Below are 72,089 nucleotides of genomic sequence, written 5' to 3'. Positions count from 1 at the left end.
TGGGTCGAAAATTAGGGTATATACACCCATTTTGTCGAAAATTTTGGGGCTTTTGTCTCAAATGAATTTGTCTCGTGAAATTGACATTATAAATGAGTAATTGACCATGTTAGTAACATAACCATACATCCCTTTCGAATTTTCGTCAAGTATTAAGGATTTGGGGCGAAATGTGACCGGTCTCTCTGCTAAACCGTAAAACCCTTCAAAAATGGCCCTATACTAGCCCATTTTTTATGAAACTTGATGTTTTGGAACCCTTGAGCAATGGGTAAACTTGCTATCATGCCGAATTTCCAATTTGTGACAGCTCCTCCGGGACACTTTTGTGTGGCATAATTGCTATTGTAGCGAAATGCTGCCGAATTTTCGACTCAAACCCGCAAATAGGCTTGAAATTAGACTCGTATTGACTTAACCTACCACATGTGGGCCGGGGCTGGAAAATATGGGCCAAAGATGGCTAGAAATATCGCTTCAAACGCTTGAAAACGCTTGAAAAACGTTTAACATTGCTTTGAAAATGCTTAGCATTGCTCTGTTTACTTCGATTTGCAGAGGATATTACTTCTATGTTGGGGAGGGACCCCATGGACACTGACGTTGACCCTTCTACCGTTCAGGAGATGGAGGAGGATATGGAGGAGGAGGCCCCACGGAGGGCCAATCCGGGACGAGGCGACCATCAGCTCGCAAGAGCGCCTGAGTGGGCCGAGAAATGGGATGGTAGACATCTCATTTGGGCGGCGGAGAGCCATTTGTCGTACATGACGGCGAGGAGTATGGTAAGCCTTCAGCTTGTCATTCCTTTATCTGTTCACTTACTTCTTGCATATTTTCTTATTTGTTTATTTGCGCTTTTCTATGCTAAAGAAAGCTTTCTTTTGAATTGACGCAGGAGGATGGGAACATGAGGTCTTTCTCTGGTTACACGACGATGATGGACGCCTTCGGGAAGCTGTCGGAGGAGGAGAAGGCTATCATCGAGCAGGGAGCCTTTGGTGCCTTGGTACGAGGCTGGAGGGAGATCAAGGAGAAGAAGATTCGGGCTAACCTTAGCCTGATCCGAGCCTTTCTCGATCGTTTCTGGGACACGACCTCAACTTTCCATATGCCTTTTGGAGAGATCAGGGTCACCTTAGAGGACTACGACATGATCTTGGGTCTGCCGTACGGAGAGGAGCCATTGGTGTGGCCGTCGACGGCCGTGAGAGTAGACTCGGCCGAGGCGAGGAGTCTAATCGGCTGGAACCTGGCTACGAGTGCGGCCCAGGTTCTTAGTTTGATGCCGAGTACCTACGTCAGGGACTACTTCGGAGGTAGGGTTCCGGCGAGAGTGAGGGCGGATGGACGCATGGTACCTCCACCACCTTGTACTGCTGAGCAACGGGCTCGTCTATGGTTGTGGTGGTACTTGTCTTCGATTTACCTAGGAGACAAGGGGGAGAGGCTGTCGATGAAGCTTCTTCCATTTCTTGCTGACTTGAGTAGCCTAGGTCATTGGGACTGGGTTACTCCTAGCTTCTCGGTCCTCACACGCTACATGAGGGCCATGGTTCATCCGGAGCTGACGGAGAAGGGGACTTCTCCTGCCACCATTGGTCCTGGACTTATCTTGGAGGTATGAACCTTCCTTGAAAATATGAAAGATCATTTATATTTTTTTTTAAATTATGAAAGATCATTTTGTAGAGAATGCTTTATAATGATCATTATCTTGTCTGCAGGCGTGAGTGTACTCCTACTTCCCTGGCTTCGTGCCCACGAGGGCGGCGAACGTACCGAGAGCGTACCCCGTCGTAAGGGACTGGGTAATGCATCGTCGGAAGAGCCAGCGGTCTTCTTACGACGTTTGTCGGAGGGGCGTGAATGCCCTGAGCTTAGACAGCGTAAGTATCTTTGATCTTCATTTTATCTTCCTTTCTCTTAGAGACGATCATAGGAATGACCCCTTGTTTCCATGCTTTAGTGGGTGCCTAGGCCTTGGGAGGGCTACACTGGAGCTCCAGCCTTTGCGGCTGAGGTTCTCCGTCCCCGGAGTTCGAGTCGATTGTTGTTGACGACGCCCATGGGGCCTGTGTGGTACTTGGGTGAGCGTTTGGTTCAGCAATGCTCTCGTGACACCTTTACGGTTCCCATCGACCCTCCACGAATGATGTTTAAAGAGCCTTCAGAGGCTGAAAGGACAGCTGACCTGGCTGATGCGAGTGGTGACGCTCTCCTTCTTCCTGGTGAGGAGTACGCCGAGTTCGTTCGCCGGAGGATAGCGTACTGGCCGATCGTGGTAAGCATGTTTACCGTTAATTTTGTCTTTGATAAATCTGATAAATGATGAACAAATAACGAACCATTTGAGTTTTGCAGGAGATCGAGGTGACGGGCGTCGAGCCCCCAGCTTTTCCAGAGACGCTGAAGTACACTGACTCGGCGGGCATGACGACGATCTCAGAGATCCGGGACTTCAGCGAGGCAGTGACCGACGCTGGCTTGGACGAGTGGCATTACATCGTGAGGAGGGTAAGCCCCCAGCTTTGGCTGTCTTTAGTATTTTGTGCTTTATTACAGAGGAATGCATTTGCTTGAACCTTATCCGTATTTAAATGTAAGTGGCACCGTCCAGGCACGTGGCGCTGTGGAGGATGGCCAACCGGCTGCGAGCTACAGCCATTGAGGCTCTGCTAGGTGGCTCGGGACGATATATATGAACCTTTCTTACCCGTTCTCTATTTTATCATCTTTCAATCTTGTGAAGCGAAGCAAAGTAAAGTATCACATCACTTCATTTTCTTCTGTGTAGAGGGAGCGTGGCTTGGAGTGTGAGCTGGCGCAGTCCCAGGAGGAGACGGCTCACTTTCTGAGAGAGCTCGAGGCTAGAGATGCTGAGATCGCTGCCCTTAAGGCGATAGTGGCTGAGCTGAGAGGACGTCAGAGCTAATTTGCTGACTGTTTGTACATGTGTACATTTTGGTTGTCATTTCGGGCAGGAGCCCGTATTTTGATGTACATTCTTACGTTTTGGCTGTTGCATTTTTTGTTGTATATATGGCGGCCTGCGTGCCTTTGCTGCTGGGTGCTTCTTGTATCTGCAGGTTAGCTTTGAAAAAAAATAGGTTTGGCATGTGACGGTTTGCGCCTTCATGCTACCGAAATTCACATAGGAAATCACAAGCAAAAACATATAGCAAAAAGAATTCACGTAGAAAATTAAAATGGCCTAAATTAGCACGAGAAAAGCAAAAAAGAAGAAAAAAGTGCCCGAAAATGGACAAAATGAAAAAAGTACCCGACAATGGACAAAATGACGCAACCGGACGGTAGGGAGGGTTACCCTCTAAAAAAAGAATTTAAAAGAAATGTCTAAGTGTATCAGAAACATTTTTGAAAAGAGAGAGTGAAATGATTTCCCCCCCAAAAAAAGAAAATAAGAACGAGTAAGTGTGCGTATTTGGCAAAAATGTCGATTTTGCCTCGAAAAGCGAACCCGCAAAAGATTAGGAAACATAAATTTGGTAATTAATCGAAATTACCGAATTAAGTCCCTACGGGAATAGGAAATTTTAACTTAAAACAGATTAGGAAAGATCCACGGCTGTCAAACGAGGAAAAGAGCCTGGGGAAGAGGCGCAGCAGGAGCTGCGATCCTTCGAAGAGGCGCAGCTGCTGCCGCGTCTTCTCTCCGGCTTGTCTGTTCTCGACTGAAATTAGGAAACATCGAATAGTATAAATAGAGACCTCGGGTGAGCTTCTATTCTCACAATTCTCTCTTCTTTGATTCCGTCTATCAAAATATAACATCATATATTCTCTCAAATTTTCCAACAAAATATGGATGCCTTTGAAAACCGCATTAAGGAATGGACGAATGAATTTACGAACGTGGAAAAACACGACATGAGTGCTTTTAACTTAGGATCAATCATAAGTTTGAAGCTAGTGTAGGTAATTAGGCCCTTTTTGGATGCTTGTCTTGAATATTAGGACACAAATTTTCATGTATTTGCCTTTCCGGGAGGCGAAATTTGTCCCTTTCCTGAAGAAATTACTGCGGTTGGAGGATGGGACGCAGAAAGTGTTCCGGCTATACCCCCTAGCTCTCAAGGCTATAAAAATAAATTTAGGGATTTGCTGGGATTGACCAAGGCTGAGGTAGATCATCTTGTGACCTCAAAAGGCGTCCGCATGTTTGAATTTGTCGACCTATCCATAAATAGGGAGGACCCTACTATCTCTTATTTGGCGACGCGTCGAGCTTATGGATTTTGCCTTCTTCATTGCTATGTCCTACAAGGGCATATCGACCAAGAGATGAGGGGTGACCCTCGATTTTTAGGCATAGTGGAGCAAATGGAACTGCGCAGGAGCCCAGCATGCTTAGTTCTAGGAGTGACCATTCTAGGATTGGACAATAGGAAGGCGAACTGCGAACATCCTTATCTTGGGAGTCCTATCATTCTACAGGTAAGAACCCGTTTCTTATCTTATTCAGCCTTTTTTTTTCGGCCGATTTTTGGTACTGACTCCCGTTCCCTTTGTTTCGCAGGTCTGGCTGATGGAAAGACTGCGGTTAATCGAGCCCCCAGTTGATGTGACATGATATCGCTTCCGATCAATTGCGATGAGAACGAGGTTATACATGGTGGACTTCACTTGAGTATGCGATTATTGTGAAAATAAACTGAAGAGTGAAGGTGGACCCTTCATCAGGTAGATAGTGCCATGGTGGTATCTTAGATCGGTGACTGGAGTATCGTCTTTGGACCCGACACGGTCAATTCGCGTTCCTGGCTTGGAGTTCATGGTCATACCTTTCCGGAGAGATTGTTGAGGCAAGTGGGTTTAAGACAGAAAATCCCGAAGCTAGATACCATCCCTCAAACTGCCTTGGCGCATACTACGGAGTCTTGTCGAAAGTGGGCTATTCATTGGGCCCAAAAGAATATGTGGTTCATACCTGTGCTGGTTGGCTCGTTATGGGTATCTGACTCATATCTGCAGTGGTGGAAAGCTAGCACCCCCGAGGAGCGTGAAAAGCAAAGGAAGCACGAGCCCGTAGACTATAAGATCCGCGAAGTGGCGAAGGAGAACCAGAGATACTGAACTGAGGAGGAAGAAGAAGCCAGATATCGGGTTGTCCGTCCATCGAAGAAACCAAAGAATGCTCTTGCTGAGAAGATGGTGGTCGATCGAAATGGAAATGCTAGACCGCGAGAATGACCATTGATGATTAGGTCGGAAATAACGCAAGAGCGCCCCGCTCGTGGCCGAGACAAGAAATATGACAAAGGTGACAAAGGCAAGGGGAAAATGGAAGACTAGCCTTAGTCATTTTTTATAGTAGTATTTATTATTATTTGAGTTGTAATAAATGGCGGGGTTTTTAGAATCATAGCCTATCATTTTAAATTTCAGCATTTTAAATTTATATGTATTTGGCGTATTACTATTATTTTAAGGAGTAATGAATAAAAGATTTATTAGTTAAGAAACTTTTACAAATTTCCTTTATTTATTCTTGTCGAATTTCAAATGCATCATACAAATGCCCTTCTATTTACATTTTGAAATGAAGAGTTGTATCCGGTAAAGGATTGCCTACGTATTCATTAGAAAAAAAATAAAATCAAACCCTATACGTAGTTCGAAAAAACGTAAAAGAATAAATGTTCGAAGCAAGAGCTTGTAATAAACTTAGAAAAATAAGCATGTGCTTTACTTACTCCTAAAGAGATGCAATTCAATTTATTTGATGATATGAGGATGTCAGAATGTCAAAACGCAAGAGCGAAATATCATAAGCTTTTTAACGGGCTAGGGCCGGTTTTATTTCGTGTCGCAAGAGCGGCACGTTCGTCACGCGAAGCGCGTTTAATCCTATTTTTAAGGGTAGTACCGTTTCAATTGGTCTAGGTTAGTCGGGTGAGAAAATTATTTCCCCTCTAGGTCTGTGATATTAACCGCACCCCGTGAAAGTATGGAGTTGACCAAAAATGGTCCTGCCCAATTAGGTTTAAATTTTCCTCTTGGATCGACAGGTATGAGAGCTCTGACTGACTTGAGTACTAAATCCCCTTCCTTGATATTCCTGGGCTTGACCCATTTATTGAAAGCTCATTTGATACGGGCTTGATATATCTGCACATTATGTAACGCGCGTTGTCTCCGTTCGTCTAAGAGGACGAGTTCGTCATACCTATCCCTTTTCCATTCAGCTTCTGGAATTTGACTTTCGAGTAGAATGCATAGAGATGGGATCTCTAGTTCTACTGGTTGTACAGCTTCCATACCGTAAGTCAAATAGAAAGAAGTAGCCCAGTGGGTGTCCTAACTGATGTGCATTATCCCAATAATGCAAAGGGTATTTTGCTAGGCCAATCACGATAATTGTCGATCATTTTCTTGAGGATTTGATGTGACCATAATTAGAGCACATTTAGTCCCCGAATTAGCCTTGTTCCCATGCTTTTTAGTGCATATTTGGGTCATTTATTGTCTTTAGTCCTTTGTTTTGCATATTCTTTGAGGTTTTGATCCCTTGGTAGGAAAAGAGTGCAAACCTTGCATTTTCATGGCAAAATGAGGCTAAATTGATTGAATTCAAATGATCAAGCATCAAGGAGAGACAAGATTAGAAGGCCTTTGTACATACTATAGTAGATGGGCAATGATGAGAAAAGATCCTTGCATCCCCGAGGAAATCCCCAAGGATTTTATGAAGAAAAAGGAAGAAAAGAAGAAGAAACAAGACTGCCCAGCAATCCGTGCGTCTTCCCCAGAAGACGCCCGTCTCCACCACCACAATCCGCCCGTCTTCTCCCCAAGACGCCCGGGCAAAGATTCCAGAAGACGTCCGTCTTCACCCCAAGACGCCCGGGCAGAAACCACCAAATCCGCCCGTCCCGTGCTAAAGACACCTGGATTCTCAGGCAGACCCATTTCGTCTTCTTCAAGCTTCAAGGAAGGATGCACATCTTTTTCTAGAGACCGGAGTCTCCCTAGAGACTGGAGTATTTCCAAAAAGACCGGCGTTTCCTTAAGTAGGGACTTAATCGTCATTTAAGCCCTTAGTTATGAAGGAAAAGTAGATCTATATACTCAACATATTCATATATGTTTTTGTTAATTTAGTCATAAAATTAAATAGTGATCTTATGCATGCAAACTATAAACAAAAAGAGATAAGAAAATCAATTTCTCACCAAATAAATTTCGGTCAAATGGGCACCAACAAGATTTCCTACTTGTTAGTTCTTGAGCTTTCCATATATAAGGATGATCCTCCAAAAATCCCAAAGTAGAGATTCTCCTCTTGATTGCACCCAAGACTATCCCTTATCCCCACTAAATAATACTAGCTAGATATTAGTTTAGTAGTTTACCTTAAAATTGATTACTAACACTCATATATTACATTAATAATTTTAGTAATCTTTTTGAACAAATTTGAATCAAAAACTCATCTTTTTGATGAAGATTAAAGAGAGAGAAGAGAGGAAAAATACATGAACTTTTTGCATGTGATATTAGAATGAATGATGAGTAAAAATTAAGAGAATCAAATTCTCTATCTAGGCTCACAAAACCGGTGGGGGACATGAGGGAGACCATGCATGGTCTTTTTCTTTTCCTTTTGTTCTTCTCAAGTCAATAGGTATGTAAGAGGTAGTGTAGGCTTTTAAGGCTAGTCTACAATAGCCTTAATAATATATTATTTGTCACATAAAATAATACAACCCACAATCCACTATTATCCCTCCAATTTTTCGGTCATATGAGTAAAATGGACCTCCATTTTATTTTGTCAATTTGTCAAGTGTCACACAATATGTCACATGTAGTATGCTACATGTTATTAATTAATTTTAATGCATATTTATCACATAAATATCATTTTATGAATTAATTAAATTACATCCAATAATTTGACTAGTGATACTTGATCACATAAATAAAATGGGTCATGTAATTATAATTCACAATATCTTGTAATTATAATTAACCATTCATTCCTATCTCTATTGTTTCTCAAACAATAAATAATTTTAGTAACAAAGCATTTTATTACTAAAATAAATCTTATTTAATCCCATTACAATAAGATATTTATTCTCTCTCACAAATCAAATTGTTCAATTTTAAGGAATTGATCAACTTGCATCGTCACACAATTAATCAACTTTATAGATAAGGGCATCATCCTTTAGGTGTGACCTTAAGGGATCAACTGACCACCACCGTCCCACGACAGTAACGTCAAACTGTAGCAAGCCAATCGTTGCCGATTAATGTTAATCAGTCGACTATATAATTGAATCATCCCTTACGTATTCTTTATATGAGATTTAATAATGATATTTAAATCATGTGATCGCACTATTGTTGAGGACACATTTCCCAACAATCTCCCACTTGTCCTCGACAAGTGTGCGTCACCAATTCTCTTGTTCTATTACTATCTCCCACTCAATGTAAGGCGTCTTTCGGGTCGTACTTGCAAGTGATCATATCGAGAGTGGTTTCCTCGATCTGGAGAATAACTGATTGACCGGATTTATCTATCATAGATACCTTCCGAGCGTGGCCACGCATTTCCAGTTCATTACTCCTCGAGTGGCCCTGAGATATTGTTTTAACCCTGACAAGGGGGTGGACAATTCCTATCGCACTTATTCCCTTCGACTAGCCAAAGCCATCATAACCCAAAATATGCCCATTTGACCCCATTTACGAAGGTCGTAGTAACACAAATCAAAGTTAATCTGAAACTGTGCCACCTTAGGCGAATAGTCTTTAGTCAAAAGAATCGACTCATTAGAATACTATAGTAGCTCTCGCCACGACGAGGCTATATAAATTTGCCAGAACTCTATAAGCGGTCACTGCCCGACAAAGTGTTCCTAACAGTTTGCCTATGTGATCGACTAGTCATCTCACATGACTCTATGGCACTTGAACTTGCCATCAATCGCATCACACTCTAGTCACTTCGAGACGTCACCTCATACAAGTGACTATGGGCGAATACAATGCCAATCCGTGTTCACTTTAACGGGGTTCAATGTTGTCTCTACAACCCGTTTGGATGTAACAAAGTATAATAAAAGAGTTTTAAAGTAAAACTCGAACGACAAATGCGATTATCACATATGAATAGTCAATGCCTGATTACTATTTCATGTTCTATAATCTAATTTGATCTTGTATGTAGTTGTTCATTTCAATTCAATTGTAATGACATGACTCATCATGTTTAGCCTATGAGAAGGCTTTGGTTAGTAGGTTTTATCAACTTCTTGTACCTTACTCAACCTTACTACATACTCGATTTCCTTTGTAATGTATACATTTGCATTACAAAACTTTCTGAGTACGTGTCGAGATCCAATCAAGACATAGGCCCTCTAGCCTAAGAATAGCTCCCCCTGTTTTCACAAAGATGTACGGACTCATCCTTCTTGCACATCTCATGATCGCAAGTGTACTCAATTTCCGTTATAAATATCTCTCATTGTTCTTTATTTCCTAGAACGATTCTAGAAAATCTACTTCTTAATTAACATTGCCACAATGGTATCTTAACCATCCTAATGTGTTTTGATTATGGTTTTGTCGGAAACCATGCGCAATCTCAATTGTCAATTGTCACTTGTGTAACACCCTTACACAAAATTGCATCATAAACACTTTGCATCATAGCCTTAATGCTTCTGCAAGCACTTAAGGGTAATCTTTATGACTTACTTGGTAAAGATTACTTAAATTCGATTTTGAAAACAATTCATCATACTCAAAGCATATGAAGTGTTATACATCATTTCTTTTTAATTGATTCGGCAGCGGAAGCAAATGAAATCAATCAAATATGTTCAATTTAATTGAACTAGTCATGAATCTTATCAACATAAGACTTCTTACTGACGCTAATATCATGTGGATTTATCTTCATAAATCCGGATATTCAAGATGTATTATAATACTCCAAAAGTCTTAAATCATTCTCAATGATCAATATGTCATCCACATATCGGACTAATTAAAAATTCCGCAACTCCCACTAAACTCCATGTATAAACACAACTTCTCGACTTATCGAGAAATGTTTTATCATATGATCAAAATGTTGATTCCAACTCATTGATGTCCTACTTAAGATCCTCTCTTAAGTTTCACATTATCTTAGGATTGCAAGAATCTATAAAACTCATGACATGTATTGAATACATTCCTTCTTTTGAAGAAGTGGGTTTTAGATTCACATGCTGTATGCGAATCCTCATAATGAAACACAATCCCTAAGAAGAACCAAATAGACTTAAGCGTTTCAACTAGTGCAAAACCCTTTGCTACCAATCAAGCTTTGAAATCTCTCTTTATTAGTGCAAAACCCTTTGTCACTAATCAAGCCTTTTTATTTCGGATTTTCATGGCTCTAAGCCTTGTATTGAGTTGTGACTTAAACACTCTTATGTAAGTCATTTGTTGATTACTTTCCAGAAGTAATCAAATTGAATCAAACAATTTCTTTTGTAAGTTACAAGCTCTTTTCTTTCTTAAAAGTAGCATGAATTCATCATCTTTAACAAGTGACGAATTTAACCTCCTAGGTTTTAAATAAACAACGTCTTACACAAAACGTCTCATGTAGCCAAGAAAGACCAGTTTCTTGCGACATAACATTCTTTGTGGCTCTTGAATAATTTCTCCTACTCTGTCTTCTAAAAATAAACTTGTATTTTAGAAAGACAGCTTCACGAGCCACAAACCCGTCGTACTCGTGATAAATGAAGGAAAAATGAGCATTTGTTTCTTGTGAAAACTTACAAACATGGTATCCTACCATTTCATATCTCATATGATTCGATTTAGTGGAAAAATAATTTAGACAAAAATGATAAAATCCCCAAAAGGATCAAGTAACTCAAAGTAACTTGATTGAAGTCCAAACCTTATCGAATAGCGTTTGAATTCTTATCCAATCATACATTATCCCATAATGCGTGTTAAGAGAGATTAATTTGTGATACTATATCACAATTTATTTGGCTTATATCAAAGTCTTCACTTTGATAATCCCATCACGACTAAATCGTGATTCCTTGAACTCTTTGAAATTCTTCAAAGATTTCTCTATTTACCTTATTAAGTGAACATATTAGTGTCAACTTAAATCGTTGGTAAAAGATAATGATCAACCTATTTTGGATCGATGATTTACAACCTCGATCTCCTTTTCAACTAAAAGGCACGAGATATCTTGCTTTGAATACAAGATACGCATATACCATTAACAATCTAATGGTTTCAAGAGTACTTGATAACTCTTTGCGTTAATCATTCCAGAATTTTAAGGTTTAATCTTGGGTTACCAATTTGAATCTTACATCATCTACATGATATATCATTCTAGTTTGGTTTAGAATATAATCACCTTGATAATGGGCTAGCCATACATCAAATCGTGGTGTATAGGGTCACAAAAGTGAATCCTCTTTTGTATCTTAACAAGTTTATATTCTTATTTAGAGTTTATGCACTTAATAGTCACAATTAAGTACAACTCCAAACCCGAAAACTAGATTTAGTACACAATGACTCTATCTCTCGATATTATTTGATGCTAGTCGTCATAATATAATCATCTTATGTACCGAACACAATGATGAAAACCTCCACTGGTTTCTAATATTGACGAAGTATTTCTAGCAAGATTTATGATAATCAAATAAACATTTAAAGAAGAAGATCCCATTAGATGTCCCACAACTAACTTGTTGATTCTTCAATAATTTGGGGTAGTTTCCTTTCTTGTGTCCAACATTTAAGACAATGGAAACTTTATTGGTCGGGATTGACAGGTTTAGCATCGTTATTCTCAATAACTTTACTTTTAACATTATCTTGTATCAATTCCATTTACTTCTTGAACCTCGTCCCATCTTAACGGTTTAAGAGAATGCTCCCACTCATTTCAACGAGTCTTTGCTTTGAGAAGCAAAATTGAATTCATGAAGATTACTCTTCATTTGTTCGTTTTAGTCTTAAAAACTTTCATTGAAGTGGTTGCGTTATTTTGGTCAATTACGAATTCCGACAAATCTAATTACCAAAATTAGAAACAATTCATTGTAAGTAGATGTGTTAGTCAAGAATCAAAAACCTGTTTAATAATGAATAACTTTAATCTATACTCTTTGCAAGAGATCCTTAGCAATGGTTCATTTGAGGTTTTAGAAGCAAATTCATATTTGTCTTTAGATACGATGTTTTAATGGAGATTTGAATCAAAAACGAAATGATATCGTATATGAATTGTGGTAAGGAAATAGAACAATATAATAACGGGATAGTGGAAAACTTAACATTTATCGTTTTATTAATACTTGTAAATAACAAGTAAAGCATTTACATAGTGACCTCTACCCAACTATGATAAATGATTCCGAGATCCAAATTCATATTAACTTGGGCACGGGATAGCCGATGGAACCCTTATCAATATAACTCGGTGGACTAACTGTTTAATCGATTCTACTTTTAGAACTCTCGGTCGATAAAATTACATTAACCTTTATCTTTAGCCCAAAACACATCCGACAAGGGCATGAGGTAGCCGATGAAACCCTTATCAATTACTTTTGTTGAGTTCAACCCAAATTTCGAATAAATGTGTCCATGATCCAAATTCACGTTAACTTGGGCACGGGGTAGCCGATGAAACCCTCATCAACATGAATTCGGTGGATAGACATTTATCACCCACTTCCCCTACGTAACAAGGTTTGTACCTAGGGGTAGCCGAGTACACTCCCTCGCGAAATAGGTTTTCATGGTTTCTAATTTTTGGTAAGGCTATGTCTCAATTGTTTATTTTAGCGAGAGGTCATGTCAATTTATTATCTATCACGTTTTAAGTGAACTAAAGCGGTGAACTACGATAATTGTAATTGACACGGTCGATAAACTCGATAAAAAGATAATGCATGTTTTAGTTATGGCGATTTAGCGATGCATGCGACATATAAATAAAATGCAAAGCATAAATAAAATAATCCTAGTATGGCCTTCCTAAAATAGAAAAACTATTTAACTATTACATATTCGGAAACCAACTCCATTGGTCCCTTGAACTTCGGTTGAGGCACGCATCTCGAGGTGACACCGTCTTTATGTATCACCTTCTTGAAGAAATCCGTCTTTATGGAACTCCGGAATAAATAAATTACATAATTTCCTATTATACATTTGTAACTATAATAAAATAAATCTATTAAATTACAAGACGGTGATACGAGATCACAATAAAATTACAACCGAATCGATATTCCCATACATTTCGGGTAATACCAATTAAAAACTAAGGCCATACTAAGTAAAAATTACATAATTCAAAATTACATAAATAAAATTATGACAATCATAAAGAAAATGCAGCATTATAATATGTATGAACATGCCCAATTTTATGCTAAATCGCCTTTAATTAGCCAATATCGTATATTACTCGGTTTTTACGGATTTGCGTGATTTCAACATTTTATAATCACAAAAATACATAAATTCATATTTATGCATAAGTTAATTACCCTAACCTCTTAGGACTCAAAAATTAGTCTCCACTAACCATTTGACCATAATTAACTCATATTTCTTAATATTGTTCATTAATGGACCAAAAATTACAAAAAAATGCTATAAACTTCAAATAAATCACAAAAATTTCAAATAAATTCAAAATTTGAAATTTAAACTCATGAACATTCTGGAAAAATACCATGACACTCATAATGTTCAAAAACTTAGGTTAAAAATTTCGAAATTTTTCCGGAAAAACAATGTTGCGGTTTATCGGTTTTTAACAAAATAATCATAAAAACATGAGAAAAATTATATTCATCAACTTTTCAATTTTAGATCTGAAAAAGACAATAAAATGCAACATGTGACGTTTTTCCTTAGTCATAGATTATGTTTTATTAATTTTTCACTAATAATGTCACTATTTATGCTATTTTTCATAAAAAATCCATAAATCATGCAAAAAGACTTCAATATAGCCTATTATTTTACACACATCTTGTAAAATTGCATGTGACAACATACTAAATTTCTATGACCATATTCGAAATTTATCTCATATTAACCTTTTTCACTTAAATCCGATTTTTATCATGAAAAATCCATTTTTCGAGCATAAGAACTCATAAAATTATGAAAATTTCCAGATCATCTAAAAATAATATATGTGAAAACATATCCAAAAACCACTAGAAAATTCGAAGTTTAGCTAATTTTCGTCCAAAAAATGACATTTTTATCATAAAAATCACATTTTAATGCCAATATTATATAAAATGAACAATAAAATCCATAAATTAACCAAAATATCCTAAATACATTTTAGGATCAGAAACTTTAACATGCAAAAATTAATTTTGTGATATATCATAATAACACAAATTATACAAGTTTTATATGTTAATCTTTATAACTCGGAACAACTTTTAACCGATTTGCATGCAAACAACCATGGCTCTTGATACCGATTGAAGGAAAAGTATATCTATATACTCAACATATTCATATATGTTTTTGTTAATTTAGTCATAAAATTAAATAGTAATCTTATGCATGCAAACTATAAACAAAAAGAGATAAGAAAATCAATTTCTCACCAAATAAATTTCGGTCAAATGGGCACCAACAAGATCTCCTACTTGTTAGTTCTTGAGCTTTCCATATGTAAGGATGATTCTCCAAAAATCCCAAAGTAGAGATTCTCCTCTTGATTGCACCCAAGACTATCCCTTATCCCCACTAAATAATATTAACTAGATATTAGTTTAGTAGTTTACCTTAAAATTGATTACTAACACTCATATATTACATTAATAATTTTAGTAATCTTTTTGAACAAATTTGAATCAAAAACTCATCTTTTTGATGAAGATTAAAGAGAGAGAAGAGAGGAAAAATACATGAACTTTTTGCATGTGATATTAGAATGAATGAGGAGTAAAAATTAAGAGAATAAAATTCTCTATCTAGGCTCACAAAACCGGTGGGGGACATGAGGGAGACCATGCATGGTCGTTTTCTTTTCCTTTTGTTCTTCTCAAGTCAATAGGTATGTAAGAGGTAGTGTAGGCTTTTAAGGCTAGTCTACAATAGCCTTAATAATATATTATTTGTCACATAAAATAATACAACCTACAATCCACTATTATCCCTCCAATTTTTCGGTCATATGAGTAAAATGGACCTCCATTTTATTTTGTCAATTTCTCAAGTGTCACACAATATGTCACATGTAGTATGCTACATGTTATTAATTAATTTTAATGCATATTTATCACATAAATATCATTTTATGAATTAATTAAATTACATCAAATAATTTGACTAGTGATACTTGATCACATAAATAAAATGGGTCATGTAATTATAATTCACAATATCTTGTAATTATAATTAACCATTCATTCCTATCTCTATTGTTTCTCAAACAATAAATAATTTTAGTAACAAAGCATTTTATTACTAAAATAAATCTTATTTAATCCCATTACAATAAAATATTTATTCTCTCTCACAAATCGAATTGTTCAATTTTAAGGAATTGATCAACTTGCATCGTCATACAATTAATCAACTTTATAGATAAGGGCATCATCCTTTAGGTGCGACCTTAAGGGATCAACTGACCACCACCGTCCCACGACAGTAACGTCAAACTCTAGCAAGCCAATCGTTACCGATTAATGTTGATCAGTCGACTATATAATTGAATCATCTCTTACGTATTCTTTATATGAGATTTAATAATGATATTTAAATCATGTGATCGCACTATTGTTGAGGACACATTTCCCAACAAGTTAACCCTAATTCATCCACCTAATCCCCACAATAAATACCCCATTAGTCTAATTAGAAGAGCATGTTCTTCTTAGCAATCTTTAGAGTAGTTAATATCAATCAAATCTCTCTTTAATCTTGTAATCAACAATTAATCAAGTTTTAATACAAGTTTTATTTCCTTAATCTCTCTCTTGTTCATCCTTTATTTTGGGTAATTCAAGATTATTTGGGTTATTATTGGGAGATTGACAACCTCTCAATCAAGCATCAAGTACTTCTTATATTCTTTGCTTTATTATTGGAATCATTAGTAGGTATAATTCTCTTAATCCCTCTTTAATTATTGTTTATCACTTTCATTTATTCATCATGTTTCACTTTGTTGGTATGATTGACAACCTTGCTAGCATGTTCAACATGATAATGAGTGAGTAGTTACTTAGCTAGGGTTAATGGGTAATTAGGGGAAACCAACATGGGGAATGATTCTTGCTTAAATTAATATGCTTTCATAGTTTATTTGCTTGCCTGTTGTGATCTCAACTCATACACATGTTATGTTTGATGAAATTTGAGCCTATGAATCCTTGCATTTTTTACCCATCACCTATCTTTTCAATGAGACTTGTAAGACATAAACCAACTCGAGTCTCATTAGACCATGCATGTTGTTGAGTAGGGAAGACTAAGTCGACTTGTAGGTGTTGTACAATCTAATTGATTCAGCTCCGGGACCCAAACTTTCCTAGGATTGTAAGATATAAACCAACTCAATCCATCACAACAATAATTGGTTGCTTATAACTTGAGAATATGTTTGTATGATCAATTCCCATGAATCCCCTATGACCCCATGACACCCTAGTGCTTTTTATCAATTGTTTACATCCCTTTTAATTCATCTTGCTTGTTTACTTTCATTGCTATTTAATTTAGTGATCTTCTACATCAAACCCCAATTGTGACACCCCTTAAGACACCACTAGTTGCAATAGAAATCTCATCTCAATTCCCGTCCCTTGGGATCCGACCTTTACTTGCCTCTTTACTAATTGTAGAGTTGTTTGTGAAGTTATAAATTGTGTTTTGGTCTAGGTGCTCCTAACGACAAGTAACCGAAAGATTTAGTAAATCCCGACCAAAAAATGGCGCCGTTGCCGGGGATGGTGTTAACTTGATTTAGATTTTCTTATATTGTTATTAGTTGTGTCTTTCTTTGCCTTGAGGAAGTATGATCACATTGATGCCTTATATGACTAAACAGTTAGTCAATGTGTTGATGAGACAATTATTTAATGAAGATTAAATAATATTAGTTGAGACGAATTAACTGTCAATTCGTAAATTGAATATAATAAGTTATATTTAATTAAATGTATGTAATGTTAGCTTGGACGAATTAATCTGTTAATTCGTAATTAAATGTAATCGGTTATATTTAATATCAACAAGATGAATGTGTCATAGTGGTAATAGTAAGGGTACTCAAACCAAGAGGTCATGGGTTCGATCCTCACTAGATGACAATTTAACACATTTTATACATTTTTGGAATAACCGAAAATAAGGAAATTATACTCCTTATTTCGGTGAAATTGGCCGAGAATTAAAAGAATATGATCTACCCTAATTACTTCCTAATACATGGTTTATAGGGAGTGAGGGAGAACATTATTCTAACCTAATTTTTCCTAAGCCATTCTTGCCTCCCTCTCATCAAAGAAAAACACAAATAACCTAAATTTTTACAGAAAAGTTTGGATCGATTCTAGCATAATCAAAGGGCATATCTCATATCATCTTGGGTGCAACTGATAGGAGAATATCATTGCGTTATTGTTCATAGGCCGTTTTTGCTAGGACCGAAGGTTATTTCTTAATCCTTTACTTTTGTTTATGTAATTTTATTTTATGACTAGTGATCATCTTCATAAAATTCGTTATAATCCTTGAATATAAAGGGATGCATACAGATAAATCCCACAAGTGGTATCAGAGCCAAGGCCACGAATTTTAATTTTGATGATTCTCATAAAATTGTTTGTAAACAATAATTAGGGTTTGCGAAAAAATATAATCGGCTGGAATTTTTTGAGCCGTGGAATTTTTTTTTTCCGTTTCCGTTCGTTCACGGATGAATGCATTTTTTAAAAAAAAATTCTGTTTTTTTTTTCTTTTTTTCGGTTTCTCCTGAAAAACCGATTAAAGTTTTTTGCGGCTGTTTATGTTTATGCCGATTTGAAAAGCATCCGAGAAAAGTAAGAATTTTTTTTTCCTGTTACTATTCACTGTAGCAGTTTATAAAACTTTTTTTTTTTGGTTCTAGCTGTAAAACCGAGAGAAAGATTATTTTTGAGTTGTTTCGGTTTTACCGAGCTAATTTTAAAGATTTTTTTTGGGCCAATTAATTATTGTGAAGCGGTTCATAATTAAAAGATACCTAATTATTTTAAAGCAGTTTAAAATATTGATGGATTAAATTCATATTACAAGTTTAATATGAATTAAGATTGAAATTAATGTGATTAATTGAGGAATTGTCACTTAATTTGATTTAAATAGGTGGTTTGGATAAAATTAATCAACATAATTAAGGAATTGTGTCATGTATGTTTAATTTATTTTTAGTTGATGCATTTTTATTTTAGTTGAATGAATCGATTGAATGAATTTAATTTACGTATTTTTGCAATCAGTTGTAATTTGTAATACTTAGTGTGGCCTTAGTCAAATTATGTTTTCGTAATGAAGGAAACATAATTTTTTATGTAATTATGAGATCTCGAATCTCCTTTATTTTTCCTTTAGTTTTGGGTTTTGAAATTAGAATGTAATAAATGGGTTTATTATGTAATTTTATTTATTGTAATTGAAGGAAATGTAGATTCATATACATACTAACATACTCTTATATGTCAAAATTAATTTGTCATAAAATTAAACATGGATTTTATGCATGCAAACAATATAATAAAAGAGAAGAAATCATATCCTTACATTGAAATTTCGGTTCAAATGGGCACAAAAGAAATCTCCTTTTCTTTTGTTCTTGAGCTTTCCAAATGGAAGAACAAGGATTCAAGTGTAGAATCCCTCCCAAAAGCATATACCCAAGGAATACATCTTAATAAACCAATACTATTTAGATCTAGTAATAATAATGGTTTTACAATAAAATTGATACAATATAAATTGTATTTTCACTCTTGAAATTTCGGTCAAGAGGTGGTAATATTTGTGAGTTTATTTCTCTAGAATTATCATAAATTGTAGAGAGTTTTCAAGGATTTTCTTACACTAGGAAAAATAAGATGGGAGGAATGAATGATGTAAAAGAGAAGAGCTTTCCTCTCTTTTCTTGTTGGTGGCCGAAAAAGGGGCATTGGGTAGTATGCCCAATGCCTTTTGTTTTTGCTCTTCACAAGAGACTAGGCATGCAAGCCTACTACCTAGTGTCATGATTGTGTTTTTATTTAAAAATAAATAACACAATATTTACTAAACACTCACCCATATTTCGGTTTTAAGTATAAAATGGAGAATCCATTTTATTTTGTCATTTGTCAAATTTGTCACATGTAACATGTTACATGACATGTTACTATGCAATGTATTTTTATCATATTAAAAATCAACATACTCATAAAATATGTCATTTACAAAATCGACTAGTAATTCGTAATTACTTGTACCAAAATATTTCACCAATTTATAAATCGTATTTATAATAATTCATTCAAATTTAATTGTTTCTTTAAACAATAATTTCATCCGAGTAATGATACAATTCGATTACTCAGACCGTATCTCATATAATTACATTTCAATTTGATACGTAAATTATACTCACAAAATCATCCGTCAATTTTAAGCAATTTAATTAACTCGTATCGGTATACGATTAATTAAATAATCAATTAAGAGTATTTCCCTATAGGTATGACCTAAGGGGATCAATCGATCACCACCGTCGCATCGACAAGTAATGTCAAACTCTAGTCAGCCAATCATTACCGATATATGTTGACCAGTTGACAGTAACAATATTACTTCCCAATTGTATTCTTTAAAATGAGATTTAATAATGATATTTAAATCATATGATCGCACTATTGTTGAGGACACATTTCCCAACAATCTCCCACTTGTCCTCGACAAGTGTGCGTCACCAATTCTCTTGTCCTATTACTATCTCCCACTCAATGCAAGGTGTCTTTCAGGTCGTACTTGCAAGTGATCATATCGAGAGTGGTTTCCTCAATCTGGAGAATAACTGATTGACCGGATTTATCTATCATAGATACATTCCGAGCGTGGCCACGCATTTCCAGTTCATTACTCCTCGAGTGGCCCTGAGATATTGTTTTAACCCTGACAAGGGGATGGACAATTCCTATCGCACTCATTCCCTTTGACTAGCCACAGCCATCATAACCCAAAATATGCCCATTTGACCCCATTTACGAAGGTCGTAGTAACACAAATCAAAGTTAATCTGAAAATGTGCCATCTTAGGTGAATAGTCTTTAGTCAAAAGAATCGACTCATTAGAATACTATAGCAGCTCTCGCCACGACCATGCTATATAAATTTGCCAGAACTCTATAAGCGGTCATAAGGCCCGACAAAACGTTCCTAACAGTCTGCCTATGTGATCGACTAGTCATCTCACATGACTCTATGGCACTTGAACTTGCCATCAATCGCATCACACTCTAGTCACTTCGAGACGTCACCTCATACAAGTGACTATGGGCGAATACAATGTTAATCCGTGTTCACTTTAACGGGGTTCAATTGTCTCCACAACCCGTTTGGATGTAACAAAGTATAATAAAAGAGTTTTAAAATAAAACTCGAACGACAAATGCGATTATCACACATGAATAGTCAATGCCTGATTACCATTTCATGTTCTATAATCTAATTTGATCTTGTACGTAGTTGTTCATTTCAATTCAATTGAAATAACATGACTCATCATGTTTAGCCTTTAAGAAGGCTTTGGTTAGTAGGTTTTATCAATTTCTTGTACCTTACTCAACCTCACTACATACTCGTTTTCCTTTTGTAACTTATACATTTGCATTACAAAACTTTCTGAGTACGTGTCGAGATCCAATCAAGACATAAGCCCTCTAGCCTAAGAATAGCTCCCACTATTTTCACAGTGTGCGGGACTCATCCTTCTTGCACATCTCATGATCACAAGTGTACTCAATTTCCGTTATAAACATCACTCATTGTTCTTTATTACCTAGAACGATTCTAGAAAATCTACTTCTTAATTAACATTGCCACAATGGTATCTTAACCATCCTAATGTATTTTGATTATGGTTTTGTCGGAAATCATGCGCAATCTCAATTGTCAATTGTCACTTGTGTAACACCCTTACACAATATTGCATCATAAACACTCTGCTTTACTTCCTTAATGCTTCTGCAAGCACTTAAGGGTAATCTTTACAGCTTACTTGGTAAAGATTACTTAAATTCGATTTTGAAAACAATTCATCATACTCAAAGTATATGAAGTGTTATACATCATTACTCATTTAATTGATACGGCAGCGGAAGCAAATGGAATCAATCAAATATGTTCAATTAATTGAACTAGTCATGAATCTTATCAACATAAGACTTCTTACTGACGCTAATATCATGTGGATTTATCTTCATAAATCCGGATATTCCAGATGTATTATAATACTCCAAAAGTCTTAAATCATTCTCAATGATCAATATGTCATCCACATATCGGACTAATTAAAATTTCCGTAACTCCCACTAAACTTCATGTATAAACACAACTTCTTGACTTATCGAGAAATGTTTTATCACATGATCAAAATGTTGATTCTAACTCATTGATGTCCTACTTAAGACCCTCTCTTAAGTTTCACATTATCTTAGGATTGCAAGAATCTACTAAACTCATGATATGTATTGAATACATTCCTTCTATTGAAGAAGCGGGTTTTAGATTTACTTGCTACGTATTTCATAACCTCATAATGAAACACAATCCTTAAGAAGATCCAAATATACTTAAGCATTTCAACTAGTGCAAAACCCTTTGCAACCAATCTTGCTTTGAAATATCTCTTTATTAGTGCAAAACCCTTTGTCACTAATCAAGCCCTTTCGTTTCGGATTTTCACGGCTCTAGGCCTTGTATTGAGTTGTGACTTAAACACTCTTATGTAAGTCATATGTTTATTACTTTCTAGAAGTAATCAACTTGAATCAACCAATTTCTTTTGTAAGTTATAAGCTTTTTACTTTCTTAAAAGTAGCATGAATTCATCATTTTTAACAAGTGACGAATTTAACCTCCTAGGTTTTAAAGAAACAATATTTTACACAAAACGTCTCATGTAGCCAAGAAAGACCAGTTTCTTGCGACATAACATTCTCTGTGGCATTCTTTGTGGCTCTTGAATAATTTCTCCCACTCTGTCTTCTAAAATAAACTTGTATTTTAGAAAGACAGCTTCATGAGCCGCAAACCCGTCGTGCTCGTGATAATTGCAAGGGAAAAATGAGCATTTGTTTCTTGTGAAAAACTTACAACCATGGTACCCTTACCATTTCATATCCCATATGATTCGATTTAGTGGAAAAATAATTTTAGACAAAATGATAAAATCCCCAAAAGGATCAAGTAACTCAAAGTAACTTGATTGAAGTTCAAACCATATCGAATAGAGTTTGATTTCTTATCCAATCACACATTATTTCATAATGCGTGCTAAGAGAGATTAACTTGTGATATTAGATCACATTTCCATTGGCTTATATCAAAGTCTTCACTTTGATAATCCCATCACGACTAAATCGTGATTTCTTGAACTCTTGAACCTCTTCAAAGATTTCTCTATTTACCTTATTAAGTGAACATATTAGTGTCAACTTAAATCGTTGGTAAAAGAAAATGATCAACCTATTTTGGATCAATGATTTACAATCTCGATCTCCTTTTCAACCAAAAGGCACGAGACATCTTGCTTTGAATACAAGATACGCACATACCATTAACAATCTAATGGTTTCAAGAGTACTCGATAACTCTTTGCGTTCATCATTCCAAAATTTTAAGGTTTAATCTTGTGTTACCAATTTGAGTCTTGCATCATCTTCATGATATATCGTTCTAGTTTGGTTTAGAATATAATCACCTTGATGATGGGCTAGCCACACATCAAATCGTGGTGTATAGGGTCACAAAAGTGAAAACCTCTTTTGTATCTTAACAAGTTTATATTCTTATTTAGAGTTTATGCACTTAATAGTCACAATTAAGTACAACTTTAAATCCAAAAACTAGATTGAGTACACAATTACTCTATCTCTCGACATTATTGTCGCTAGTCGTCATATTCTTATCATCCCATGTATCAAACATAATGATGAAAACCACCACCGGTTTCTAATATTGACGAAGTAGGACTAGCAAAAATTTATGTTTAATCAAATAAACATTTAAAGAAGAAGGTCCCATTAGATGTCCCACAACTAACTTGTTGATTCTTCAATAATTTGGGGTAGTTTTCTTTCTCGTGTCCAACATTTAAGACAATGGAAACTTTATCGGTCGGGATTGATAGGTTTAGTATCGTCATTCTCAACAACTTTACCTTTAACATAACCTTGTATCAATTCCATTCTAATTTTACTTCTTTAACCTCGTCCTCATCTTAACGGTTTAAGAGAATGCTCCCACTCAATTCAATGAGTCTTTGCTTTGAGAAGCAAAATTGAATTCATGAAGATTACTCTTCATTTGTTCGTTTTAGTCTTAAAACTTTCATTGAAGTGGTTGCGTTATTTTGGTCAATTATGAATTCTTGACAAAACTAATTACCAAAACAATTTATCGCTTCAAGGTACTTAATTCATTTAAGTACATGAAAAATAATCCATTGTAAGTAGAAGTGTTAGTCATGAATCAAAAACCTGTTTGATAATGAATAACTTTAATCTATACTCTTTACAAGAGATCCTTATCAATGGTTCATTTGAGGTTTTAGAAGCAAATTCATATTTGTCTTTAGTTACGATGTTTTAAGGAGATTTGAATCAAAAATCAAAATGATATCGTATATAAATTGTGGTAAAGAAATAGAACAATAATAACGGAATAGAGGAAAACTTAACATTTATCGTTTTATTAATACTTGGAAAAATAAGTATAGCATTTACATAGTGACCTCTACCCAACTATGATAAATGATTCCAAGACCCAAATTCATATCGACTTGGGGCACGGTGTGCCGAAATACCCCTTATCAATATAACTCGGTGGATTAACTCTTTAATCGATTCTACTTTTAGAACTCTTGGTCGATAAAATTACATTAATATATTATCTCTAGCCCGAAACACATCCGGAAATACGTCGTGAATACTTTCGTTGAGTTCAACCCAAACTTCGAATAAATGTGTCCGTAATCCAAACCCATGTCAACTTAGGGCACGGTTTTCCGAAATACCCTTTATTAACATAAATTCGGTGGATAAGACATTTATCACCCACTTCCCCTACGTAACAAGGTTTGTACCCCGGTGTGGCCGAGTGCACTCCCTCGCGAAATAGGTTTTCATGGTTTCTACTATTTGGTAAGGCTATGTCTCAATTGATTGTTTTAGCGAGAGGTCATGTCAAATTATTATCTATCACGTTTTAAGTGAACTAAAGCGGTGAACTACGATAATTATATTTGACACGGTCGATAAACTCGATAAAATAAGGATGCATGTTTTAGTTATGGCGATTTAGCGATGCATGTGACATAAAATAAAATGCAAGCATAAAGATAAATAAATCCTAGTATGGCCTTCCTAAAAAGAAAACTATTTAACTATTACATATTCGGAAACCAACTCCATTGGTCCCTTGAACTTCGGTTGTGGCACGCATCTCGAGGTAACACCGTCTTTATGTATCGCCATTCTTGAAGAAATCCGTCTTTTGGAACTCCTAAATGAATAAAATTACATAATAAATTACATAATTTCCTATTATACATTTGTAACTAAAATAAAATAAATCTATTAAATTACAAAACGGTGATACGAGATCACAATAAAATTACAACCGAATCGATATTCCCATACATTTCGGGAAATACCAATTAAAATCTAAGGCCATACTAAGTAAAAATTACATAATTCAAAATTACATAAATGGAAATTATGACAATCATAAAGAAAATGCAGCATTATAATATGTATGAACATGCTCAATTTTATGCTAAATCGCCTTTAATTAGCCAATATCGTATATTACTCGGTTTTTACGGATTTGCGTGATTTCAACATTTTATAATCACAAAAATACATAAACTCATATTTATGCATAAGTTAATTACCCTAACCTCTTAGGACTCAAAATATAGTCTTCACTAATAATTTGACCATAATTAACTTTCATTTACAAAATTGTTCATAAATGGACCAAAAATTACAAAAATAAGCTATTAGACTTCAAATAAATCCAAAAATTTCAAATAAATTCAAAATTTGAAATTTAAATTCATGAACATTCTGGAAAAATTCCATGACACTCATAATGTTCAAAATCTTAGGTTAAAAATTTCGAAAATTTTCCGGAAAAACAATGTTGCGGTTTATCGATTTTTAATAAAATAATCATAAAAACATGGAAAAATTATTTTCACTAACTTTTCAATTTTAGATCTGAAAAAGATAATAAAATGCAACATTAGACGTTTTTCCTAAGTCATAGATTATGTTTTATTAATTTTCCACTAATAATGTCACTATTTATGCTATTTTTTCTTCAAAAATCCATAAATCATGCAAAAAGACTTCTTTATAGCCAATTATTTTACACACATCTTGTAAAATTGCATGTGACAACATATTAATTTTCTATGACCAGATTCGAAATTTAACTCATATTAACCTATTTTTCACCTAAATCCGAATTTAATAATGAAAAATTCATTTTTCGAGCATAACAAGTCCAAAAATTATGAAAATTTACAGGTTATCTCAAAATAATATATGTGACAACATATCCAAAAACCAAGTGAAAATTCGAAGTATAGCTAATTTTAGACCAAAAATGACATTTTTACTCATAAAATCACATTTAAATGTCATTATAGTAAATTATGAACAATAAAAATCCGAAAAATTAACCAAAATATCCTAAAACATTTTAGGACCAGAAATATTAACATGCATGGATTGATTTCGTGATATCTCATAATAACACAAATTTTACAAGTTTTATTTGTTATTCTTATAACTCGGAAAAACTTTTAACCGATTTGCATGCAAACAACCGTGGCTCATGATACCGATTGAAGGAAATGTAGATTCATATACATACTAACATACTCTTATATGTCAAAATTAATTTGTCATAAAATTAAACATGGATTTTATGCATGCAAACAATATAATAAAAGAGAAGAAATCATATCCTTACATTGAAATTTCGGTTCAAATGGGCACAAAAGAAATCTTCTTTTCTTTTGTTCTTGAGCTTTCCAAATGGAAGAACAAGGATTCAAGTGTAGAATCCCTCCCAAAAGCATATACCCAAGGAATACATCTTAATAAACCAATACTATTTAGATCTAGTTATAATGGTTTTACAATAAAATTGATACAATATAAATTGTATTTTCACTCTTGAAATTTCGGTCAAGAGGTGGTAATATTTGTGAGTTTATTTCTCTAGAATTATCATAAATTGTAGAGAGTTTTCAAGGATTTTCTTACACTAGGAAAAATAAGATGGGAGGAATGAATGATGTAAAAGAGAAGAGCTTTCCTCTCTTTTCTTGTTGGTGGCCGAAAAAGGGGCATTGGGTAGTATGCCCAATGCCTTTTGTTTTTGCTCTTCACAAGAGACTAGGCATGCAAGCCTACTACCTAGTGTCATGATTGTGTTTTTATTTAAAAATAAATAACACAATATTTACTAAACACTCACCCATATTTCGGTTTTAAGTATAAAATGGAGAATCCATTTTATTTTGTCATTTGTCAAATTTGTCACATGTAACATGTTACATGACATGTTACTATGCAATGTATTTTTATCATATTAAAAATCAACATACTCATAAAATATGTCATTTACAAAATCGACTAGTAATTCGTAATTACTTGTACCAAAATATTTCACCAATTTATAAATCGTATTTATAATAATTCATTCAAATTTAATTGTTTCTTTAAACAATAATTTCATCCGAGTAATGATACAATTCGATTACTCAGACCGTATCTCATATAATTACATTTCAATTTGATACGTAAATTATACTCACAAAATCATCCGTCAATTTTAAGCAATTTAATTAACTCGTATCGGTATACGATTAATTAAATAATCAATTAAGAGTATTTCCCTATAGGTATGACCTAAGGGGATCAACTGATCACCACCGTCGCACGACAGTAATGTCAAACTCTAGTCAGCCAATCATTACCGATATATGTTGACCAGTTGACAGTAACAATATTACTTCCCAATTGTATTCTTTAAAATGAGATTTAATAATGATATTTAAATCATATGATCGCACTATTGTTGAGGACACATTTCCCAACAGTAATTTTCAAAGAAGACTAAAGATGGAGATTGGAGCTCACTCCCGCTACATGGATCAAGATGGAACATCAAGACAAGCTTCTCGGGTCCAAGGATGGATTCCAAACTTGTATTTAATGTTCATTTTGATAGGATAGGCCACACTAGGACTTTTTATTATTTTTACGTTTTCATTCTTATTGCTTTTCATTTACATGCTAGTTAATGCATCATTTTCCGTCTAAAACCAAACCACCTACTATTAAAATGCATGAAAATTGACTCATATAGATTGTATGTTAGTTTTCATGGACATACATATGTCATTTTTTAAGCCATTACCTTAGTTTATTCATTCTCGCATGCTAGATATTAGTTCACTTAAAATGAATTAAAATAAAGTTGATGGGATCTTCCTCTAAAACGGAAATTGAGATTAGTCTTTATAAGGGCAAACAACTATGAATCCCTTCTTCGTCGGTAGGCATAATATGACCCCTTCTACGTTGGGTAAGTAGTTGTGTTGACTTAGTTTACCTCAACATCATAGTCCGAAGAGTTTCTCGTGATTATGATGGACTAAAGATAGAATTTACAAAAAATTATCGACCAAGAATTCTAACGGTAGAATTAGCTAAAAGGTTAGCTTATCAATTTACAGAGAATTGAGTCTTGGGATCATTTATATAATTCTTGAGGGAGGTCAATTGTATAAATGTTTTAAGTCTTCGCGTTATGACATTAGTTCATTAGACTTAAAATTATAAACGATGCACATGCTTATTATTTTTATTCTTCTTCTCGCAGTATAGAACACGATTATTTTGATAATACTGTTACAACTAATTGGCTGGAAATAACGCAATCCCAATGCCTAGTGCCACACTTGATCGCGAGTTCTGGCTGAAAGCTTTCATGGACCACATGAATCAGTCTACGCGACTGAAGAATGATGGGTCCAACTTTGCGGACTGGGAGGCGGCACTATGGAATGCTGCCATTGCTGACGGTAAGCTAAAGTAATTAACTGAGCCAATACCGGTCAACCCAGGCCCCAATGCAGGAGTCAACGAGTCACTCGCTTATAGTGACTTCGTTATGGAAGCGGGTGCGATAAAGAATGTACTCATCTTTGCAATGGAAACCAATTTGTAGAGACGCTTCATTGCTCAGGTGCGAACAAGATTTTCACCACGCTCACTAACGAGTTCTCAAAAGCACCGAGAATCGTTACATATGAGCATACCTGTCGCTTCTTTGATGCGAAACTCCAGAAGGGCCAACCGGTTAGCCCACACATTCTTCACATGATTGAGAATGTCGAGAAGCTGGAGGCTCTTGATTGCAAAATCAGTGAGAGCATTGTCATTGACCGAATGCTTCATTCTCTTCATGATGGTTTTGCCCTTTTCAGGGTGAACTACTACATGAATGACTTGAAAAAGAGTCCTCATGAGCTATACTCCCTTTTCGTACAGACCGAGAAGGATATGAAATTGAGTGGGAGTGTGAAGCAGGATGTTCTCACGATTTTCAACAAGGGTAAAGGTAAGGGCAAGACTCATGGCGACCTAGCTGTAGGTGAGCCAAAGTTTAAGAAGCCAGGAAACGGTAAGAGTGGGCCCGGTGAGACTAATGGCTCACAGGGCAAGGCAAAGAGCAAGGGCGGTGACATTGAGTGCCACCATTGTCACAAGACTAGACATTGGAGGAGGAATTGTCCCGTGTACCGTGAGGACATCAAAGCAGGCCGCGTCGTTCCTGTTGGTATGTCATCTTATATTCATATGATTGAGATTAACCATGCAAGTTTCGGAACTTGGGTACTAGATACTGGTTGTGGTTCTCATCTGTGTAATAATTTGCAGGACCTAAAGAACATCATACTTCTCGAAAAGGGTGATGTGGACCTGCGAGTCGGGAATGGAGGACCTAAAGAACATCATACTGGTTGTGGTTCTCATTTGTGTAATAATTTGCAGGACCTAAAGAACAACATTTTTGGAATAACCGAAAATAAGGAAATTATACTCCTTATTTTGGTGAAATTGGCCGAGAATTAAAAGAATATGATCTACCCTAATTACTTCCTAATACACGGTTTATAGGGAGTGAGGGAGAACATTATTCTAACCTAATTTTTCCTAAGCCATTCTTGCCTCCCTCTCATCAAAGAAAAACACAAATAACCTAAATTTTTACAGAAAATTTTGGATCGATTCTAGCATAATCAAAGGGCATATCTCATATCATCTTGGGTGCAACTGATAGGAGAATATCATTGCGATATTTTTCATAGGCCGTTTTTGCTAGGACCGAAGTTTATTTCTTAATCCTTTACTTTTGTTTATGTAATTTTATTTTATGACTAGTGATCATATTCATAAAATTAGTTATAATCCTTGAATATAAAGAGTTGCATACAGATAAATCCCACATTTATTGTCTTTAGTCCTTTGTTTTGCATATTCTTTGAGGTTTTGATCCCTTGGTAGGAAAGGAGTGAAAACCTTGCATTTTCATGGCAAAATGAGGCTAAATTGATTGAATTCAAATGACCAAGCATCAAGGAGAGACAAAATTAGAAGGCCTTTGTACATACTATAGTAGATGGGCAATGATGAGAAAAGATCCTTGCGTCCCCGAGGAAATCCCCAAGGATTTTATGAAGAAAAAGGAAGAAAAGAAGAAGAAACAAGACTGCCCAGCAATCCGTGCGTCTTCCCCAGAAGACGCCTGTCTCCACCACCACAATCCGCCCGTCTTCTCCCCAAGACGCCCGGGCAAAGATTCCAGAAGACGCCCGGGCAGAAACCACCAAATCCGCCCGTCCCGTGCTAAAGACGCCCGGATTCTCAGGCAGACCCATTTCGTCTTCTTCAAGCTTCAAGGAAGGATGCACATCTTTTTCTAGAGACCGGAGTCTCCCTAGAGACCGGAGTATTTCCAAAAAGACCGGCGTTTCCTTAAGTAGGGACTTAATCGTCATTTAAACCCTTAGTTAACCCTAATTCATCCACCTAATCCCCACTATAAATACCCCATTAGTCTAATTAGAAGAGCATGTTCTTCTTAGCAATCTTTAGAGTAGTTAATATCAATCAAATATCTCTTTAATCTTGTAATCAACAATTAATCAAGTTTTAATACAAGTTTTATTTCCTTAATCTCTCTCTTGTTCATCCTTTATTTTGGGTAATTGAAGATTATTTGGGTTATTATTGGGAGATTGACAACCTCTCAATCAAGCATCAAGTACTTCTTTTATTCTTTGCTTTATTATTGGAATCATTAGTAGGTATAATTCTCTTAATCCCTCTTTAATTATTGTTTATCACTTTCATTTATTCATCATGTTTCACTTTGTTGGTATGATTGACAACCTTGCTAGCATGTTCAACATGATAATGAGTGAGTAGTTACTTAGCTAGGGTTAATGGGTAATTAGGGGAAACCAACATGGGGAATAATTCTTGCTTAAATTAATATGCTTTCATAGTTTATTTTCTTGCTTGTTGTGATCTCAACTCATGCACATGTTATGTTTGATGAAATGTGAGCCTATGAATCCTTGCATTTTTTACCTATCACCTATCTTTTCAATGAGACTTGTAAGACATAAACCAACTCAAGTCTCATTAGACCATGCATGTTGTTGAGTAGGGAAGACTAAGTCGACTTGTAGGTGTTGTACAATCTAATCGATTCGGCTCCGGGACCCAAACTTTCCTAGGATTGTAAGATATAAACCAACTCAATCCATCACAACAATAATTGCTTGCTTATAACTTGAGAATATGTTTGTATGATCAATTCCCATGAATCCCCTATGACCCCATGACACCCTAGTGCTTTTTATCAATTGTTTACATCCCTTTTAATTCATCTTGCTTGTTTACTTTCATTGCTATTTAGTTTAGTGATCTTCTACATCAAACCCCAATTGTGACACCTCTTAAGACACCACTAGTTGCAATAGAAATCTCATCTCAATTCCCGTCCCTTGGGATCCGACCTTTACTTGCCTTTTTACTAATTGTAGAGTTGTTTGTGAAGTTATAAATTGTGTTTTGGACTAGGTGCTCCTAACGACAAGTAAACGAAAGATTTAGTAAATCCCGACCAAAAAATGGCGCCAGTACCGGGGACGGTGTTAACTTGATTTAGATTTTCTTATATTGTTATTAGTTGTGTCTTTCTTTGCCTTGAAGAAGTAAAACTCCTCAAGGTTTGTTCTAATTGTTTTCGAGTTGTTTGATATTTTGCATGTCTAGAAGGTCACAAGGTGACTTGTTACCCTTTGATCGTGAAATTGAAAGAACTTTGACAACTAATAGAAGACTTGCTAGAAGAATTTTGAGAGGTATTGGTGAGGTTGTAGATATTCAACCAAATACTATTGAGTTCATCAACCCTTTTGCAAGAGAAGGTGAGGAGAACCTAACACAAAATCCAACACAAAATCAACCCACAATGCCTAAGTTTTCATCACATTCCATACCCACCGAGGAGAACCTACCCAATGGTACTCCCACACCACAACATCTAACCGGAAATTTTATTGCCAAATCCGCATTTATCCAATTAGTCAAAAGAAGCCAATTTGGGGGGATGCCTAGTGAAGACCCTCATTCACATATGGAGACTTTTTGTGACTATTGTGATGCGATTTCTCAATCGGTGTAACTCAAAACCAAATTCGATGGGTCTTATTTCCTTTTTCTCTAATTGGCACAGCGAAACAATGGTTGAAAGGCCTTGATAAGGCTACTCTCGGAATTGATTCTTGGAAAAAGTTGGCTCTAGCTTTCTACAAAAAGTTCTATCCACCGGAAAAGACTAACATGCTAAGAGCTCAAATCACGGGCTTTAAGCAAAGAGATGAAGAATCTTTGTATGAAGCTTGGGAGCGGTTTAAGGGAATTTGTCGCTCATGTCCTCACCATGGACTTAGCGAGTGGTTCTTGGTACAACAATTTTGGAACGGTCTTTATGAAGATTCAAGGAACATTCTCAACATGGGATCAAACGGAATGTTCACCGAAGTTGATGACAATCAAACTTGGAACAAAATTGAGGAAATGGCGGTCCATAACTCACAATATAGTAGACCTCGCAAGGCTACTAGAGGAGGAAAGCATGAAGTGGACTCCATTACTCAATTGGGTGCTCAACTTAGTGCTCACATTGATACCATCAATTTGAAGTTTGAAAAAGCTATGGCTAGACTTGAAGAAGCCTCAAAATCACCAAAGCATCATGTTAATGCCATGACGGCATCTTCATCAATCCCAAGTGGGATATGTGAGAATTGTGGAACTTTGGGACATGACCAAAGTGAATGTAGGGGAACAAATGAACAAGTGAATGCTTTCCAAGCATACAAGAGTGGTACCCCTTATTCAAACTATTACAATGAAAACACCAAATTCCATCCAAATCTCTCATACAAAAGCCAAAATGTTCAAAACCCTCAAACAACATACACCCCACCTCCCATGAGAAACCAAAATCAAAGACCCTTTTACAACCAAAACCAAGGTTACCAAAATCAATCTCCATACAATCAACAAAATGACCAAGGTTTTGATGTTCAAAAAGCGGTCCTCCAAATGCAAAAGAATCAACAAGAGTTTTTCACTCAAATGCAAAAAGATAGTCAAGCAAAGGAAACCACCATCAACAACATCCTAGCTCACACCAAAATGTTGGAAACCCAATTGACTCAACTAGAATCTTCAAGCTCACAAAGACAAAAGGGGCAATTACCACCTCAAAGTAATCCCCCAAGACATGAAACGGTTAGTGCCATTCACTTGAGGAGTGGTACAAGGTATGAAGCACCGAAGAAGCAAGTTGAGGATGAAGTTGTGGAAGCTAGTGACAAAGAAGAAATTGTGCAAAACTCCAAGGATGGAGAACCATCAAAAGAAGAATTTTCAAAGAAAAATGAAGACAAGGTCAAGGAGAAGGAGCCCATTGTGATTAGACTTCCTTTTCCATGTCGTCAAGCCAAGCCCAAATTTGATGACCAACTTGGAAAATTTATGGAAATTGTGAAGAATTTGGAAGTATCAATTCCTTCCACGGAATTAATCAATCACGTGCCGGCCTATGCAAAATACATGAAAGACATCCTCACAAAGAAGAAGTCGATCCGGAAGCTTGATACTATCGCCTTGACTAAGGTGAGTAGTGCAATACTTCAAGGGAGTTCACCTCCAAAACTCAAAGATCCGGGAAGCTTCTCAATTCCGTGTACCATTGGCGACACCACGATCAACAAAGCCTTATGTGATCTAGGGGCTAGTGTGAGTGTTATGCCGTACTCGGTGAGTAAAAGGTTGGGGATGGGAGAGCTTAAATGCACCAATATCACACTCCAAATGGCCGATAGATCGACGAAGACACCATTAGGGATATGGGAAGATGTTCCCATAAGAATTGGGAAATTTTTCATCCCGGTGGACTTTGTCATTGTTGACATGGAAGAAGACTCCAACATTTCAATCATTCTAGGAAGACCTTTTTTACACACCGCGGGTGCGGTGATTGATGTGAAGCATGGAGAGCTCACTCTAGAAGTGGGAGATGAGAGCATAACTTTCAATCTTGACAAGACCATGAGAGCTCCCCGTTTGCATGAACCATGTTTTATGGTTGATCATTATAGCCGGAAGGATGATAGGAAGAAGTCGAAATTCCAATGGAAGAAGAAAATTGAAGATGCTCCATTCAAAGAGCAAGTGAATTGTAGCAAAGAGAGCTTGAAAAGCTCACTAAAGTCAAGCAATGAAGAGGATGGCCTCATTGGCCAAGACAAGAAAGTGGGAGAGTTGTCTCCATCAACTCAAGAGATCTTTAGTGATCAACTAGATGAAGTTTGTGGTCTTTGGGACGATGAGTTTGAAGGGATTTTCAATCCTTATATTGGTAATGCTATCGATCAAGACCGACAACAAGGGCAAGGGTCTATTGAAGATCTTTATCATGATAATGAACAGTCTTTTGATTACTTCTTCAAGGTGTTGAGCAACATCAACAACACCTTGGACATGCCCCCATAACATCTCACTAAGGATGAGAGTTTGGTAGAGTCCTCCCTAAACCACCATTTGTAAATATTTCTAACTCCCTAACTCGCATTTTAATTCTTACATTGCATTTTTGTCATTTTTGGATTTTTTTTTGCTTTGATCAAGATAATTATTGTAACACCCCGGTTTATGAAGGAGCCTTTAGCAAGACATTCCCTAATAAACCGAACTGTTACCATCTCGGTTTCCCGAGGTAGTGAATAACAATTTAAACTCTAAGGCAAATTATATGATTATTTTTAACTTAACTTTTACAAACCTCATTTACATCAAATTACAAGAACTAACATAAATAAGAGTGAAGGTCTTCTAGATGATGATCTAGCTACTAAGTCGTCTGATCCAGTGTCTCACGCCCATCCAGCTCCCGTTCTATCTCTAAACCTGTCAAGTCTGCTCGCCAATATTTGGGTCATCACAGGTGTTCACGAATACACAGGGTCAACCACGAGGTTGAGTAGGGAAAACAATTAAACAACAAAAATATGATATGCATGATCCTCCGTCACCTCCATCTCCATCTCAACTCATATATCATAGCTCATATCTCAAAACCCAGACAACCCAGCCATACCGATCCCCGGTAGACTATATATATCGACCGTAGCCGATCTGCCAGCTCGCAGCTGAGGACACCAGGGCAAGTCCTGCAGAACCCGCCTGGGCCTTATCACAACATCCTCATCAACACACCATATCACGTCAACATCCTCCATCTCCAATGCATATGAATGCTCAACAGTAAACAATGCAATACAATATGTATATCAATGAATGAAATCATGCCAGCTACCAATGTTGTGATAACACACTTCAACACGAACAGTTCAGTCAACCATCTCATAGCGTAACCAACAACCACGAATCAAGTCACGTTCACAACTTGGTCATATGAAACACAAACAAGTCAACACAATTCAATAACACGATAAGAAGTCAAGTGTATTTCCCTACCTCGGTACTGCAGTCAAATAATCGGGTGTCCAGTAATATTCCACAACAATGCTCCCTCTGAAAGATAATTAAATGATAAACAATCACTTAACTATTCCCGTTCCCAAAATAGAAGTTATTAAAAATAGAATTTCTTAAAATGGAAACTTTCCCGATATAGTAACTTTCTCTTTTAACAAACCCGACTCAAAACCCGTCTTTAATTATTTAAATAACTCGGGAATTAAATTAAATAAATTATTTAGAAGACTCGAGAATTAAATTAATTAATTAAGAATACGATAAATTAACGAATTATAACGATTAAACTATGAAAACCCGTTTCAAAACAATTCGAATAACCCGTCATCAACCACCATCCCTTCACACGTGTTCCCACGCTCCCACGCGCCACCACTAGGCCGTGTCGACCACCACCCAATCCCCCACACCGACCCGACCACCAACGACCACCCCCATCTGGGTCGACTCCGCCGGCGAGTCAAACCATGGCCGTCTTTTGGCCTGGTTCAACGCCGTGCCTCACCAACCACCCCCTGGTCTCTCCTTACCACCACCGCAACCAACACCTATTCCCCGCCAACCCTCCACCGACCTGCTCGCCGTCGGCCCCACGAATCCAGGCGACATGGCGCCGCCGTTTCGACCTCCCCCGAGTCCACGGTGGCGCCACCCCAATCCTAACCATCTAACTCACCAAACCCGCATCTTAAACCCGTTTGCTACCCCCTCGGTCGCCGCCTCTCCCGCCAATACCACCACCTAAGACCACCCCAACAACCACCAAGTCACTCGTCTCACACCACTCTACTCCTATACCCCTTCAACAACCACCAAAAACGCCCCTATAAGACACGAAACAACGACCAATAACTCGACGAAAGAGGAGAAGGGTTGTGCTCTTACCTTTCCTGCCGCCACAGCCGCCACCAGGGTTGCCACCGGACGTCGACAACCACCCCTAGATCTTCCCTGCTGTGACGTCAACACCCACACTCACTCTCCCTCTCTCGATTTGCGTGAAGGTTGAGAAATGCGCCGTTGGAAAGAGGTAGGCGGGTGAGGGAGTAGGGTTTGTAATGTTAGGGTAGAATTAGGTTAAATTTTAGGTTAGATGGTAAATTGGTCATGGGTAAACGTGATTGGGTAAGTGGGTAAATGTTATGGGTCCGCGTGGTTGGTAAAAGAATTAGTTAACGTGATCTCATTCAGTTAAACCCGTCTTGACAAGCTTACGAATAACTCGATCCTACGATATCAATACGACCAGACAATTACTCGACTCAAAAAAACAATATAAAATACGGGGTATTACAGTCTTCCCCCCTAAAAATGAACTTCAACCCGAAGTTCGCTCATCTACCAAACCTCCAAGCATCGCCGTGGTTACCAAAACAGATTTTCTAGTACAAGAACTCATGAACTTAAGCGGGTGAAACGGAATGTTACATTCTACCCTCCTAAAAACAAAGTTACGTCCCGGAACTCACTTCATGCAAACATCGTTCACCTCAAACTATCAGAGCACCATACCAGTAGTTTAATTACACGACATAGAGAACTCATTGGTATGGGTACCACGCAACGAAACATCAGCTTGAACAAAACCACGGTCTACAATTTGATCAAAACCACAATCTATAAACAAGTGCAATATAAACATTGAGATTTTACAATCCTACCCAACTAAAAACATGGTTACGTCCTCGTAACCTCTTTTCAACTTTCATATCCCTATTTACAAAATCACTGTCAACAACATGTAACAAAAAAAAAAACACATGATAAAAGATTGTGCAGTAACATTAACTTCGAAAACAAGGTTTTATTATGGAATTAACTGATTGTCAACAAGTAACACTTATTACTTAGCTCATGCTTGACTTAAAATACGACATCAAACTAAAGAACAACAAGAAGGAGCCAAAGGTTCACACGGTTTCACAACAGACCGATCATGGTGTCACTAACCCTAACCTACAGTCCTAGGTCGCGCTTACTCTGGTTCTGGTGACTTCTATGTCATTCCTTTCTTGGTTCACCTCTTCCCCAAGTCCGGTTTGGGTGGTTCGGTCGTACTTTCGGCATCGTGGCACATTAGCATAAAATTCGTATCTCGGAGTCGCCGATATGAAGTCAAAGGTATGCTCGGGCGGGTATCTGGCCCCGCCGCAGTAATTGGGGTCACGGCATAACCTCACGCAATGGGTGGACAACTCTCTCATATAGAAGTGTTTGCTGTCCTTTAGTATGCCAGAGTCAGGAATAGTATCGATAAGGGTATATGCTCTTAACTGAGTATTAGTTAAGTACTCAGGATGTCCATTATGGCCATACTTGTCCATGGCAGCACAAAGTTTCTCACAATGCTCATTGAAGTCAGCATCAAGTGACATGTAACAGTCTCTCGGGTGTACATTGTAGGGATCCATCCTACAAGTGGAAAGTTAAACAAATTAAGACACAAGGGTGTTACCGTAGAAGGGTGTTAAGATAAAGGATTCATTCACGAGGTTTAAGTGTGCGAAGAAAAAAAAAATTTATATAACAAGTTTTCAGGGTAACTGTTGTAGTACCAGGGTTTTGGTCAACCCAAGATCATCACAGTTCGCATTATCTACCAGAGAACAACAACCTTAGAAAGATCAACCGCAAGGATACACGTAAACCAGCATACAATCTAACATTGACCCCACCAAATTCCTCTCCCAAGTCAAAACTATTACTAATTCCGAACAATTGAACCATATGTGTATTCATTCCGCCCTACTACTAATAAATCACCAGGAGTATTAAAACATGCGGTACATATGCACTACTTAACACCTTGAAACCATAGAAAACATAACACGTAATCAAAACCATTTGACTCATCAGACATGCAACACGAATTAGTCGATTTGTATGATATAAATTCTGAAAACATATTTCCCAATAAAAGTAACAACATATGATTTATGACAACAACAACATTACTTCCATATCACACATGTGTTTAACATTTTAGCAACCATATCGTTCAATTGTGTCCAACAACTTAGTATAACTCATTTTCAGCAAAACAAATGATATCGCATACATAGTTTAAACATATACATTTGCCATCATATACTTTGTAGAACACTAGCTATAATAAAAGATTAGCAACTTGAACAACTTCTCTGATTTGCACGACTTAAATAATTAGGCAACTCGTAGGCTCAATTAAACGTAACTATAACGGCTATCATTTAAACCAATGCATAACATGTGAATCATCAAAGGGTTATCCCATTATAATTGCCAACATAGCTATTTTAAACGATCTTTATTAGAATATAATTGATAGTAACGACTCGAGTATATAGATATGCCAAATGTCGGGTTATATCAAACAGTTTCCTTCATATCACGGTCATACAATTGCAAGAATCACTTTAGCTTTTACGACAATATAATAACGAACACATTCAATAAGGAATAACAACACTGTTTATGATTATGTCATAGGTTTAGGTTCAACTGAAATAATTTAATGTGATGAAAGCAATAAGTATATCTATAGGCAAACAGACTCGCATAAAGGACCTTAGAACTCAGATGACATCCTACATGAGTGATCATTCAGACATACTCATTACTACCATCCATGTGTAAACATTTAAACATAGTTACTATAACAATTCATGCGAGTATATTAGAACAATCAAGTTACCATTTAACGCCATCAACTTTACCAAGATATGACCTTACAGTTTGATATTTACATATATCCGACCACTATGCAAATATGATGAAGACACCAGAGGTATTACAACACGCCAAACGTATGTAAATTATGCAAACAACTAGACTCGTATAAAATATTTCAGCCTCGATTAAGAATCGAATTAAGCTATTCAATTTCACCCATACCATCATGCCAACAATGTTATCAACTAAACTTTAATTTTATCACTTGTTAAGATACATAACTACTGAACATACGTGCTACTGTCATCATATAAAACATTATAAGGTCACCTTAATAAGGTTCATGAAATAACCAGACAATTATATGAAAACTCAACATAGAACGCACATTTTACAGGTCATGATTCACGTTGTAACTTTCAGAAAAAAAAATCACGAATAAATAGCCGTTCAACGTAAACTTGAGTTATATTACTTTTCATAACATACAGAGAGTTAATAATTCGTGATAAAAGAATGAGATCCAAAGTTCAAGAATTCAATTTTTAAAGGATTTTGCAACTCAGTTGGTCCAAACAAGTATGTGACAGCAATTGGTCCGAAACATGGGTCAGTTTGCAAAACTTACCATTTAATATAGAAACATCAAAAATTTTCGTGGCTTATCAATTTGAAAACGTATGCGAACCTTCTGGTCGATGGAGTTGGAATTATGCAAAAATCATTTATACAAATTAAATGAGGATTTTTACAAAATCGTTGGTCAAAACATCACTGCACAGGAACTTCCTGACCACAGCCCACTAAAATATTTATTACTCCTAATCCGTATATCCTATAAACATGGAACCAACGCCAAATGAACACTAACTCATGAGGCTATCTCTCATAAAATTTTCATCCATAGAAATTAAACAGAAAAGAGATGGCAGTAAGGTCAATTAAAGAGTAAAATCAAACAAAACGAGTTTCAGCACTAGGTTATTCTTTACTATGTTGCAAGCTCTTATGAACATACTATGTATACTAACCCATCCCAACTTAAATCTCACCCTTTGTACTTACGTAAACATCTATCCCATAGAATCCCTTCGCATCTCGATCTACTCCTTACATCTAAATCACGATTGCTATGACTAGAAACATGCAATTCAATAGTGTTTCTAGTTACTATCACAAGACTATACTAGCATGGCTTTGGGATCACATAACCGCATATCACTAGACATAATAGTATTATCAGCACATCATTTAACATCCACCTAGGTAAATATCATCGACTCACAATTACTTTCACGCTCACGACTACCACAATCCAACACTTCATTGATTATCAACCTGAACACGAGAATTTTATTTCTCATCTCCATAGCATCATATGATCACGTCATCATTCATACAAAATACTTACCGCAACGTTATCCTGTGGCATGGTTAGAATACATGGGTCTCAAGGTGTACATCCACCCGATTATATCCAAGGTTTTCCTTCTAACTACCCCATTCACTCGATTTCTCTCGGGTTACCTGGTTCAAAACTGAGAGGGCAAAAGAGTACGCATTAAGGGCGCCTTCTTAACCGCACTGTGAGCTCCTCCTAGCGCTTTATTCCCGGGGTTCATTTTATTTAGACACATCCTACGTTCATTGGGTTCATTGGTTTAGGCCTGAGGATCGTTCGCTCTGATACCACTTTGTAACACCCCGGTTTATGAAGGAGCCTTTAGCAAGACATTCCCTAATAAACAGAACTGTTACCATCTCGGTTTCCCGAGGTAGTGAATAACAATTTAAACTCCAAGGCAAATTATATGATTATTTTTAACTTAACTTTTACAAACCTCATTTACATCAAATTACAAGAACTAACATAAATAAGAGTGAAGGTCTTCTAGATGATGATCTAGCTACTAAGTCGTCTGATCCAGTGTCTCACGCCCATCCAGCTCCCGTTATATCTCTAAACCTGTCAAGTCTGCTCGCCAATATTTGGGTCATCACAGGTGTTCACGAATACACAGGGTCAACCACGAGGTTGAGTAGGGAAAACAATTAAACAACAAAAATATGATATGCATGATCCTCCTTCACCTCCATCTCCATCTCAACTCATATATCATAGCTCATATCTCATAACCCGGACAACCCAGCCATACCGATCCCCGGTAGACTATATATATCGACCGTAGCCGATCTGCCCCTCAATGAGGACACCAGGGCAAGTCCTGCAGAACCCGCCTGGGCCTTATCACAACATCCTCATCACCACACCATATCACGTCAACATCCTCCATCTCCAATGCATATGAATGCTCAACAGTAAACAATGCAATACAATATGTATATCAATGAATGAAATCATGCCAAACTACCAATGTTGTGATAACACACTTCAACACGAACGATTCAGATCAACCATCTCATAGCGTAACCAACAACCATGAATCAAGTCACGTTCACAACTTGGTCATATGAAACACAAACAAGTCAACACAATTCAATAATACGATAAGAAGTCAAGTGTATTTCCCTACCTCGATCGCTTAGTCAAATAATCGGGTGTCCAAAGAATATTCCACAACAATGCTCCCTCTGAAAGATAATTAAATGATAAACAATCACTTAACTATTCCCGTTCCCAAAATAGAAGTTACTAAAAATAGAATTTCTTAAAATGGAAACTTTCCCGATATAGTAACTTTCTCTTTTAACAAACCCGACTCAAAACCCGTCTTTAATTATTTAAATAACTCGGGAATTAAATTAAATAAATTATTTAGAAGACTCGAGAATTAAATTAATTAATTAAGAATACGATAAATTAACGAATTATAACGATTAAACTATGAAAACCCGTTTCAAAACAATTCGAATAACCCGTCATCAACCACCATCCCTTCACACGTGTTCCCACGCTCCCACGCGCCACCACTAGGCCGTGTCGACCACCCCAATCCCCCACACCGACCCACCCACCAACGACCACCCCCATCAATCGTCGACTCCCGCCGGCGAGTCAAACCATGGCCGTCTTTTAGCCTGGTTCAACGCCGTGCCTCACCAACCACCCCTGTTCTCTCCTTACCACCACCGCAACCAACACCTATTCCCGCCAACCCTCCACGACCCGCTCGCCGTCACCCATGAATCCAGACGACATGGCGCCGCCGTTTCGACCTCCCCCGAGTCCACGGTGGCGCCACCCCAATCCTAACCATCTAACTCACCAAACCCGCATCTTAAACCCGTTTGCTACCCCCCCGGTCGCCGCCGCCTCTCCCGCCAATACCACCACCTAAGACCACCCCAACAACCACCAAGTCACTCGTCTCACACCACTCTACTCCTATACCCCTTCAACAACCACCAAAAACGCCCCTATAAGACACGAAATAACAGCCAATAACTCGACAGAAAGAGGAGAAGGGTTGTGCTCTTACCTTTCCTGCCGCCACAGCCGCCACCAGGGTTGCCACCGGACGTCGACAACCACCCCTAGATCTTCCCTGCTGTGCCGTCAACACCCACACTCACTCTCCCTCTCTCGATTTGCGTGAAGGTTGAGAAATGCGCCGTTGGAAAGAGGTAGGCGGGTGAGGGAGTAGGGTTTGTAATGTTAGGGTAGAATTAGGTTAAATTTTAGGTTAGATGGTAAATGGGTCATGGGTAAACGTGATTGGGTAAGTGGGTAAATGTTATGGGTCCGCGTGGTTGGTAAAAGAATTAGTTAACGTGATCTCATTCAGTTAAACCCGTCTTGACAAGCTTACGAATAACTCGATCCTACGATATCAATACGACCAGACAATTACTCGACTCAAAAAAACAATATAAAATACGGGGTATTACAATTATCATTTTTGAGAGAAGCGAGGGAGGGACTAATGATTCAATTGATGTGTAGTGCTCTAGCTTAGTGTGGGGATAGCAATTGCCTAGGCTATTCATGCCTTAGTAGTGCCCCCACAATGAAGAACACGAGTTTTGAAGAATGAAAAATGACAAGGGATATGCAAGTACACGGATGGACTGAATCCGGGTAAAATAGGGAGAATCCGAGCGGCTTCAAGGGAATCCGCCCGTCTTCAGGCAATCCGGGCATATTTTTCAGAATCCGCCCGTCCATCTGAGCTGAGAATTTTGAAATTTTGGGACTGTTTGTAAATCCGAGCGTCCCGAAGGAAACACACCCGTCTTCCCCTGCAATTCAAAATTTTTCGGGTCTTTTATAAACCCCATCCCCCATTCATTTCTTCATTCCTTCATTCAAAACACTACCCATAAACCCCAAAACTCAAAACCCTCATCCTCTCCATCACCAAAACAAGATTTCCTCAACCACATTCATCAAAATCAAATCAAAACATCCTTCTAACAACAATTAATCACTCCTCTTTCAACAAAAATCAAACCAAGCACCAAAATCTTCAACCTTTGAGTCGATTTTTGAAATTATAAAGGCAAAGCCTTTCACCTTAAAATCGATTTGGGTATACTTGGAAATTGAAGATTTTCACTCTTTTCTTGGTTCAATCATCAATGGCAAGGACAAAAGGAGCAACTAAGGCACTTAAGGCAAAGGCACTATCAACAAGACAAAAGAGTCTTCAAGCAAAGAAAGCCTCATTGGCTATGGTGGTAGCTAGCTGAAACTTGGAAGTGCAACAACAACAACCTCCCTTGGAAGCAACAACATCAACAACTCCGGAAATTGGTCAACTTTCGAACTACCCGGAGGTAATTTTCATCTCTAACTCCCATAGGGAAACATTTACCAAGTATGCTAGAAAATCCTTTCTATCCACCAAGTTTATTTGTGAAGATGCCTTGAATAAGTTGGGTGTCCTTGAGCAAACTAAAGCCTTCTTTGAAGCCATGGGGTTGGGAAAATTGTTTGCTACAAAAGAATTGACATACCCCTCCCTTACCTTAGAATTCTTGAGTTCTTTGAAAGTTACTAAGGTAGATACTAGGGAAAACATCGAGTTTCGCCTTGCAAATGTGAATAGGCGCATCACCTTTGAGGAATTGGGTAAAGCATTGGGTCTTAGTGATTCACATAGTTATTTCAAGAATCCCGGAAAGTATGACCCCGCTCCTCTTTGGGAGGCGATTTTCGGAAGGAAATTTGAGAACTATCATGCTAGTCGCGCTCTATTATTCCACCATCCGGGCATTAGAGTGTGGCATAAGGTCATCGGGAATACCATCATTGCAAGAAAAGACACCAACCACTTTACCAAGCTCGATTGTGTTCTTCTTGAGTCGGCCTTAAATATTGGAAGGGAATTCACCAAGCCTTTCAATTCTCTAAGGCTTTTGGTGGATAGATGGCTAAATGTTGATTGTGGGAAGCAAGACACCACCGTTATTGTAAATGGAGGTCTAGTCACTCTTTTGGCTAAGTACTTTGATCCGAATTTCAACAAGGATAGCAAGTATGTGGTGAAAAAGAGGGGTCATATCATTGATATGGATGCTATGATTAACAAGTACAAGTGGGTCACTCATAACCCTCACCTATAAACCGTGTATAGGAATGAATTAGGGTAGACTTTTCTTTTCTATTTTTCTCGGCCCATAACCGAAATAAGGAGTATCCTTTCCTTATTTTTGGTTATTCCAAAAATGTATAAAATGTGTTAAATTGTCATCTAGTGAGGATCGAACCCATGACCTCTTGGTTTGTGTACCCTCACTATTACCACTATGACACATTCAACTTGTTGATATTAAATATAACCGATTACATTTAATTACGAATTAACAGATTAATTCGTCCAAGCTAACATTACATACATTTAATTAAATATAACTTATTATATTTAATTTACGAATTCACAGTTAATTCGTCTCAACTAATATTATTTAATCTTCATTAAATAATTGTCTCATCAACACATTGACTAACTGTTTAGTCATATTAGGCATCAATGTGATCATATTTCTATAACCACATCTCTCAAACACATCCTATAGGTGTGACCTTTAGGGACCAGTTGATCACCGCCATCTGTATGATAATAACGTCAAACTTTCTAGCAAGCCAACCGTTATTAGGTAAACGTTAATCAACTGATTAAATATACGAAGTATACCCTTGTGAACCTGTAAGAGATTTACAAATGTTATCACACTAATTTGTGGAGGACACAAGCTCCAACAAACTCCCACTTGTCCTCACAAGTGTATGTGCGATAACCGATTCTCATATCCTAAAATTTCTCCCACTCAATGTAAAAAAATTTGCAAATCCGTATTCACAAAGGTCGTATTTTACAAGCGATCATCATCAAGAGTGGTTTCCCCGACTAGAGAGTAACTTAACTGATAAACGAATCAACATTCGAGCATGGCCATGCATTTCAGTTACAACTCCTCGAGTGGCCCTGAGAAATAACTATACCTGATAAGGGTTGGATATTTTCCTCAATTCGAATCCTGCAGATGTAAGCACAGTATGAAATGACCCGAAAAAATCTACTTAGCCTCCGATTCTGGCAGACATCGTGAGAAAGAAACCAAAGTCACCCAAAAACTGCCTTAATCTCAAGAGACAGTCGATAGTCAAAAGAATCGACTCTAGGAACACAATGGATGTCCTATCCACGACCTGGCACCGAATGTTATTAAACATTTAGGACTCCATTACGTTGTCACAAAAAGTTGTCCTACGAGGTATCGTTATAATCTCGCATCTGTGATCGATCAGTCAACCGTTTGACTTATGGCTCGTTGAACCCACCATCAATCGACTGCACAATATAATAGCCGGAGTTATCATCTCACATTGGCGATTACGGACCAAAACAAATATAATGTAATTCAGTTCACTTTGTGGCGTTCAATGTTGTCAGTACAATCCACATGAAAAACAAAATATTATATATAAAATGATGAAGTTATAAATAGTATATATGAAAAATATAATATATCAAATCCATAATCAAGTACTACAACTCAGGAACGCGTTTAATTCCCATGGAATTAACGTGCCCTACATTCTTATCATAATTCAACGGTTTAGTGAGAGGATCCGCGATGTTATCATCCGTCGCAATCTTGTCTATCACTATTTCCTCTTGCTCCACATAATCACGGATCAGGTGAGCTTTCCGATGTACATGTCTAGATTTGTTGCTAGACTTTGGCTCCTTAGCCTGGAAGATGGCACCTCTATTGTCACAATAGATGGTGATCGGGTCATTTGAACTAGGAACTACCGTAAGTCCTTGTAAGAATTGACGCATCCATATCGCTTCCTTTGTTGCCTCCGAAGCGGCATAGTACTCGGATTCAGTAGTAGAATCTGCTACAACACTCTGCTTGGAACTCTTCCAGGTGACCGCAAAGACCATTAAGAGTGAAGACGAACCCGGACTGAGATTTTGAATCATCTCGATCCGTTTGGAAGCTAGCATCTGCATAACCGATTGCGCATAGCTTAGAATCGCCTCCATAAGTCAATACCCAATCCTTAGTCCTCCGTAGGTACTTGAGGATGTTTTTAACAGACTATCCAAAGTGTGTTTCACCTGGAGTCTTTTGGTACCGACTCGCCATACTCAATGCATATGCCACGTCCGGACGTGTGCATATCATGGCATACATGATCGATCCTATTGCGGATGCATAAGGAACACGACTCATGCGCTCAATCCCTTCAGCGTCATGGGTGATCGAGACTTGCTCAACGCATCCCGGTCGTCATTGGAAGGTTCCCTTCTTGGAGTTGGTCATCTTTGAACTTCTCAAGAATCTTATCCAAATAAAACTCCTGACTAAGTGATAACGTCCGTCGTGATCTATCTCGGTAGATACGGATTCCCAAAATGCGCTGTGCCTCACCCAGATCTTTCATCTGGAAATGGTTCTTCAACCATTCTTTAACCGAAGATAGGAGAGGAATGTCATTCCCAATCAAGAGTATGTCATCGACATACAATATCAAGAATACAATCTTGCTCCCACTTGACTTGATATATAAGTATGGTTCCTCGACCGATCGAGTGAAACCATACTCTTTTATCACCTGGTCGAAACGATGATTCCAACTCCGAGAAGCTTGCTTAAGTCCATAAATGGAACGCTTAAGCTTGCATACTTTCTTAGGATGTTCAGGATCTATGAAACCTTCGGGTTGCACCATGTACAACTCTTCCTCCAAATAACCGTTTAGGAAGGCGGTTTTCACATCCATTTGCCAAATTCATAATCATGAAAAGCGGCAATCGCTAAGATTATACGAATGGAACGTAGCATGACTACAGGTGCAAAAATCTCATCATAGTGCAATCCGTGCACTTGAGTGAAACCTTTTGCCACAAGTCGTGCCTTATAGGTATCTGGTTGCGCGTCTATAGAGCGCTTTATCTTGTAAAGCCATTTGCACTGTAGAGGTTTTACCTTATTAGGTAAATCAACTAGATCCCACACGTCATTCTCATATATGGAGTCCATCTCGGATTTCATGGCTTCGAGCCATAGCTTTGAGTCGGAACAGGTCATAGCACCTTTATAGGTAACGGGTTCATTACTCTCTAGGAGTAAAACGTCATTCTCCTCGACCATACCAATGTATCTGTCCGGAGGATGCGAGACTCTACCCGACCTCCTAGGTTCCTCAGGAATATTAACCGTATCAATAGTTGGAGGAACAACTTCCTCCATCCGTTCCTCGGTTGTTGGTTCTGGAATCTCCGACAGCTCGAAGGTTCTATTACTTGTCTTGTTCTCGAGAAATTCTTTCTCTAAGAACGTCGCACTAGCCGCAACAAAAACTCGATGTTCGGTAGACGAATAGAAGTAATGACCAAATGTTCCTTTTGGATAACCTATAAAGTATGTCTTGACCGATCGCGGGCCGAGCTTATCCTCGTGTCTCCACTTGGATTAAGCCTCGCAGCCCCAAACCCGAATAAAAGACAAGTTAGGGACCGTTCCCTTCCACATTTCATATGGAGTATTGTCGACAGCTTTAGACGGACTTTGGTTAAGTATAAGAGCAGCTGACAAAAGAGCAAAACCCCATAATGAATCAGGCACTACCGTGTGACTCATCATGGATCGAACCATATCAAGTAAGGTTCGATTTCTCCGTTCGGACACACCATTTAATTGAGGTGTTCCAGGTGGAGTTAATCGCTGAACGATTCCACGCTCTTTCGGTGTTGATCAAACTCATTTGAAAGATATTCGCCACCCCGATATGAACGGAGTGCTTTAATCTTTCTACCCAGATTGGTTCTGTACCTGTTCTCTCGGTATTCCTTGAATTTCTCAAAGGACTCACTTTTATGCTTCATTAAGTAGACATATCCGTATCTACTCAAATCGTCCGTGAAAGTGATAAAATATCTATAGCCATCTCTAGCGGTAATTGACCTAGGTCCACATACGTCCGTATGTATGAGTCCTAATAGGTCACTAGCGCGCATTCCAACACCTTTGAAGGAAATTCGAGTCATCTTGCCAATGAGACATGATTCACACGTGCCATATGTAGAAAAATCGAATGCGGGAATAGTCCCATTATCGACGAGTTTCTTCACGCGTTTCTCATTTATGTGTCCCATTCGACAATGCCATAGATAGGTTTGATCTTTGTCACCAACCTTTATTTTCTTATTATTCACGTGTAATACTTCTGTAGTTTGGTCTAAGATATAAATTCCATTTATGGAAACTGCTTTGCCATAAATCATTTCATTGAAAGAGAAAATACAGCTATTATCCTTTATTGAAAATGCAAAACCGTCTTTAGCAAGTACGGAAACTAAAATAATGTTCTTAGACAAACTGGGTACATAGTAACAGTTATTTAAAAATAACTCAAAACCACTAGGGAGTTGGATTACATATGTTCCCTTCGAGACAACAACAACTCGTGCTCCATTCCCGACTCGCAGGTCCACATCACCTTTTTCGAGAGGTATGATGTTCTTTAGGCCCTGCAAATGATTACACGATGAGAACCACAACCAAGATCAAGTACCCAAGTTTTCAAACTTGCATGGTTAATCTCAATCATATGAATATAAGATGACATACCAACAGGAACGACGCGGCTCGCTTTGATGTCCTCACGGTAGACGGGACAGTTCCTCCTCCAATGTCCAGTCTTGTGACAATGGTGGCACTCTATGTCACCGCCCTTGCTCTTTGCCTTGCCTTGTGAGCCACTAGTCTCACCAGGCGCACTCTTACCGTTTCCTGGCTTTTTAAACTTTGGCTTACCTACAGCTAGGTCGCCATGAGCCTTGCCCTTACCTTTACCCTTGTTGGAAATCGTGAGAACATCCCGCTTCATGCTCCCACTCAATTTCATATCCTTCTCGGCCTGTACGAGAAGGGAGTGTAGCTCATGAGGACTCTTTTTCAAGTCATTCATGTAGTAGTTCGCCCCGAAAAGGGCAAAACCATCGTGAAGAGAATGAAGCATTCGGTCAATGACAATGCTCTCACCGATTTTACAATTCAAAGTGCCTCCACTTCTCGACATTCTCAATCATGTGAAGAATGTGTGGGCTAACCGGTTGGCCCTTCTCGAGTTTCGCATCAAAGAAGCGACAGGTATGCTCATATGTAATGATTCTCGGTGCTTTTGAGAATTCGTTAGTGAGCGTGGTGAAAATCTTGTTTGCACCTTGGGCAATGAAGCGTCTCCGCAAATTGGTTTCCATTGCAAAGATGAGTACGTTCTTTATCGCACCCGCTTCCATAACGAAATCACTATAAGCGAGTGTCTCGTTGACTCTTGCATTGGGGCCTGGGTTGACCGGTATTGGCTCGATTAAGTACTTGAGCTTACCGTCGCAATGGCGATTCCGTAGTGCCGCCTCCCGGTCCCGCAAAGTTGGACCCATCATTTTTCGGGCGTGTGAACTCGATTCATCCGGTCCATGAATACTTTCACCAGACGAGCGATCAAGTGTGGCACTAGGCATTGGGATTGCGTTATTTCCAGCCATTTCGTTGTAACAAAGATTATGAAAAATAATCGTGTTCTACATCATGCGAGAAGAAGAATAAAAATAATAAGCATGTGCATCGTTTATATTTTTTAGTCTAATGAACTACATCATTTTGTCATAACGCGAAGACTTAAAACATTTATACAATTGACCTCCCTCAAGAATTATATAAATGATCCCAAGACTCAATTCTCAGAAATTGATAAGCTAACCTTTTAGCTAATTCTACCGTTAGAATTCTTGGTCGATAAATTTCTGTAAATTCTATCTTTAGTCCATCATAATCACGAGAAACTCTTCGGACTATGATGTTGAGGTAAACTAAGTCAACACAACTACTTACCCAACGTAGAAGGGGTCATATTATGCCTACCGACGAAGAAGGGATTCATAGTTGTTGCCCTTATAAAGACTAATCTCAATTTCGGTTTTAGAGGAAGATCCCATCAACTTTATTTTAATTCATTTTAAGTGAACTAATATCTAGCATGCGAGAATGAATAAACTAAGGTGATGGCTTAAAGACAGTGACATCTGTATGTCCATGAAAACTAACATACAACCTATATGAGTCAATTTTCATGCATTTAATTAGTAGGTGATTTGGTTTTAGGCGGAATATGATGCATAAACTAACATGTGAATGAAAAGCAATAAGAATGAAAAACGTAAAAACAGTAAAAGTCCTAGTGTGGCCTATCCTATCAAAATGAACAATAAATACAAGTTTGGAATCCTCCTTGGACCCGAGAAGCTTGTCTTGATGTTCCATCTTGATCCATGTAGCGGGAGTGAGCTCCAATCTCCATCTTTAGTCTTCTTTTGAAAATTACAATAAATAAAATTTACATAATAAACCTATTTATTACATTCTAATTTTAAAACCCAAAAACTAAAGAAAAATAAAGGAGATTCGAGATCTCATAATTACATTAAAAATTATGTTTCCTTCATTACGAAAACATAATTTGACTGAGGCCACACTAAGTATTACAACTGATTGCAAAAATACGTAAATTAAATTCATTCAATCGATTCATTCAAAAAAAATAAAATATAATGCATCAACTAAAATAAATTAAACATACATGACACAATTCCTTAATTATGTTGATTAATTTATCCAAACCACCTATTTAAATCAAATTAAGTGACAATTCCTCAATTAATCACATTTATTTCAATCTTAATCCATATTAAACTTGTAATATGAATTCAATCCGTCAAAATTTTAAACTGCTTTAAAATAATTCGGTATCTTTTAATTGTGAACCGTTTCACAATAACTAATTGGCCAAAATCAAAACAAAAACAAAATCCTTTTTTTATTTGGTCTCGGCATAAACAAAGAAAAACAAAACAAGCATGTTTCTTATTTTATACACGGTTTTATCTGTAAAAACCGAAACAATTTTTTTATTTTTTTTAAATTCTGTCCCCTGTGAACAGTAGCACGTGAACAGTAACAACAATTTTTTTTTTTTTTTTTTAATACTGTTCATCCGTAAACAGTACAGAAACAGCAAAAAAAATTTCACGGTTTTTAAATTAGGACCCTAATGCCTTTTTAATTTCAACTTAATCTGCATTAAATCAAACATGACGATTCCATTTATGTTTTAACTTAATCTGCATCAAATCAAACATCTACCAATCTTCATATGATAATTTTAACTGATTAAAACAACATTATGAAAAATAAAAATGGAAATCTCGCATCAAAAAGAACAAACACCGGCTGCAAACATTTTTTTTTCAATCGGCATTAACAAAAAAAAAAAACAGCCGTGCCCTAAATTTTTTCCGGAAACCCTAAAAGTTTACATACAATTTTTATGAAAATCATCAAAATTAAAATTCGTGGCCTTTGCTCTGATACCACTTGTGGGAAATAATCTGTATACTTCCCTTAAAATGAAGGATTATAACGAATTTAATGATGACGATCACTAGTCATAAATTAAAATACATAAACAAAAGTAAAGGATTCAGAATTAACCTTCGGTCCTAGCAAATACGACCTAAGAACAATATCAAAATATATATTCTCCTATCAGTTGCACCCAAGATGCTCCGAGAAATGCCCTTGATTTTGCTAGAATCGATCCAAAAATTAAAATAATTTTTAGGTTTTCTTTGTGTTTTCCGATGAGAGAGGAGGCAAAAATGAAAAATGAATTAGGTCAGAAAATCCTCTCCCTCACTCACCTATAAACCGTGTATAGGAATGAATTAAGGTAGGCTTTTCTTTTCTATTTTTCTCGGCCCATAACCGAAATAAGGAGTATTCTTTCCTTATTTTTGGTTATTCCAAAAATGTATAAAATGTGTTAAATTGTCATCTAGGGAGGATCGAACCCATGACCTCTTGGTTTGTGTACCCTCACTATTACCACTATGACACATTCAACTTGTTGATATTAAATATAACCGATTACATTTAATTACGAATTAACAGATTAATTCGTCCAAGCTAACATTACATACATTTAATTAAATATAACTTATTATATTTAATTTACGAATTCACAGTTAATTCGTCTCAACTAATATTATTTAATCTTCATTAAATAATTGTCTCATCAACACATTGACTAACTGTTTAGTCATATTAGGCATCAATGTGATCATATTTCTATAACCACATCTCTCAAACACATCCAATAGGTGTGACCTTTAGGGACCAGTTGATCACCACCATATGTATGATAATAACGTCAAACTTTCAAGCAATCCAACCGTTATTAGGTAAACGTTAATCAACTGATTAAATATACGAAGTATACCCTTGTGAACCTGTAAGAGATTACAAATGTTATCACACTAATTTGTGGAGGACACAAGCTCCAACAACTCCCATACCACAACATCTAACCGGAAATTTTATTGCCAAATCCGCATTTATCCAATTAGTCGAAAGAAGCCAATTTGGGGGGATGCCTAGTGAAGACCCTCATTCTCATATGGAGACTTTTTGTGACTATTGTGATGCGATTTCTCAAACCGGTGTAACTCAAGACCAAATTCGATGGGTCTTATTTCCTTTTTCTCTAATTGGCATCGCGAAACCTTGGTTGAAAGGCCTTGATAAGGCTACTCTCGGAATTGATTCTTGGAAAAAGTTGGCTCTAGCTTTCTACAAAAAGTTCTATCCACCGGAAAAGACTAACATGCTAAGAGCTCAAATCACGGGCTTTAAGCAAAGGGATGAAGAATCTTTGTATTTAGCTTGGGAGTGGTTTAAGGGAATTTGTCGCTCATGTCCTCACCATGGACTTAGCGAGTGGTTCTTGGTACAACAATTTTGGTACAACAAATGAAGATTCAAGGAACATTCTCAACATGGGATCAAATGGAATGTTCACTGAAGTTGATGACAATCAAACTTGGAACAAAATTAAGGAAATGGCGGTCCATAACTCACAATATAGTAGACCTCGCAAGGCTACTAGAGGAGGAAAGCATGAAGTGGACTCCATTACTCAATTGGGTGCTCAACTTAGTGCTCACATTGATACCATCAATTTGAATTTTGAAAAAGCTATGGCTAGACTTGAAGAAGCCTCAAAATCACCAAAGCATCATGTTAATGCCATGACGGCATCTTCATCAATCCCAAGTGGGATATGTGAGAATTGTGGAACTTTGGGACATGACCAAAGTGAATGTAGGGGAACAAATGAACAAGTGAATGCTTTCCAAGCATACAAGAGTGGTACCCCTTATTCAAACTATTACAATGAAAACACCAAATTCCATCCAAATCTCTCATACAAAAGCCAAAATGTTCAAAACCCTCAAACAACATACACCCCACCTCCCATGAGAAACCAAAATCAAAGACCCTTTTACAACCAAAACCAAGGTTACCAAAATCAATCTCCATACAATCAACAAAATGACCAAGGTTTTGATGTTCAAAAAGCGGTCCTCCAAATGCAAAAGAATCAACAAGAGTTTTTCACTCAAATGCAAAAAGATAGTCAAGCAAAGGAAACCACCATCAACAACATCCTAGCTCACACCAAAATGTTGGAAACCCAATTGACTCAACTAGAATCTTCAAGCTCACAAAGACAAAAGGGGCAATTACCACCTCAAAGTAATCCCCCAAGACATGAAACGGTTAGTGCCATTCACTTGAGGAGTGGTACAAGGTATGAAGCACCGAAGAAGCAAGTTGAGGATAAAGTTGTGGAAGCTAGTGACAAAGAAGAAATTGTGCAAAACTCCAAGGATGGAGAACCATCAAAAGAAGAATTTTCAAAGAAAAATGAAGACAAGGTCAAGGAGAAGGAGCCCATTGTGATTAGACTTCCTTTTCTATGTCTACAAGCCAAGCCCAAATTTGATGACCAACTTGGAAAATTTATGGAAATTGTGAAGAATTTGGAAGTCTCAATTCCTTTCACGGAATTAATCAATCACGTGCCGGCCTATGCAAAATACATGAAAGACATCCTCACAAAGAAGAAGTCGATCCGGAAGCTTGATACTATCGCCTTCACTAAGGTGAGTAGTGTAATACTTCAAGGGAGTTCACCTCCAAAACTCAAAGATCCGGGAAGCTTCTCAATTCCGTGTACCATTGGCGACACCACGATCAACAAAGCCTTATGTGATCTAGGGGCTAGTGTGAGTGTTATGCCGTACTCCGTGAGTAAAAGGTTGGGGATGGGAGAGCTTAAATGCACCAATATCACACTCCAAATGGCCGATAGATCGACGAAGACACCATTAGGGATATGGGAAGATGTTCCCGTAAGAATTGGGAAATTTTTCATCTCGGTGGACTTTGTCATTGTTGACATGGAAGAAGACTCCAACATTCCAATCATTCTAGGAAGACCTTTCTTACACACCGCGGGTGCGGTGATTGATGTGAAGCATGGAGAGCTCACTCTAGAAGTGGGAGATGAGAGCATAACTTTCAAACTTGACAAGACCATGAGAGCTCCCCGTTTGCATGAACCATGTTTTATGGTTGATCATTATAGCCGGAAGGATGATAGGAAGAAGTCGGAATTCCAATGGAAGAAGAAAATTGAAGATGCTCCATTCAAAGAGCAAGTGAATTGTAGCAAAGAGATCTTGAAAAGCTCACCAAAGTCAAGCAATGAAGAGGATGGCCTCATTGGCCAAGACAAGAAAGTGGGAGAGTTGTCTCCATCAACTCAAGAGATCTTTAGTGATCAAGTAGATGAAGTTTGTGGTCTTTGGGACGATGAGTTTGAAGGGATTTTCAATCCTTATATTGGTAATGCTATCGATTAAGACCGACAACAAGGGCAAAGGTCTATTGAAGATCTTTATCATGATAATGAACAAGCTTTTGATTACTTCTTCAAGGTGTTGAGCAACATCAACAACACCTTGGACATGCCGCCATGACATCTCACTAAGGATGAGAGTTTGGTGGAGTCCTCCCTAAACCACCATTTGTAAATATTTCTAACTCCCTAACTCGCATTTTAATTCTTACATTGCATTTTTGTCATTTTTGGATTTTTATGCTTTGATCAAGATAATTATCATTTTTGAGAGAAGCGAGGGAGGGACTAATGATTCAATTGATGTGTAGTGCTTTAGCTTAGTGTGGGGATAGCAATTTCCTAGGCTATTCATGCCTTAGTAGTGCCCCCACAATGAAGAACACGAGATTTGAAGAATGAAAAATGACAAGGGATATGCAAGTACACGGATGGACTGAATCCGGGTAAAACAGGGAGAATCCGAGCGGCTTCAAGGGAATCCGCCCGTCTTCTGGCAATCCGGGCATATTTTTCAGAATCCACCCGTCCATCTGAGCTGAGAATTTTTAAATTTTGGGACTGTTTGTAAATCCGAGCGTCCCGAAGGAAACACACCCGTCTTCCCCTGCAATTCAAAATTTTTCGCGTCTTTTATAAACCCCATCCCCCATTCATTTCTTCATTCCTTCATTCAAAACACTACCCATAAACCCCAAAACTCAAAACCCTCATCCTCTCCATCACCAAAACAAGATTTCCTCAACCACATTCATCAAAATCAAATCAAACCAAGCACCAAAATCTTCAACCTTTGAGTCGATTTTTGAAATTATAAAGGCAAAGCCTTTCACCTTAAAATCGATTTGGGTATACTTGGAAATTGAAGATTTTCACTCTTTTCTTGGTTCAATCATCAATGGCAAGGACAAAAGGAGCAACTAAGGCACTTAAGGCAAAGGCACTATCAACAACACAAAAGAGTCTTCAAGCAAAGAAAGCCTCATTGGCTATGGTGGTAGCTAGCTCAAACTTGGAAGTGCAACAACAACAACCTCCCTTGGAAGCAACAACATCAACAACTCCGGAAATTGCTCAACTTTCGAACTATCCGGAGGTAATTTTCATCTCTAACTCCCATAGGGAAAAATTTACCAAGTATGCTAGAAAATCCTTTCTATCCACCAAGTTTATTTGTGAAGATGCCTTGAATAGGTTAGGTGTCCTTGAGCAAACTAAAGCCTTCTTTGAGGCCATGGGGTTGGGAAAATTGTTTGCTACAAAAGAATTGACATACCCCTCCCTTACCTTAGAATTCTTGAGTTCTTTGAAAGTTACTAAGGTAGATACTAGGGAAAACATCGAGTTTCGCCTTGCAAATGTGAATAGGCTCATCACCTTTGAAGAATTGGGTAAAGCATTGGGTCTTAGTGATTCACATAGTTATTTCAAGAATCCCGGAAAGTATGACCCCGCTCCTCTTTGGGAGGCGATTTTCGGATGGAAATTTGAGAACTATCATGCTAGTCGCGCTCTATTATTCCACCATCCGGGCATTAGAGTGTGGCATAAGGTCATCGGGAATACCATCATTGCAAGAAAAGACACCAACCACTTTACTAAGCTCGATTGTGTTCTTCTTGAGTCGGCCTTAAATATTGTTAAGGAATTCACCAAGCCTTTCAATTCTCTAAGGCTTTTGGTGGATAGATGGCTAAATGTTGATTGTGGGAAGCAAGGCACCACCGTTATTGTAAATGGAGGTCTAGTCACTCTTTTTGGCTAAGTACTTTGATCCGAATTTCAACAAGGATAGCAAGTATGTGGCGAAAAGGGGGGGTCATCTCATTGATATGGATGCTATGATTAACAAGTACAAGTGGGTCACTCATAACCCTCTTGACACCAAGTATGGGTGGCTCACCAATGAGGCTAGATCTTTTACTTTGCCTTCTAAGATTTGTCGTTTGGGTGTCCATCGGACCAACTACCTCCTTCCCCTCTCAAAAGAAGCCGAATACATTATCCGACAACAAAGGGATGAAGTTGAAATGCCCTCCTCTTCTATTGTCACACCACCCTATCCGTTCAAGTATCAAGAGTTCAAACCCAAAGGTGTTGAAGCAAGCAAAGATTATATGACTGTACTTATGCAAGAGATGCACAAGCAAGATTTTAAGGATCGGGAAGATGCTTACTTAGCCCAATATCCACCCCTCCTTCATTTAGCTAGGCAAGGACTACTTGATCCTTCATGTCCTTTGCCTAGTTGGGCGGATATGGAAGTCTTCTTTCTGAGTGCATCTAGGGGTGAGATTCCGGGTGACGATGGGGTTGTCGGTGATGAGGTTGTTGATAGCATTGATGAAGAGGCTAGTGTAGAAGAAGAAGAGGATGATGAAGGAAGCAAGCAAGAAAGTGAAGAGGGAAGTGGTGATGAGTCCACTTCTATTGAGGAAGATGATGATAATGATGATATGGTGGAAGACTAGCAAGCTTTGGAGGCTCCTACCCTCTTGAGATTTGCTTACTTCTTTCTTTGTTTTATTTACTTTATCTTGATCATGGTTGGAGTAGTCCTAGCAACATAGAGGACTAACACCTCGGCTCCATTGAGGTGTTCTTATTTCATTGTTCCCACTTTTGAAAATCCAAAATGACAAATTTAGTTTCATGCATTGCATCTTGTGTACATGAACTACCCCAACTTTAGGACATTAGAAATAATGTCTAACTCGGTTTGGGGAAGTACATGCATACGCAATGGGAGGTAATCTAAATTACGCTCTCCGTCATAAACAAAAAACCATGCATCATGTAGTGTAGATTAGTGTAGCTTGCATTTAGAGTAGAATTCATGCATCATGCTTGCATGATTTCCCATCATTTTGGCCATTGAGGACAATGCCCATATTAGTGTGGGGATGGGGAATTCTAACTTAACTTTTATTCAAAAATCCAAAAAAATCAAAAAATTTGAAAATCTATAAAAAATTGAAAAATTGAAAAACCAAAAACAAGTTCATTTCCTTTGTAGTGTATGAAGGAAAAGTAGATCTATATACTAACATACTCATATATGTTTTAATTTAATTTGTCATAAAATTAAATGGTGGAACTTATGCATGCAAACATTAAAACAATATAAAGAAGAAACCATCATCTTACATTGTGATTTTCGGATTTATGGGCACAAGTGAGTTCACCTACTCACTTGTTCTTGAGCTCTCCAAATGGAAGAACAAGGATTCAAGTATAGAATCCCTCCCAAAAGCATATACCCAAGGAAAACTCATAATAACCAATATTATTTAGATCTAGTAATAATATTAGTTTTACTATAAAATTGACACAAAATAAATTGTATTTTACTCTTGAAAATTTCGGTCAAGAGGTAGTGTTTTGTGTGTTTTATTTCTCTAGAAATCTCATAAGATGTAGAGAGCATATCAATTTTCTTACACTAGAAAATTAGATAGGAGGAATGAATAATGATAATGTATGAGAAAAGCACTTCTCTCCTTTCTTTGGAGTGGCCGAAAAAATGCTTGGGTAGGATGCCTAACACTTTTCATTTGTGCTCTTCACAAGAGACTAGGCATGCAAGCCTACTACCTAGTGTTATGATTGTGTTTTTATTTAAAAATAAACAACACAATATAAACTATGTACACACCCCCTTATTTTCGGTTTTGGGCATAAAATGGAGAATCCATTTTATTTTTGTCATTTGTCAAATTTGTCACATGTAACATGTTACATGACATGTCACAATGTAATGTATTTTTAACATATTAAAAATCAACATACTCATAAAATATGTCATTTACAAAATCGACTAGTAATTCGTAATTACTTGTACCAAAAATGTTTCCAAATTATAAACTACAACATTCTGTATTTATAATAATTTATTCATTCCGTTTCAATTGTTTCTGTAAACAATAATTTCATCCAAGTAATAAAATAATTCGATTACTTAGACCGTGTCTTATTTAATCATATTTACAATAAGATACGTAAATTATACTCACAAAATCATCCGTCAATTTTAAGCAATTTAATTAACTCGTATCGGTATACGATCAATTAAATAATCAATTAAGAGTATTTCCCTATAGGTATGACCTATGAGGATCAACTGATCACCACCGTCACACGACAGTAATGTCAAACTCTAGTCAGCCAATCATTACCGATATGTGTGGACCAGTTGACTGTAAAATATTACATCCCACATGTATTCTTAAAATGAGATTTAATAATGATATTTAAATCATGTGATCGCACTATTGTTGAGGACACATTTCCCAATAGTGTAGTCATGTATATATTGTTGTATATATTGTGTTTGTTTTATCCTTGTTCACATTGATCGACTACGCCACATCCGAGACATGAGGATATTGAAGACCGCATGGTATGATCTTTCCAATCTCCTTTTTCCTCTTTATGTTAATGACTATGTGGCTTTATTTTGATTGATGCGGTATAACAATGTGAACTTAGGACTTACATTTAGTGTATATGTCATATTAGTTGGTAGAATCATTTGCATTAGGATGTTTATATGCTAGTTGCATCATGGCATGTAGTTTGCATGTTAGAAAATTTTTTCGAAATCGTCTACTTGGGAAGCTTGACAAGTGTATATAGGCCCTAGTAGATGCTTTTTCTTCTTAAGACTTTGCTTGTTAGAATACTTGTAAAACACCCTAGGATGTGTCATGCTAGTATCCTTTGACCCATGGATTAAGGCCTAGTCAAGAGTACCTTGTGGTGTGATAACTCCTTGGCTACCGTTTATTCCAAGGTGACCCTTGAAACCATGTATCCATCCATCATCCATGTTCTACCACATTTTTGTCATCAAAGGGAATGGGCACAAAAAGAAATCAATTTGAGTTCAATGAAATGAAAAGTGAAAGAAAGTTTACAAAAATGCATCAAATGAAAAGAGGAGCAAAAATAGAACTCCTAAAGCTTCAAATATAAGCCACCCTCACTACATATGGGGTGACTTTGAAAATGTTCAAAAGAAATGCAAAGAAAAGTTGAAAGTTGTCAAGTGTTGAAATGCCAAAAATAAAAAAGAAATGGCAAGAAAGTGTTCTCAAATGTTATATGCCACAAGAAATTGGGGGGAAAAACAAAAACAAAAGCAAACTCCCAAAGTGAAACTCAAATATCTATTGATCCCTTTATCCATCGTATCCATTTTTGTGCATGGTAGAGAGGGGACGACCCTTCTTCTTGTCTAGGTAAGAGGTGGAACTCCGCGATCCTCCAGTGTTTCTAACACCATAGGGAGTCTATTCTTGACAAAAGCATTTAACGATTGAGAACAAAGGTACCCTAGCTTGACACAATTTGGAGGTGATTTATTGGTATCCTTCTAGGCTTAGTAGTTTGAAGAAATTGCATCTATGAAGGAGTGTGTACCCTTGAATTGCTTCCCTTGTAGATAATTTCCGCCACTTAGATGAGGAAAGTGGCTATTCTTTTGTAGATGCATCCATTACTTGATTTTGTGTGCTTAATGTTTGGATGTGTCGCCATTTTGGCAAGACCCACCTTGCCTTGCAAGAAGGCATCCTACCTCATGGTTGTCTTGTTGTGAGTTGAAGGGGCGGAGTGAGACCCGCTAATTGTCTCATATCGGCTATGTTATTATGTTAGTTTAAAATAATGGTCCTAGTCTTTGTCACCTCTTTACTCGGGACGAGCAAATGTTCGGTTTGAGGATATTTGACGTGACCATAATTAGAGCACATTTAGTCCCCGAATTAGCCTTGTTCCCATGCTTTTTAGTGCATATTTGGGTCATTTATTGTCTTTAGTCCTTTGTTTTGCATATTCTTTGAGGTTTTGATCCCTTGGTAGGAAAGGAGTGCAAACATTGCATTTTCATGGCAAAATGAGGCTAAATTGATTGAATTCAAATGACCAAGCATCAAGGAGAGACAAGATTAGAAGGCCTTTGTACATACTATAGTAGATGGGCAATGATGAGAAAAGATCCTTGCATCCCCGAGGAAATCCCCAAGGATTTTATGAAGGAAAAGGAAGAAAAGAAGAAGAAACAAGACTGCCCAGCAATCCGTGCGTCTTCCCCAGAAGACGCCCGTCTCCACCATCACAATCCGCCCGTCTTCTCCCCAAGACGCCCGGGCAAAGATTCCAGAAGACGCCCGTCTTCACCCCAAGACGCCTGGGCAGAAACCACCAAATCCGCCCGTCCCGTGCTAAAGACGCCCGGATTCTCAGGCAGACCCATTTCGTCTTCTTCAAGCTTCAAGGAAGGATGCACATCTTTTTCTAGAGACCGGAGTCTCCCTAGAGACCAGAGTCTTTCCAAAAAGACCGACGTTTCCTTAAGTAGGGACTTAATCGTCATTTAAGCCCTTAGTTAACCCTAATTCATCCACCTAATCCCCACTATAAATACCCCATTAGTCTAATTAGAAGAGCATGTTCTTCTTAGCAATCTTTAGAGTAGTTAATTTCAATCAAATCTCTCTTTAATCTTGTAATCAACAATTAATCAAGTTTTAATACAAGTTCTATTTCCTTAATCTCTCTCTTGTTCATCCTTGATTTTGGGTAATTGAAGATTATTTGGGTTATTATTGGGAGATTGACAACCTCTCAATCAAGCATCAAGTACTTCTTTTATTCTTTGCTTTATTATTGGAATCATTAGTAGGTATAATTCTCTTAATCCCTCTTTAATTATTGTTAATCACTTTCATTTATTCATCATATTTCACTTTGTTGGTATGATTGACAACCTTGCTAGCATGTTCAACATGATAATGAGTGAGTAGTTACTTAGCTAGGGTTAATGGGTAATTAGGGGAAACCAACATGGGGAATGATTCTTGCTTAAATTAATATGCTTTCATAGTTTATTTGCTTGCTTGTTGTGATCTCAACTCATGCACATGTTATGTTTGATGAAATGTGAGCCTATGAATCCTTGCATTTTTTACCCACCACCTATCTTTTCAATGAGACTTGTAAGACATAAACCAACTCGAGTCTCATTAGACCATGCATGTTGTTGAGTAGGGAAGACTAAGTCGACTTGTAGGTGTTGTACAATCTAATCGATTCGGCTCCGGGACCCAACTTTTCTAGGATTGTAAGATATAAACCAACTCAATCCATCACAACAATAATTTCTTGCTTATAACTTGAGAATATGTTTGTATGATCAATTCCCATGAACCCCTATGACCCCATGACACCCTAGTGCTTTTTATCAATTGTTTACATCCCTTTTAATTCATCTTGCTTGTTTACTTTCATTGCTATTTAGTTTAGTGATCTTCTACATCAAACCCCAATTGTGACACCCCTTAAGACACCACTAGTTGCAATAGAAATCTCATCTCAATTCTTGTCCCTTGGGATCCGACCTTTACTTGCCTCTTTACTAATTGTAGAGTTGTTTGTGAAGTTATAAATTGTGTTTTGGTCTAGGTGCTCCTAACGACAAGTAACCGAAAGATTTAGTAAATCCCGACCAGGATTGTGACAACATTTTTGTTAGCTTCCTCTACTGCGCCATTAGTTTGAGGTCTATATGGCGACGAGTGGTGATGCTTGATCTTATATTTGGCTAGCAACTATTCAGCTTCAGCCCGTAAATGTGACCCGTTGTCACTGATGATTTCATGTGGGAAACCATACCGACATATATATGGTATTGGTTTGTATGAATCTGGCCACATGTTTGGCTGTAAGACTAGTGTAAGATGCTGCCTCGACCCATTTAGTAAAATAGTCGATAGCTACTGAAATGTAACAGTGACCTCCTATCCCAGCTGGAGTGATTTTCCCGATGATGTCTATCCCTCACGCAGAAAATGGCCAAGGAGATATCATGGTATATATCATTGAGGGAGGAACATGTTGCACATTCCCGAAGATCCGCGATTCGACAATGCCTGACATATTTGATGCAATCTGACTCCATTGTCGTCCAGTAATACCCTAGACGCGTAATATTTTTTGCCATCATAGGTCCACTCATGTGAGGACCGCATTCTCCTTCGTGAACTTTTTCCATTACTTTCTGTGCCTGTGAAAGATCAAGGCAACGCAAGGGGATACCAAGTGGTGTTCTTTTGTATAACTCTCCCTGCATGAGGAGGTATTGAGAGGCAATCAGGTGTATGGCACGTTGTCCCCTCTTATCCATATCTGGTGGATATGTACCATTAAGCTTGAAATTTAAAATGGCGTGAAACCAACGTTCTCCTGGGTTTTCCTCTTCATCCGTAAGGAAATGCACATAGGCCGCTCGACCATCGTTCGATGCATAAAGTCATTTCGACCACATTGTCTGGCATATTGATCAAGGATGCGAGTTTTGCAAGAGCGTCCGCAAACTGATTTTCTTCTCGAGGCGGTGTAGATAGGTAACTTTGATCAAAGAATTGAGCAACCTGATCTATCCTAGCCTTATAGGGTGCTAGACTTTTACTTCGGATTTTCCAGGATCCAGTGATTTGGTTGATGATTAAAGATGAGACCCCGTGAACTCGAAGGTTCTTGATGCCTAAACTCACTGCTGCTTGTAGACCGATGAGGCAAGCTTCATACTCTGCTGCATTATTTGTCACCTCGAAGTTGAGTTTGACAAAAAGTGGTGTTTGCTCGCCTTCAGGAGAGATGAGCAACACTCCTATTCTAAACCCTCTCAAATTGGATTCCCTGTCAAAGTAAAGATCCCAGGAATCTATACTGGTTTGCAAAATATCTTCATCTGGAAATGACCACATATCTATTGCTCGCGTATCGTTGATAGGGTTATCTGCGAAAAATTCAGCCACAACACGTCCCTGTATGACTTTCAAAGGTACGTATTTGAGATCGAACTCTGAGAGCATTAAGGTCCATCTTGCCAAGCGTCCATTGAGAACGGGTTTCTCTAAGAGGTATTTGACGAGATCTATTTTGGAATACACTTTGACCGAGTAGCTAAGCATGTAATGGCGTAGCTTCTTTTTTGCCCACACAAGAGCGAGGCACGTCTTCTCGAGAGGTGTATACTTGCCCTCGTACTCCAAGAACTTCTTACTAAGGTAGTAGATAGCTCTTTCTTCCTTTCCAACAGTCTGTGCGAGCATAGCCCCCATGACTGTTTCGGTAACTGTGAGATATAAACCAAGAGGTTGATCTCGTTGAGGAGGCATTAGCTCTGGTGGTTTGGCATATCTCCTTTATCCTATCAAATGCCTTTTGACAGTTTTCGTCCCATATGGTATGGTCCGTTTTATTGAGCTTTTTGAAGATAGGTTCGCAGATCATAGTGAGTTTCGATATGAATCGACTTATGTATTGCACTTTGCCCAGGAATGCTCTAACCTCTTTCTCTCTTTGGGGTTGTGGCATCTTGATTAAGGCCTTGATCTTGGATGGATCAATTTCTATCCCCCTCTGGCTGACAACGTATCCCAGAAGCTTACCCGATGTTACTCCGAATGCACATTTCTGAGGTTGAGCCTCATGTTGTACTTGCGCAATCTGAGGAAGAATTTGCAAAGGTTAGCGATGTGCCCTTCCCTATCCTTATATTTGACAATCATATCATCCACATACACCTCCACCTCTTTATGCATCATGTCATGTAACAAAGTAGTTGCAGTGCGTTGGTACGTAGCTCCAGTATTAATTAGCCCGAATGGCATAACAATATAACACTATGTGCCCCACTGAGTGACGAAGGCTGTCTTGTGCATATCTTCCACGACCATTTTGATTTGGTTATACCCTGGATTCCCGTCCATGAAGGATAACAATGCGTGATCTGCTGTATTATCTACCAATATATCGATGTGTGGTAGAGGGAAGTCGTCTTTAGGACTCTCTTTGTTTAAGTCTATGAAATCAACACAAACCCGGATTCGCCCATCCTTTTTGGGCACGCGGACTATGTTAGCCACCTAGTCTGAATACTCGGAAACTTTGATGAATTCGGCTTTGAATTGCTTATCGACTTCTTCTTTAATCTTAAGATCCCACTCTGTCCTCATCCGACGAAGCTTCTGTTTTACAGGTTTGAAACCTAGCTTGATTGGAATGCGATGTTCTGCAATATCCCTGTCGATCCCTGTCATGTCCTTGTAAGACCAAGCGAAGACGTCTTTGAACTCGTGTAGGATGTTGATGAAACTGGCCTTTTCAGTTGGGTCTTGGGTCGTGCCTATCCTAAGTTCTTGTGGTTCTAATTCCATTCCTACGTTGATAGGTTCGGTGTTTTCTATAACCGGTTCCCCTTCCCCCTCTTCTAGTATTTCTTTAATTATATAAGGAGGTATTCGATTGAATCTGGGTTAGGATCATCCTCATTATCATCGTAAATAGAATTGCATTCAGAATAACACAAGGAGTAAGCAGAATCAGATTTATTCATATTAAAGTTTGAAAACAATCAAACAAAGAAGCCATCTCAGCGATGAGTCGGTGGCGGTAAAGGGACGATTCTTTGGGACATGCCCCAAGTTACTGTTACTCGGTGATACTATGCTAGGCGAAACAGAGGGGTGGGGAGTGATGACAGGAGGAGACTTTATAGCGACTTCTCTAGACTTAGGCTCCGACTCCGACTCTGATTCCGACTCTGACTCGAATTCATCGTCTTCGGGTTCTTCTTTGAACATCTCTCCTTTTCCAGTTGTGAGCTTGAAGAGCCTCCCTTGATTATTGGTCCATTTGATCGACTTTCTCCATCCTTTTAGCTGATTTGAGCCGGCGTCAATGATCAGTGCTGTAGGGTTGAAATGGTCGTCCTGAAGTATCATGGTAATGATCTCATCCTGCGCTGCCCTAACAAATCAATCCTCTCCAAATAGAAGGCTAACAGCCTGTTCGTCGAGACAAGGTGTATGACGAGTTTTGACGGTAGGAACCGTTTCTGGAGGAATGAAGTAGTAATCGTGGAAGACCTTGATTCCAGCTAGTTGAATTCCTCTATACAACCAAGGTTCGGGAAATCCATAAAAATGTTCACAATTTCCTTCCCTGCCAAAGTACCCATTTAATGTAGGAAGGTAGGATTGCATTTAGATTCCCTTGCTTTTGAGATTATGAACTTGAGTGAGCATTTCAAGGGTTTCGGCCTTTGTGGGCTTGTACCCCAAGCCTAGTGGTATCTTTTGGGAGTTACCCTCCTTAAAAGGTATAAAGGTACTCTCTCTGATAGGATTTAGTGGCATTCCTGGGAAGTATCCCTGGGATTTGAGCATGTGGTTGACCACTAAGTTGGAATATGGGTCGAAGTACAAGGGAGCCAGCTCGCTCTCTATAAGGTTTATGATTTGAAATCCTCCAAGCTCGTACATTGGATCTGTAATTACTTGGTTGTTTGACATTTTCTCTATTACAGCCTTGATAGGTGACGAAGTGATCGTCACTACCTTGCCACCTAGAGGGATCTTGATCTTTTGGTGCAAGGTGGATGTCACTGCTTTGGAAGCGTGAATCCAGGGCCTACTTAGAAGTATATTGAAAGATGCCTCGATGTCCACTATCTGAAAATTAACCTTTCGCTCGATTGGCCCAGTGGCCACAGTAAGGTTAACTAGCTCCACTACTTTACGTCGCGTTCCATCGTATGCCCGAACGCCTTGGTTAGTAGGAGTTAATCTGATTCTTTCATGCCTAACTTGTATGCTATTTTTAGTGGTATGACGTTGACTGCGGAGCCATCATCCACCAAAGTCATTGGTACGTTTTTATTCAAGCATGTGACTGTGATGTATAGAGCGAGGTTATGAGTGATGCCTAAGGGAGGCAAGTCCTCATCTGAGAAAGTAACTGGGTTACTTAGCTTGACTGAGTCTAGGAAGACTAGGTTGACGACATCATCGGGTGTAGAGTCGTGTGCTACGTTCAATGTAGCCAATGCTTGCAGTAAAGCCTGGCGATGAGGAAATGAACTTGCAACTAGTTGCCAGACTGAAAGATCAACCTTTGTCTTTTGAAGTTGCTTCAATAAGTGGTCAGGAGAAGTATCTTCACCATCGTTTGGTGTGATGACATTGGTGTTAGTAGTAACTGGACCACTTGTTTGAGTGACATTTTGATATGGACGTCCCGAGCGAGTAAGGTGGTCCATATCTTGATCTTCACTAGCCTTGACTAGAGGATGTTCTTTGAGGTAAACATCTTCATCGTCATCCTCCCAAACTTCATTGATCTCCTCCTCGATTGGAGAGATAAGGTGTGAGCAATCCAAGTTGGATTCTTCATCGGTGATCATCAGAATTCCAAGAGGATTCTGAGTATTGCTAGGCTTACTTGCAGGAGGTATAGGCAGGCGCCCATCTTCAATCATATCCTGAATTACATGTTTCAATTTGAAGCAATTCTCTGTATCATGCCCTTTGCCTCTATGGTACTCGTAGTAGGCATTCTCAACCCAGAATTTAGACTTCCTCTCAGGGTCAGGTGTAGGTCCTATGGGTTGGAGTTTACTTTGTTTCATTAATCTTTTTACTGCATTGGAGTACGAGTCACCAACATTGGTGAACTTCCTCTGCGGGTTATTCTTCTTAGTAGATGATTCGACAAGGTTGACCTCATCGGTCTTGCTAGTGGAGCCATAAAAACGACTAGTTGTGCCTTGATATCCACGACCTACCGTTTTGGACAAGAGTCCTTTACGGATGTCGTCTTCAATTCTTGTTCCTAGCACCGTTAAATCTTTGAAAGACTTTATGTTTTGGTACCTTAGATGGTTCGCGTAGATTGGCCTTAAATTGTCCACGAACTTTTCAACAAGAGTAGCTTCGTCTGGGCGTTCGACGAGTTGCGTGCTAGTCTTTAGGTATGACCTAAGGGTATCAACTGATCACCACCGTCGCACTACAGTAATGTCAAACTCTAGTCAGCCAATCATTACCGATATGTGTGGACCAGTTGACTGTAAAATATTACTCCCACGTGTATTCTTAAAATGAGATTTAAACATGTGATCATCATGATCGACAGTTGTGATCGCATTATTGTCGGAGGACACTTATTCCAACAATCTCCCACTTGTCCTCGACAAGTGTGCGTCACCAATTCTCTTGTCCTATTACTATCTCCCACTCAATGCAAGGTGTCTTTCAGGTCGTACTTGCAAGTGATCATATCGAGAGTGGTTTCCTCGATCTGGAGAATAACTGATTGACCGGATTTATCTATCATAGATACATTCCGAGCGTGGCCACGCATTTCCAGTTCATTACTCCTCGAGTGGCCCTGAGATATTGTTTTAACCCTGACAAGGGGGTGGACAATTCCTATCGCACTTATTCCCTTCGACTAGCCACAGCCATCATAACCCAAAATATGCCCATTTGACCCCATTTACGAAGGTCGTAGTAACACAAATCAAAGTTAATCTGAAACTGTGCCATCTTAGGTGAATAGTCTTTAGTCAAAAGAATCGACTCATTAGAATACTATAGTAGCTCTCGCCACGACCAGGCTATATAAATTGCCAGAACTCTATAAGCGGTCATAAGGCCCGACAAGGTGTTCCTAACAATCAGCCTATGTGATCGACTAGTCATCTCACATGACTGTATGGCACTTGAAGTTGCCATCAATCGCATCACACTCTAGTCACTTCGAGACGTCACCTCATACAAATGACTATGGGCGAATACAATGCTAATCCGTGTTCACTTTAACGGGGTTCAATTGTCTCTACAACCCGTTTGGATGTAACAAAGTATAATAAAAGAGTTTTAAAGTAAAACTCGAACGACAAATGTGATTATCACATATGAATAGTCAATGCCTGATTACTATTTCATATTCTATAATCTAATTTGATCTTGTACGTAGTTGTTCATTTCAATTCAATTGAAATGACATGACTCATCATGTTTAGCCTTTGAGAAGGCTTTGGTTAGTAGGTTTTATCAACTTCTTGTACCTTACTCAACCTTACTACATACTCGTTTTCCTTTGTAATGTATACATTTGCATTACAAAACTTTCTGAGTACGTGTCGAGATCCAATCAATACATAGGCCCTCTAGCCTAAGAATAGCTCCCACTGTTTTCACAGTGTGCAGGACTCATCTTTCTTGCACATCTCATGATCGCAAGTGTACTCAATTTCCGTTATAAATATCTCTCATTGTTCTTTATTGCCTAGAACGATTCTAGAAAATCTACTTCTTAATTAACATTGCCACAATGGTATCTTAACCATCCTAATATGTTTTGATTATGGTTTTGTCGGAAACCATGCGCAATCTCAATTGTCAATTGTCACTTGTGTAACACCCTTACACAATATTGCATCATAAACACTTTGCTTTACTTCCGTAATGCTTCTGCAAGCACTTAAGGGTAATCTTTATAGCTTACTTGGTAAAGATTACTTAAATTCGATTTTGAAAACAATTCATCATACTCAAAGAATATGAAGTGCTATACATCATTACTCATTTAATTGATCCTAAGAAATGAAGCAAATGGAATCAATCAAATATGTTCAAATTAATTGAACTAGTCATGAATCTTATCAACATAAGACTTCTTATTGACGCTAATATCATGTGGATTTATCTTCATAAATCCTGATAATAAAGATGTATTATAATACTCCAAAAGTCTTATATCATTCGCAATGATCAATATGTCATCCACATATAAGACTAATTAAAACTTCCGTAACTCCCACTAAACTCCATGTATAAACACAACTTCTCGACTTATCGAGAAAAGTTTTATCACATGATCAAAATGTTGACTCCAACTCATTGATGTCCTACTTAAGATTCTCTCTTAAGTTTCACATTATCTTAGGATTGCAAGAATCTATAAAACTCATGACATGTATTGAATACATTCCTTCTATTGAAGAAGTGGGTTTTAGATTCACTTCTTTGTATGCATATCCTCATAATGAAACACAATCCCTAAGAAGATCCAAATAGACTTAATCATTTCAATTAGTGCAAAATCCTTTGCAACCAATTTTGCTTTGAAATATCTCTTTATTAGTGCAAAACCCTTTGTCACTAATCAAGCCCTTTCGTTTCGGATTTTCATGGCTCTAAGCCTTGTATTGAGTTGTGACTTAAACACTCTTATGTAAGTCATATGTTCATTACTTTCTAGAAGTAATCAACTTGAATCAAACAATTTCTTTTGTAAGTTATAAGCTCTTTACTTTCTTAAAAGTAGCATGAATTCATCATTTTTAACAAGTGACGAATTTAACCTCCTAGGTTTTAAAGAAACAACGTCTTACACAAAATGTCTCATGTAGCCAAGAAAGACCAGTTTCTTGCGACATAACATTCTTTGTGGCATTCTTTGTGGCTCTTGAATAATTTCTCCCACTCTGTCTTCTAGAAATAAACTTGTATTTTAGTAAGACAGCTTCACGAGCCGCAAACCCGTCGTACTCGTGATAATTGAAAAGGGAAAAATGAGCATTTGTTTCTTGTGAAAACTTACAAACATGGTACCCTTACCATTTCATATCTCATATGATTCGATTTAGTGGAAAAATAATTTAGACAAAAATGATAAAATCCCCAAAAGGATCAAGTAACTCAAAGTAACTTGATTTAAGTCCAAACCATATCGAATAGCGTTTGATTTCTTATCCATCCACACATTATTTAATAATGCGTGCTAAGAGAGATTAGCTTGTGATACTATATCACATTTCCTTTGGCTTATATCAAAGTCTTTACTTTGATAATCCCATCACGACTAAATCGTGATTCCTTGAACTCTTGAACTTCTTCAAAGATTTCTCTATTTACCTTATTAAGTGAACACACTAGCGTCAACTTAAATCGTTGGTAAAAGAGAATGATCAACCTATTATGGATCAATGATTTATAACCTCGATCTCCTTTTCAACCAAAAGGCACGAGACATCTTGCTTTGAATACAAGATACGCATATACCATTAACAATCTAATGGTTTCAAGAGTACTCGTTAACTCTTTGCGTTCATTATTCCAAAATTTTAAGGTTTAATCTTGGGTTACCAATTTGAGTCTTGCATCATCTTCATGATATATTATTCTAGTTTGGTTTAGAATATAATCACCTTGATGATGGGCTAGCCATACATCAAATCATGGTGTATAGGGTCACAAAAGTGAAACCTCTTTTGTATCTATAACAAATTGTATTCTTATTTAGAGTTTATGTACTTAATAGTCACAATTAAGTACAACTCCAAACCCGAAAACTAGATTTAGTACACAATGACTCTATCTCTTGACTTCATTGTTGCTAGTCGTCATATTCTAATCATCCTATGTATCAAACATAATGATGAAAACCACCACCGGTTTCTAATATTGACGAAGTAATACTAGCAAAATTGTGTTTAATCAAATAAACATTTAACGAAGAAGGTCCCATTAGATGTCCCACAACTAACTTGTTGATTCTTCAATAATTTGGGGTAGTTTCCTTTCTCGTGTCCAACATTTAAGACAATGGAAACTTTATCGGTCGGGATTGATAGGTTTAGTATCGTCATTCTCAACAACTTTACCTATAACAATACCTTGTATCAATTCCATTTACTTCTTGAACCTCGTCCTCATCTTAACAGTTTAAGAGAATGCTCCCACTTATTTCAATGAGTCTTTGCTTTGAGAAGCAAAATTGAATTCACGAAGATCATTCTTCATTTGTTCGTTTTAGTCTTAAAACTTTCATTGAAGTGG

The 72,089-nt window shown here is 37.7% G+C and overlaps 2 non-coding genes across 2 annotated transcripts; both read right to left on the bottom strand.

Moving 5' to 3' along the window:
• Window positions 1–32,273: 32,273 nt before the first annotated feature.
• Window positions 32,274–32,380, bottom strand: LOC141593643 (small nucleolar RNA R71). Its single transcript, XR_012521717.1, has one exon. It is a non-coding gene; the product is annotated as a small nucleolar RNA R71 (small nucleolar RNA).
• A 20,915-nt stretch (window positions 32,381–53,295) lies between these two features.
• LOC141593833 (small nucleolar RNA R71) lies at window positions 53,296–53,402 on the bottom strand. Its single transcript, XR_012521893.1, has one exon. It is a non-coding gene; the product is annotated as a small nucleolar RNA R71 (small nucleolar RNA).
• Between the last annotated feature and the right edge of the window lie 18,687 nt (window positions 53,403–72,089).

Source organism: Silene latifolia, chromosome 7, assembly GCF_048544455.1.
Source record: "Silene latifolia isolate original U9 population chromosome 7, ASM4854445v1, whole genome shotgun sequence".
Lineage (NCBI taxonomy): Eukaryota > Viridiplantae > Streptophyta > Magnoliopsida > Caryophyllales > Caryophyllaceae > Silene > Silene latifolia.
Note: the sequence above shows the minus strand (reverse complement) of the source record. Positions and strands in the feature narration are given on the sequence as shown.